Source organism: Nannobrachium achirus (genome assembly GCF_963921795.1).
Source record: "Nannobrachium achirus genome assembly, chromosome: 9".
NCBI classification, from domain to species: Eukaryota; Metazoa; Chordata; class Actinopteri; order Myctophiformes; family Myctophidae; genus Nannobrachium; species Nannobrachium achirus.
Genome location: NC_137818.1, coordinates 63,690,822 through 63,762,910, shown reverse-complemented (window position 1 = coordinate 63,762,910; position 72,089 = coordinate 63,690,822).

Here is a 72,089-nt window from a genome sequence, read left to right as displayed (position 1 = left end):
ATTTAGCGGTAGGCATGAGTGAGACCTGCCATATGTTTAGAGCTGTTATCGGTAGTTTTTTACAGCATGGCTCTGAAACTAATATCTGATTTATTTTGTGGGCCCGCCGCCCAATTAAAAAAGTAAAAGAGTTGTAGGCTACAGAAGCAAGTAGGATATATTGTTGATCAGTATGTGACTCAGAGGAGGAGGAACATCATTTCCACTCAACTAAGGTAATTAATAGCATTTATACTGTACTGTCCTATTGTGTTCAGATGGCTGCTGTTGCCTACTGTATTTCATTGTGTATTGTGGTGAAAACCTTGCTTTGGGGCCCGGCGGGTGCTCTGAAGCTATCTATGAAATGTATGGAAACGTTTAATCTGCAACACAAATTACAATATGTAGTGGGGTCCCTGCTTCATATCTGTCTCTCTGTCTCTCTCTCTGTCTCTCTCTATCTCTGTCTCTCTGTCTCTTCTCTCTCTCTCTCTCTCTCTCTCTCTCTCTCTCTCTCTCTCTCTTCTCTCTCTCTCTCTCTCTCTCTGCTAAAGGGCCCTTGAACAAATGAACAACCTTGAAGACCCCTGCTCTATTCACGTTATTCCTGGCCCTCTCTATGGAGGCTGCCATTTTCTTTTACAGAGGGCAAAACATCTTTTCACTTCCTCCCAAGTAAGGAAGTGATAGGGAATTGTCTGTTGCCAGATTTTGCCAAAGAAATAAGCCCAACAGAAGCAACTACAGTAGGTTATACTACTTTACATTTACATTTGAAAATAGCAGATCAGCATCTGTGTGGAGGTCCCTGGCACCACATATTTTCAGATGGGGGTCTGCGACTGTGGACAAATAATTATGTTAATCTGGGGTCCTTGTTATGAAAGGATTTGGGAACCATTGGTTTAAAAAAATATTAGAAAGTAAGCCCAAAAAGCAACTATACTAATTTTTTTTAAAGATACTAATTGCGTATTATAAGCACACTTGTCAATTCAGAGCCCAGAGCCTAGAACGCCAACTACTGACACTTTAATGCAAGGACAACAGGAAACCAAATGATGTTTTTCAGGCCAGCTTTTTCAGCCTCCGCCTCTTTCAGGATATGAACAGGAAGCCAGGGCGGGGCCAGGAATAACGTGAATAGCAATGATTACTATCATAATATAGAGCTATTTAACACTGTTACTGAACACTCTATAGCAATGATTACTATCATAATCAGTGCCGGCGGGCCGTACACGCACACTACGCACAATGCGTAGGGCCCCCGCCGTCAAAAGGCCCCCCGCGATGCTGAAAAGAATGTACCAACCTTGATCAGAAACAGCGCAAAGCGCACTGAGTGTAGCGCAGGCAGTCTACTGCCATCTTTCCTGATTCAGACATCTCTGAATCAGAGACGTCTTCTGATTGGCTGTCACTGTGTCACAGCACTGTGCTTTACTTGTACACTCTTTGGGAACCCGCCCCTCTTTCTGAGTGCAGTGCAGCGCAGCCAGCGTCTCACAGGCTCACAGCTGTGACGTGACAGTGTGTTTGTTTCGGTTTTAGCGACTTAGCGTTTGACACGTAATGAAGCGCGTTTATCTATCTGGATACGAAAAAAAAAACTGCAGGCAGCAGCAATCAGGTAAATAAAGATTCAACTTGCACTCTGTGTTGTTTAACTTGCTGTGTTGTGCGTCTCAGCCACGTTGTTGCGTGCTGGCGTTTGTTGTGTAATCTGCTGCCTGTCTGACTCGCTGCAGTCAGCGACTACAGTTGTGATTTTGTTTCTGATTTTGTTTGGTTGGTTTTTTAGGTCCAGTTTGTTTGTTGTTGGTGCTGCAGCTGCTGCTGCTGCTGGAAGTACAATTTTAGGTATTTGTAGCTACTTTACTTGTGTATTTTAATTTTTCCTATACTTCTACTTCTACTCCACTACATCTCTTGGATCCAAATATTGTACTTTTACTCCACCACTACACAATAATTTGAACACTTTAGTTTCTTTGTTTGCAGACATTAATTGTAATATTATATTAATATATTATATTATATTTAGCCCTATGTTTTACCTTGGGATTTGAGAATAGTTGATCTACAAGCTTGTAGATCTTCTATTCTCAAACATTTTGTACTTTTACTGTTGGTTTGGTACTTTTTGAAGTACATGTTGATGACAACACTTTCATACTTTTACTCAAGTACATTTTCAATTGTGGACTTTAGTAGCAGAGTATTTCTATATTGCAGTATTGATACTTTTATAAGTAATGCACTGATGCAAGATGGAAAGCAAGGTATTGGCATTGACTAATAGCTATTGATTAAATATCAAATAAAATAGTATGGCCATACTGGGCAGTATGGATGCACATTGATCAGTTGAATGATGACATTGTATAATGACCAAGTAGTCGGCCAAGCCATAGTATACTTTTTAAAATTATAATTATTTTAGATGCTGACAGAACCCTCGCTAAAAAAACAGGTCAAAAGTCAACTTGTCCTAGAATAGATTCCCTGTTGCACTAAGAACAACAGACTCACTCCATAGCTCAACCAAAACATCTGAGCATGGTCAAGCGTCTGTCCACGATGTAGGCGTAGATCAAGTTCTCTCCACTTGATCATGTTGGATGTGTGTTCAGGACTACCCTTGTGGCTTTTGACAACTCTTAAACTTACACTACACCCCCTGTAACTGTGTTAATATTCCTCTAATTCTACCTTCAAACAGCCCAAATGTTTCGCCGTCACACACTATGCACCAATCAGAGGCCCCCAAACCAGAATCTCGCTTAGGGCCCCCGTGGAGCCAGAAACGGCTCTGATCATAATATAGAGCTATTTACTGTTACTGAACACTCTATAGCAATGATTACTATCATAATATAGATCTATTAAACACTGTTACTGAACAAACACTCTATAGCAATGATTACTATCATAATATAGATCTATTTAACACTGTCACTGAACAAACACTCTATAGCAATGATTACTGTCACAATATAGAGCTATTTAACACTTTTACTGAACAAACACTGTATAGCAATGATTACTGTCATAATATAGATCTATTTAACACTGTTACTGAACAAACACTGTATAGCAATGATTACTGTCATAATATAGAGCTATTTAACACTGTTACTGAACAAACACTCTATAGCAATGATTACTGTCATAATATAGATCTATTTAACACTGTTACTGAACAAACACTCTATAGCAATGATTACTATCATAATATAGAGCTATTTAACACTGTTACTGAACACTCTATAGCAATGATTACTATCATATTATAGCTTTAACCTTTTAACAAAAACCTTTTAGTTTTAACAAAAATAATATAAGTTACCTTTAAATATAGATACTGATTAAAATGAACTTGGATTATTACTTTGTATTTAATTTCTATGTGTATCTGAGGAATATCCTTCTTGACAGCATCAATTCCTCCAACTTTTTTTTGTTTTTGTTTTGTTTTATATTCATTTTACCTTCTTTGTTCCTCTGAAGTTCCACCAGTTGCTGGAGTTCCTCCATCTTGGCTTCAGTGGCAGACAGTCTGGAAGCTGAATCTGAAAACATGTATAATAATCACAGAGACATTCAGAGGTGGAAAAAAATACTCTGATATCTTACTTAAAGGACAACTTTATCCGTTCTCAACCTATCTTTATATAATTGGTCTTCATAATGTGCATGATAAAATGGTAAAATCTTCTCACTGTGTGTCTTAGAGGGGGGCTGTGGACAGTTCAGGAACCCGCCTACCAGTGATGTCATCATTAGTCATATCATCATTATCACACAGGAACAATGGCTTTTAATAGCATTCTAACTTTCCAGGAATAGAAAGCCTGCAGTTTCTATTAGCTTGGATTCTCCATTGACACTGGTAGGCAGGATTCTGAACTGTCCACAGCCCTCCTCTGAGACACAGTCCAAGTAGACAAAAATGGAACAACAATATCATGAGCATTATTGAGGATCAATTATGTAAGGGATAACATCTCGCTCAACGGTGATTATCGAGTTATAGGAGACCGACAGGTTGATATGCAATTTAGTTGTAAATGACGTTTAGTTGTAAATGACGCTGTGTGTTTGTTTACATGGCTGACATGTTGGATACGGCACTAAATTCACACAGCGCAGCCTGAGTGCAGCAAGAGTCTTTGATTAGGCAGCGGTCCGTTATAGAGCGGAGCGGTCATTATTAACCTGTAATTCACCGCTGATTTCAGCGCTTGACCAATCAGAATCAAGCATTCAACCAAGCCAGGTAATACATTATGATAGGTTAAAAATGTGTCGTCCTTTATAAGTAAAAGTATTAATACGGCAATGTACTGTACAAATACTTTGTTACAAGTAAAAGTCTGATATTCATATTTTACAAAAGTATTGGCATCAGAATGAAACAAAAGTACCAAAAGTAGTAAATACTCTTTGTTTCACGAGTTTTCAACAATATGAAATGTATTAAAGAAATTACTTGATGCGACAAACTGGTATGTTGTATAATAATAATCTAAATCTACAAAGCAGCTAGTAACTTTCAAATAATTGTGGTGGAGTAAAAGTACAATATTTGCCTCTGAGATGTAGTTAAGTAGAAGTAAAAGTATTGAAAATTGGAATACTCCAGTAAAGTAAGAAATACCAAAAATTGTACTGAAGTATTTACTCCGGTATCTGGCCTGTAGACCCGTTCGCAATTTGGTGTTAGGGGAGTTTCTCACTGGAACTGAGTTAGTAGGTCCCTAGACATGAGAAATCACAGAGGTGCTCGTCCGCCATAGTGCCACGAATGGCGCAATGGCCAAATCAAATATGGCCGCCATTGGCTATAATGAAAATTCAACTTTTTTGTATATGCACATGCAATACCTCCATTCTGACTAATTGGGGTGTGGGGAATTAATTTCTGAAATTGTTTTGATCATTTTGGATGATCTTGACCTTGAAAGGTCATGGTTATGGTAATTGTGCTATTCCGAAAACCATGGCCATAACTTGGCCATTGTTAGGAGTGAAAACAGGTGCAATAGCTCTAATTCAACTAATTCTGACATGTACAATTCATTTTTGATATTATTTGACAATTTAGGATCATCATGTCTTTGAAATATCAATGTCATTGTCATTTTTCAAAAACGATTTTGTTCTTTACTAGCACTTTTATTGTATTTTTCCATAATGGTTAGTTGTATTTATAACACAAGGCATACAACTGAGAAGTATAACAATTATAAATATCCCCCTTTAACTTTAATATACAAATAAACTAAATTGTAACAATAACAATCTCACTCGAATTGTGTGCTATTGTGATTGTGTGCATGCAAGTTAGTGTGATGTATTTTTACAGGATGGATTTTCCATTGTTCCATGGCAAAATCCATCAGCACGGCAGCCATATCATAGTAAATGGTAAAATGGTACTGTAAATGGTGCATTTATATAGCGCTTTTATCCAAAGCGCTTTACAGAGATTGTGCATTACATTCACCCATTCACGCACACATTCATACACCGGTGGCGGAGGAAACCATGCAAGGCACCAACCTGCTCACCGGGAGCAATTAGGGGTTCAGAGACTTGACCAAGGACTCTTCGACATTAACTCAGGGGGAGCCCGGATTCGAACTGGGAACCCTTCGGGAACCCTTCGTGCTCTAATAACGGTTTCTACCCCTGAGCTATCCCGCCCCACATAGAGTCACACTTGCCTGAACACTTTCATACTGTGACAAGGGCTGTGGTAAGGGCTTCAGACATGGCAGGAGTGTACTAAAGTCAAAGTGCTCCTTCCACCATTGGTTCTAGTCTTGTCTCAGGTTCCTTGGCTGTTGCAAGCAGTTGTCAAGCCCTATGCATCAGAGAGGTGCTTCGTTGGTCTCAGTAGTTGTACTTGACCTTCTCTGCCAATGCTGTGTCTTGTTCTGACAAGGTCTTTGCTTCTCCAAAATGTGTTAGATATTGTACTTGGTCAGAAGCCATAGCTGCATGTTTAGTCCACAACTGCCACATGCAGTCACATCCAGTCTCCAAGGCATAAGTGCCTTGATCATTGTCTTGGCTAGTAGTGCTCCAAGATGAGAAACTGCTTGATGCAGTGGAAGCGTGTGCTGCTTCTCACCGGTGCCATACTGATTGTTCTTAGCCTACCAGTAGGTTAGTGTGAGGGTTATGGATAGGTTTATGGGACCAGTTGACTCCACATGCACCACCAGCCTGAGCCTCGATCTACTGTATTGCAAGAGGTCTGGGATCTCTTCTCCACACTTGCTTTTGCTGGGAGCACCTTGTCATCATCAGAGACAACAGAGCTGAGAGACACACCATCCCTCAGCAACTTGACAAATTCTGGGTATCTGAGGAGAACAAACTGGTCTCTTGCTGTTTGTTCGGAGTATGGTGTCCAATCAAACCTGCGGCAATGCTACCATCATTGTCGGGTGACAGTGGCTCAGGAGGTAAAGCGGCCTTGGAATCTGATGTTTCCATATAAATTAAATATGTGTGAAACACGTCAATAGTGCATTTTTTTAAAGCGAGAAATCTATTATTATGGATATAAATAAGTAAACTGTGATTCTCTAGCACAGGGGTCTTCAACATTTTCAGGCCAAGGACCCCTTAGCTGAAAGAGCTATTGTATAAAAGTGTGATGGAAATTTTCATCGATTTCATAGATAGATTCATAGACTTGTTTGTCTATTTTGGATTCACGCTAATGTGTATTTTCAGACATTTAACCACTTAAATCGTCGATATTTTGTAAACTTGACCTTTCACTATGCTCTTTTTTACCTCTACACCAAATGTGATTTTCAGACATTTAACCACTTAAATCGTCAATATTTTGTAAACTTGAACTTTCACTATGCTCTTTTTTACCTCTGTCTACACCAAACCTATTTGCCAAAAATAGTTGATCTGCTATTTTTGGCTAAAGTTTTCCTCGGAATAGGGATGCAAGGGTTCAAGTTGTTATCCTATCACACAAGGATTTGGCGCCCCAGTTCGGATATTGCAGGTATGTTCAGGTATATTCATAGTCTGACTAGAGTTCTCAATTTCGGCCCTACCCGACCCGACCCGACATTTTCGGGCCGGGCCGGGCTCAACATTTATGCTAATTAGTCGGGTCGGGCCGAGCCTCGGGTTCAGTAAAAAAAAAAAAAAAAAAAAAAGTTAATTGTTTTCATATTTAATAAAGATAAAGAACATGGCGCTGACTGGCGTTTCACTCGCTTATTTACTATGTGACCGTACGTAGAGTGAGTGAGAGACAGAGAGCCGCAGTCAGCGATGCTGGCAGCAGGTTGCTAATAATAGCAGGCTGGTGTTGCGCACCAAAACACCATTCAATCTGCAAACCCACTGAAGTCTGCTTTGCATCACGATCTGACTTGTTTAGAACTTGCAGATCAGTGCATCTCTTATCCAGGCCAGCCAGGCCCAGGGTCATAAATCAGCGACAGCAGCAGCTATACGATGGTGGGGTTACAACAGGTCGACTCCTAATTTGTCCGAAACGAAACGAAAGAAAGTGGAGGAGAGAGAGACTCACTGAGAGTTGAGTGACAGAGACGGCACATGCAGAGCAGACAGATGCATGCGTTGCACCGTGTGAACAAGATGAGGAGGATTAAGGATTAAACTTTTCTTCATGAGAGAACATGCTAACATTGCCGAACCAAAAGTGGAAAGGTAGGCTAATCTCACTCTCTCAGCCTACTACTCGCTATAATAACACATGGTACGGTCACCGCGGTGGCGGCGTGGCGCCACCTGGAGGCGTTTTTAAATTTGTTTATTTTCCTTCACTCGGCTTCGGGCTTAAAATGATGAAACTAGTTAGGGTCGGGCCGGGCCTCGGGCCGACCCTGTCGGGCTCAGTTAGGGCCGGGCCTTAATTTTCAGGCCCGTTGAGAACTCTGAGTCTGACAACCCCCATTCTTAGCAATGCTATCTTCAGAGAGAGAGGCTCTGATCACTTAACATTCCAATCAATCAACTTATTGTCGCCAGCTGGTCTCTGTGTGATGGGGAGAAACCAGTGACTATTAGTTGGTTAATTCTTTAAAACGTCATAACTCTTGACAGGAATGGGCTAGAGACTTACTTTTTTTTCCTAAATGTTCAGAAATGCCCCATAAAGTCCGCCTATGGGGATGAAGGAGATCTGGCAGCAGTATGGCTCTGGTGAGAAGCGCAACAAGCGTCCACTGCATCAAGCAGTCTCTCAGTCTCATCTTGGAGCACTACTAGCCAAGACTGTGATCAAGGCACTTATGCCTTGGAGACTGGATGTGGCAGGTGTGGACTAAACATGCAGCTACTGTATAGCTTCTGACCAAGTACAATATCTAAATACATTTTGGAGAAGCAACAACCTTGACAGAACAAGACAAAGCATTGGCAGAGAAGGTCAAGTACAACTACTGAGACCAACGAGGCACCTTTCTGGTGCATAGGGCTTGACAACTGCTTGCAACAGCCAAGGAACCTGAGACAAGACTAGAACCAATGGAACATGTATGGAAGGAGCACTTTGACTTTAGTACACTCCTGCCATGTCTGAAGCCCTAACAGCCCTTGTCACAGTATGAAAGTGTTCAGGCAAGTGTGACACTATGATATGGCTGCCGTGCTGATGGATTTTGCCATGGAACAATGGAAAACCAATCATGTAAAAACACATCACACTAACTTGCATGCACACAATCACAATAGCACACAATTCGAGTGAGATTGTTATTGTTACAATTTAGTTTATTTGTATATTAACTCACCTACTGCCAGATTATTTATTTATTTATTGGGTCTGGCGCCATCAAAAAGCGGCTTACCTTTGCGACGTTATAGTAGATAGACAGACAGACATTTATTTATTTATTTTTATTTTTTTTGGTTGTGCAATAGTGCACTTTGGTCTGCCAGGCAGCAGAGGGCGGCGTCATGCGAGAATGAATGTGAATTGTCCTGCTATGAGTTGCCGTACATTCAGAGCAGTCACTGGCTACAGAGCCTCCGGGCCAGAGGAAATCAACAAGGAAGTGAATTGTTCTCCGTTGATCTAACGCATAATGGATTTTTTACACCATCACAGCGGAAAATGTGTTTACAGTAAACGGCCGCGCGACCCCTCATCAGCTTACAGTCATCAGACGAACGAAACGAACGAGCGCCGTATTGGCATCGACGTTCTGTAAAAAATGGGGCGAGCGTTATCGTTCAAAGCGTGGGGAGAGTTAAAGTTAAAGGGGGATATATATAATTGTTATACTTCTCAGTTGTATGTCTTTTGTTATAAATAAAACTAACCATTATGAAAAAATACAATAAAAGTGCTAGTAAAAAAATTACATTGACATTGATATTTCAAAGACATGATGATCCTAAATTGTCAAATAATATCAAAAATTAATTGTACATGCCATAATAGTTGAATTAGAGCTATTGCACCTGTTTTCATTCCTGACAATGGCCAAGTTATGGCCATAACACACACAGTATGTCTAGAGTCATGTCATCAACATGGATCTGTCCCATTTAGCGCCACCCTTCAGGCTGATTTTTTTAACTCATTTTTGAACACTGCTCCTACAGATTTTGCCTTAAAATCACACAAATCGGTACACAGTATATCCAGAGTCATATCATCAACATGGATCTGTCCATTTAGCGCCACCTTCAGGCTGATTTTTTAAACTCATTTTTGGACACTGCTCCCACAGATTTTGCCCTAAAATCACACAAAGCGGTACACAGTAGACATACAGTCATGTCATCAACATGGATCTGTCACATTTAGCGCCACCATCAGGCCGATTTTTACATGCGACCTGGCGGGCACTTATCTCCGATTTAGGGAGTCTTACTTTATGTACTTTGTTACTTTACACCACTGGTGAAATGATGGAACATTTGAGACACATTCCATGTTGTAAGTTTAGAACTTCTTGAAGCCTTCATTTTAACTCATTGACTGCGCCGCCACGAGTTTCCCGAGTTATTCTCATTGTCTGAGGCTGCGTCGCCCGAGTTTCACGAGTTGGGGCTGTTTTCAAGGTTTATGCAAAAGTACACTTTCCCCTAGCCTGTTACAAAATGTCATGTTTCTATGATAAAAGGGTGGTTAAAAATCACACATCAAAGTCAGCTTGTTTGAAAACAAAGGAGAAATCGACCTCCCCAGTCCCCATGACCCAAAGTGAACTCATTTATCAGGACACAGCTTCAGTTCTGCCGACACAGTGCGGCGCGGCCGCAGCAGTGGTGAAACAAAACTAGCAGATCTTCAAGCAGACCATTCTGCATGAATCAAAAACTTTTTCACTTGAAAAGCTGTGACCTGCTGCACTGGGTCACCCTAACTCTAACCCACACACAGCTCCATACCCACACAAAAAAGTTCAAAGTTTCTACAAAAAAAGTTTACCAAAACGGTAAGACCCAGCAAGAAAACAATGGCTACATCAGAGCCTCGTAGCAACCGCCCGGCCTCTCAGGCCTCTCTATACCAAAACAAGCCAACACAAACACATCAACAACACAGCAACACCTCCCAGATGAAAGCATTGACAAATCAACACTCAAAGTGTTATAAAAGTTTCAACATAAACTTACCTCAGTGTGATGAGGAGAGCGTTGGTGTAACACACACACAGAGAGAGACAGATAAGTCCAGTGCCGTTTAGTGTCAGTAGATCAGTAATCCTATAGTTTCATTCGTGTAGTTTTCTTTTTCTGTTTGTGAGCGGGTTTCATGCCCTCACCGCGGCACAGCAAGCGCCCGACGGCTAGCCATGGTTCGCCGGTCGCCTCTGATTCTGGTTCCCGTCGCGAACCAGCCCGATCCCTGGACGCGGGCAGACGGATGAGGCGGCGCCGCCGTCCCAACAACACACACCGCGGGCAGACATGGCTCCACTGCCCGCACTCCTCACGCCGGAATCGGTGGCTTGCGTGAGGCCACGCGAAGAACGCTCTGCCATGCCCATGTCGCCGAGAGATAACATCGAGACGCTCTCCCAGTCCCAGAGTGAGATGTATGTATTATCCATATCATTGATCCATTCAAAAACAGCAGTTAGCAGTCAGTGCAAGTTCACAGCGCATCACTTTGTAGCCTACTTTCCTGACTAACTAACTTTCGCTAAATTATTCACTCGATCAAATGATGTGTACAGCTCATAGAGTTATAATAAGAAGGGTACAGCTCCGTGTCCGATGCAGATGATGTCATCGGCAGCACTGATGATTGTCAGAGCAGTATAATCAGAGAGTGGTGTCACCGCGGGGTCAGAAACAGCGCTGGTCACGTGGTTCATTGTCACTTTACACCTCATAGACTTCAATGCATTTTGTAAACTTCCGGTTGGCCGTTTATCACTATACGCCAATAGATGTGTGCGTAGAAGACCTGGCCCCATGAAGTGAACGGGAGTGACGCAACTCTCCATTCTAGGGCTCTGATGATTGTGAGTGGCACCCCCGGAGAGCAACACGCAACCGCAAAGACGACCCTTTCTATGCGCGTAAGTTGTGCACATGCAGCACACATTGCGCGCGTGCACACACACACACACACACACACACACACACACACACACACACAGTATATTCTGTATAATGTATTTATTTATTTAGATGAGTAACTAATCGCTCTGGGTCTACTAAATGCCTAAAACATTTCCCATGTCAATATGTTCAAAATAAAACAGCATAATGGCAAATATAAATGTATTTTTCTGTTCAAGTTATTCTAGTCAAGGTATTGATGTTTTGTCATTACCCATAACAGTAAAATACATATTCCCATTTTCACCATGCAGTACCCCTGCATACCCATAGTACACATACACCCACAGCAAACCTTTATGTATCTCATATAGCATTGATGCTTTTCACACACACACACACACACACACACACACACACACACACACACACACACACACACACATGGAAACAGAACTTTTCATTCAATTTGAGGAGTAAATAATGTATTTTATTTTGGTATGCGTTTTCAGAAGCTGATCAAGGAAGTGCTTCTCTGTCAGGCACTGGGACACAGAGACCTTCAAGCAAAGGAACAGGCAAAGGTAAGATAAAAATAATGATATTTTATATATATATATATATATATGTGTGTATATATGTGTATATAAATATATATATATATATATATATATATATATATATATATATATGTGTGTGTATATATATATATATATATATATATATATATATATATATATATATATATATATATATGTGTGTGTGTGTGTGTGTGTGTGTGTGTGTGTGTGTGTGTGTGTGTGTGTGTGTGTGTGTATATATATATATATATATATATATGTGTGTGTGTGTGTGTGTGTGTGTGTGTGTGTGTATATAGGAGCTCCTGAGCTTCACCGAAGCCATTGTCGAAGCCTGGTGCACCCCGCGACCCACCCAACCCCTCTGGCCCGATCCTCGGAGTGTGAGGAGGTCAGCCCATGTCCCTGAGAAGATACCGCCCAGACCACGAAGGAGAAACCCTACAAGGGTCTGCTACATCTGCAGCAAAATACATAAGAAAAGGAGTGAGACCTCATTCTACTGCCCTCTGTGTCTTGTGCCTTTGCACAGGAGGCTTTGTTTCGAACGGTACCACGCAGAGATTGACTATGAGCATGCAAGCGGTGCTCGACGTCGACGATAGACAGACACATTTTGATGACATGAGTGTAGACATACTGTGTACCGATTTGTGTGATTTTAGGGCAAATTCTGTAGGAGCAGTGTCCAAAAATGTGTTTGAAAAAATCGGCCTGATGGTGGCGCTATATGGGACAGATCCATTTTGATGACATGAGTGTAGACATACTGTGTAGCGATTTGCGTGATTTTAGGGCAAAATCTGTAGGAGTAGTGTCCAAAAATGTGTTTTGAAAAATCGGCCTGAAGGTGGCGCTAAATGGGACATATCCATGTTGATGAGATGAGTGTAGACATACTGTGTACCGATTTGCGTGATTTGAGGGCAAATATTGTAGGAGCAGTGTCCAAAAATGTGTTTTGCAAGAATCGGCCTCATGGTGGCGCTAGAAGAGGGGCATGTGAGAATTGATGGGTGGAGGTTGTAGGTTGGCAGGCAAGGAGTGTGTGTGCGAAATTTGGCATGGATCGGGGCAACGGTTGCGGAGATACGATGTGACGTGCAAAAGTGTGACGTGTGACGGACGGACAGACAATGTGCCCATTACACTGTAAGAAAATATTGTTTTTGTTTCAAATCATAAAGTAAGCATCTGATGTAATAAATAAAGAGCTGTGAGTAAAAAAAAAATGAGTTGTTTGCTTGAAAAGAGACCATTCACAAAAACTTCTTTTTCTCCAGTTGTTATTCTGAGAGGGCTTGGTTTTGGTGAAACAAGGGTTTTCAAATGGCTATAACTAAAGAAGTGTACATGATAAAAACATAATTATTTTTTCTGTGGAAACTAGAAGTTATCCTCTTTCATCTGGGCCATGGCATGACATAGTCATCATTAGACAGAATAAAAAAAAAATGGTAAACATGGTAAAAAATCAAGAAATGCTTGGCAACCTAGCTTGATAGTTCACTTTTAATGGTGGCAGTCAATGAGTTAAGTCGCAACACAAGCAAGTAGCTTCTTAAAGATATAATTCACATTCTACATTTATATTACTGAAATAGTCTGGGACCATGAATCATAATTGTTTCACAATGACTAATGTGATGTGTCATCGTGACATCACGATGACTAATGTGATGTGTCAACGTGACATCGGGCTCTGGTTTTTGGTTCCATGATTGGACACGATCATGGAATCAACGCATAGTCCCACTGACGTCTGACATCATAGATGTCTTACAGTATGTTATTGCGACCGAAGGTTGCATATACTCTGAAAAACCGTGTCGCTTGAGTGTCCTTCCGTAACCTCTGTGATGTCAGTGTGATGTCAGTGAGTTGTGACATCACTTCCTGTACCGGGCGGCTACACGAAATGTGGATAACACTATATATGGAGATAGTCCAGTCCATCATGTCATATGGGACTACCGTCATAGACAGTAGCCAAAAGAGAAGGATACACAAGACTAAGAAAGACAAAAAAAGGAGGAGGAGGATAAAGATACCAAAAGGAGAGAGAAGAAAGGGTGGATGAGGTACAATGTGTCTCAGAAAAGAAAAGGAGGTGGCAACGGGGGCGGCTAGATAAAGTTATTAGGCCTGGATCCGACTTTAAGTCGACGTACAGGATTCCAGAAGTGTAGCGCTTATTCGCTCTTGTATCAAACTGGTACTCGAAACGTTCTTAGAATTTAATATATATTTTCTAAAGTAAATATGGGGGCGGCTGTGAAAAAAAGAGAAGAATAAAAAAGAAAAAAAGGAGGAGGAGGATAAAGATACCAAAAGGAGAGAGAGAAGAAAGGGTGGATGAGGTACAATGTGCGGTATCCTCCTTGTCAAGCTCGACGTTGGTCATTTGGACCTATACATGGAGAAATGGAGCGAACCTGTTTGGCCTAAACATGGAGATGTGGTACAGAATTACTCATATATGGGCATAAAAAGTATGTCATGTGACATCACTTCCTGTACAGACAGTCAGACAGCCAGCCATTGACTCCGGCCTAACAATGGCTACTGTCTATGACGGTAGTCCCATATGACATGATGGACTGGACTATCTCCATATATAGTGTTCTCCACATCTCCATGTTTAGGCCCTATCACTCACACCCTAGGTGAGGTTGGCGATAGGGCCTTTCTGTGTGGAGTTTGCATGTTCTCCCCGTGTCTCCTAGGGTTGATACCCTCACAAAAACATGAACAAACTCCCCCCAGAATGATAACAACTAGAATCGTCAGAGAAACGCTGTGGTTGGCCAGATAGTCAAGAATTGGCGCGACCTCGCCCTTGCATGTCACCCTGAGGTCGCATTCCACCCTCAGGTGTCTTACTAGTTATAGACCACATGAGACTCACACAATATGTACATAATATGGGCATTCCCAGCTATGAGCTTAATATTGATGAAATCAGGGATCTCCTTATATCTGCATGCATGCGACAAGGACAGAATTCATGATGTGGTAGCCACACTGGTTAGACTGACGCAATATTTATATTTATATTGGCATTCCCAGATATGGGCATCAGGGATCTCCATATATGGGCATAAAATGCCTGGGGGCCGTATGCAGCCCTTTGGTTCACTCTGACCGGCCCTTGTAGGGTTAATGGGAAATTACAACATTTTCTAGTTTTACCTCATGCATGGACTAAAGCATTTCTTGTATTATTTTACAATGCGAATGTAGCACCCCACAGTTAGTATCAGCCATGAACCAGCGACAACAGCCCTGCTAATCGGGCTCAGCCCTATTAGCACGACTGGTTGTGCGTTGGACTGGCGAGTGGGAGTCCCGGGTTCAATCCCCGCTTCCGCGTATCACTACAATCTGGCGTTGTCGGCAGGATGAGGAGCATGATATCCTCGCGTGAGGGACAGGTCCACGTCGTGTGCGGCGGTCCGCGGCGTGAAGTGTGAAGTGTGAAGCGTGAGGGCGCGCTCCAAAGATCAGGGGGGTGTTTGTAGCCCCCACAGTTAGTACAGCCATGTGAACCAGCGTCAACAGCCCTGCTAATCGGGCTCAGCCCTATTAGCACGACTGGTTGTGCGTTGGACTGGCGAGTGGGAGTCCCGGGTTCAATCCCCGCTTCCGCGTATCACTACACGTACATCAGCATGTATGCATGATCATTGGATGTTGTCTCAATAACGAGCAGGTGGTCACACGTCAAGACGGCCTGCCTTACCTTAACCATCAAAAATGGCTAAAGTGGCTAAAAAAATAAGTCGATGCCAAATGAAGTCGGAGGTAAAGCTGTGTGTTTAGTTTGCGGGGAGCACTGCCTTTTGGTCTGGCCCTCTACAATATTTTCTGTTGTTCATTTGGCCCCATGGAAAAAAGAATTGCCCACCCCGGCTCTAACAGGACTTCATCTGGGAATAACCATATATTGACAGGTGATGGAAGGACGTAATGACATGCTGTGCCGGGTTTCATAGTTAATAACTGCGACCTGCGGTCGCAATTACAGCATATTGTTGAAAACATCTTGTAGAAACATCTCCATATTTGGACTTTTTACATATTTATTTTGTAAATTAATGCTTCATCAAACAAGCGAGACACAATAGCAGATCTACAAGCTCTTTGTAGATCGACAATTTTTGCTATTTAAACATTTTGAATTATAATAAAAATCACACCAGTGCGAAGTGAGCAGTGCAAACACACACGCATATGTCCTTGGGCTATATGGGCTCGAAATGGCCAGCTGCGGTTAGCGTTAGCTCTCCATGCTAAAACTAGACCATCTGAAGAAAGAATCCCGGTTGGTGAAATGACCCAAAATGGATGGTGGTTTCTGGCCAGCTCTTCAAAATAAAAGTGTACGTCAATTGGCGGAAATCCTGGCACTCTACGCTTGGGCAATAAAAAAAAAGCACTTAAAGTGTTAAGACAATCAAAATAGAGCCCTTATCATTTTTTGGCTTTCTGTTGCCTCCATGTCCCCTATAGTCGCTATTTCCGGGGTGTCTCCCGAGGTGAGCAGATTCAGCAGCTACCAGGCAGATCTAGTTGCGTTCTCCAGGGCTGGATTAACCATTGGGCCGGTGGGGCCGTTGCCAGGGGCCCTTGGCTCTCAGGGGCCCTTGGGGGAACTGGGCCGCGAGGTCATTGACAATTTACTAAAATTAAATGTATACGTTAATTAAATATCAAATGTGTGGGCCCCTTCTCTGTTGTCTACAGGTGCTATTTTTGTTTGTTCCATAAACCTATGGAACAAATTAGACAAAGACCTCAAACTGAGTAACTCCATAGAAATATTCAAAAGAGCCTATAAAGCAAAGGTTATTGATGGATATAAGAAATTGTTATAATGACACAGTGACCACGTCTGTACATGCAATGTATGTACGTATGCTTACGAACATGCGTGCATGCATGTATATGAGGGTTCACGGGACATGGAAATGTTTATATATAATACATGTTATTAAATAAGCTATTATGAAAAAAATGACTTAGTTAGTATACATCAAAATATATATACGTATATAAAAATATATTTGTATATATATATATATATACCGTAAATTCTCTTATAGGAACCCGGGCTATTATTTGTCTCAAGAGTAGCGGGCACCAGGCTCTTGTTGGAAGCAGGACAGTATAAGAGACAAGGCTTTTATTCCTATTTCTCAAAAATATCAGAATGATTCAGATCAGATTTTTTTATTAGATACCGTATTTTTGGAAAAAAATATAAATATTATATATTATATATTAGGTTATTTATAAAGAAAAGCGTTTTTATTGGAAAATCATCATAGAAAGGCTCATACAGAGATAACATTCTGCTGTATTGTAGGCCTATTGCATTAACCAATTCATACTGAAAATCAGCTCCTCATAATGTGTATCAGAATAGAATACAGTCCACACAGCATACTGCTGGGGAATAAAAAACACTACATTTCCCATCAAGCTCAGCGGCTCGTTTCGTCATTCAGATGCGACTCTCCCTGGTAAACAGGAACCACAGGATACTAGCATGGATACTAGTATAGCCGCATTAGCTTCATTGAGCTTCATTTACTGTTTGGATTAAACTTCCACGCTAAAGATCTCATGTGCGGCCGTCATCCACGCCGATGTTCGCGAGGACTACGCACACGCACGCGCCCCGGTAAGTTGCCAAAGTCATCCGTCTTTGCCAAACGGAACGTGAAATGAGCGGCGTCCAAATATCGCTGCGCAGTTTGTAGACAGTGTACGGTAAATCACCGTAACAGCTGGCTTGGGATGTGAGTGACAGTCAGACAGAGTGGAGAAAGGTACTCCTGAATGATACGTAACGTAAAAAAAAGAGGAAAAAGGAGGCTCTTATTGGAGCGTCGGCTCTTAATTACTTAATTCAATTGCGCACCCGGAAATTAAAGCAGGTCCGGTTCTTTATTAAATATAGGATATTATTAGAGCATTTACGGTATATATATATATATATATATATATATATATATATACGTGTGTGTATATATGTTACAGGATGTTTGGGTAACGCAGGACGTTCATTGTAAGAGCGCTTGTTTTGTCGTTCACCACACACTAATCACCACCAGGTGGCGACGACAGCCATTCACTCGCATTCACTAGTGAAGGCGCTGACGTCACTCGTTTGCGACTGTATTTACTAGCCTAGCCTAGCCTAGCCTAGCCTAGCTTAGCCATTAGCTCCATTGTAGTCACTTGGACAGGGTGTTTATCGTGGGCTTGCCCAGGCCTTACGGCCTGGGCATAAATATAACTATTGCATTCACCACGGCTTCGTAACTCGCGCGGCGCTCCGCCGGCCGCGCGGCCCTGGCCCGCTCTTCACGGCCACTCGCACCTGCGGTGCTCGGGGGCGAAGAGCAGGACCAAGGTCCGCTGGCCTGCGCGCCGCTTGCAATGTCGTGGACAATCGAGCGGGCGCGGCTCCGCCTGGAGGATGTTGCTGTGGGCGACCGCTTGTTCCGCCCCGTGCTGCACACCGAATGCTCCGTTTCTCGGCCGTCCTGTTTCTCTAACAAACCGTGACATATATATATATTAATGTAAAGGTTAGATCATAGTACTGTTCTTCTTGTTCTTCCTTTTGTTTATTTCTTTTGTTAACTGATCTGATGTCAAATCTCCTTGTAGTTTTTCTTCTGGTTAGATTTTGTGTTATAGTTTTGTTGTTGTCTTTTGTTTTGTTTTGTTATTTGTTGTCTTTTGTTTTGTTTGTTTTGTTTTTTTGTTGTCCTTATGTTTCCTTGTTTTGTTTGTTTGCTGTCATTATATTTTCATCTAGTGTAAATCACAAAGGGTAAGCACAATAAGCTTTAAGCTTCAGCTTATGCCTTTTTTTTTTTTTTGGTCTGTTTATGTGAATGAAATGATTGAAAGAAATGAAGGAAAACACGTTGTCCTATACAAATGACCAAAAAAATAAACTAACTACTACTACTACTACTACTACTACTACTACTACTACTCCACACTACATCTCGGATTCCAATAATTGTAGGCTACTTTTACTCCACTACATTTATCTGAAAACTTTAGTTACTAGTTACTTTGCGAATACAAATTATATTATAAAATATACATAAACCACTTTAGATCTGCTATTTAAAAAATGTTGTACTTTAACTATTGCCTGGTTCCAGCCCATAGACCCCGCCCACTCTCAGAGTGGACTCTTTCTCTGCATGGTCTGGAGCTGAGTACATGAATAGGCAGTTTAGCAACCAAAAATGTCAGCTGCTCCAATGAGCGCAGGGAGTGGGGGTGGGTCTAACAAATATCCAATCAGCGCAGCAGTTGAATCGATTTCAAACGAAGTTCATATACGACAGGCACACATACACACACGCGCGCGCTGATTTCACCAAGCTGTTAATGTTGATTACATGTTTCTGGTTGCAGTTCTGTGTGGAAGCAGTCACTGGCACAGACAGAGACACGCACACAAACACACACACATGCCGCGGCCTTGCGTCAAGATCACTGTGCGTCGCGATCACTCGCGCGCGGTCGTGCGAGTGCAGTCGTGCACGCTCGCAAAAAAGTCCCTCCCCGTAAATCGTTTAGAATAGGGCACAGTTTCAGACTAAAGCGTGAGCAGAGTCTGAAATCAGGCTACTTTAACTACATTTTGATGGCAACACTTTCATACTTTACTTTTACATTTTGAATTCCGGACTTTCACTTGTAACAGAGTATTTCTATATTGCAGTGTTGATACTTTTACTTGAGTAAAGTATGTGAGTACTTTTTACACCACTGGTATATTAATAAACGAGGCGTTCTGTCCTCGGTATTCCTCGGTATTAAAACTACTATTCTATCTCTTTCTCATAATGCCCAAATGTAAACCTTTGTTCTGCTGTCATAAACCCACGTTTGCCAAGTCTTCAGGTAATTCACACAGTAACTGTGTGTGTGACAATAGCTGACTGTAAGCTATGCCAAGTGCTTTATGTAACTTGGAGAAATAGAAAAACAGATCTCCGGTCTGTGCTTGTGTAACTTCTGACTCTGATAATAAACCACAATCTACAGGCTTAACCGCCTCGCATTGTGAGCTTGTAGATTTTTGGCACTCATAGATTGGCAAAAATAGAGTTGGGTCGCGTTTTATTCCAGATGTGTATACGATGTAGCGTTAGCCTGCTGTAAGCGTTAGCCTGCGCTAGCGTTAGCCACTAATAGCTAGTCATTCAGAATAGTCTCAGCTTGATTATAAGTCAACTTTCCGGCGGTGAGTGAACAATTGCATTCCATGTGTCCTTCTGATGGATTTTTCTTGGCTGTCAATGTTTCTATCGTCCAAAGAAATCGCTCTGAACGTGATTTAAAACAACTAGACAGTTTACGAGTTTAGTTTTCTAACCATAGAGTTATAAGAAGTATAGAGGACGGATAGCCCCGGAAGTAAAACACATAGCCTATGTCACGAGTTGAAGCCAATCACAGACGCCTGCAGGCAGGAAACGATCATTTTTCCACACCACCGAAGAAAAACAGTGTTTAATGCTAATATTAAATTAAATCATTATAACAACATAAACGTGGTTATTATTATTTGTTTGGAACATACGTGGCACTAAAATGAACGGAATAAATAATCTGATTTGCATCGCTAAGTAATGGAGCACTGATATTTCCGTATTTTGGCTAAAGAGTGAGTAAGTTGACAGTTAGCTCAACTATTTAGCCATTTTAGGCTAATTCCGGGAGGACCAACACAATATTTTCGCTTTCTCTTCACATTAATTAAAAAAAAGTCTTATTTACATGCAGAGTTAAGCTCTGGCGTTTAAGAGAAATGTAACCTGATATTATGAGATTGCTGGTGTGGCTTTATCACATTTTAGTAAAAAAAAAAGGTCATTTCAAAGGTGTAAAGCTGAGGCTTGCGAGATGACTGCCCTTCAGCCACGCTCAGTCACATATTCAAAAATAAAAATAAAATAACTACAGTACATCTTACAATAAAAGCAATATGACGGTCATGGTGTAGCCTACATAACGTCATCATGCCCAAGCGGACCAATGCTGCTACAGCTTCAGTTGCTGCTACTATTACAACACATAATATCATATGTAGTATTCAAATAGTTGCATAGATTTTTGTATCTATACAGAAACTGTATAAAATTCACTCTGGAAAAAAAAAACAATATAGCATTATAGAATAGCTGGTATCAAAATCTCCTGCAGGACTGCTCCAAACAATGCAGATAAACTCTGTCTGTCTGTCTGTCTGTCTGTCTGTCTGTCTGTCTGTCTGTCTGTCTGTCTGTCTGTCTGTCTGTCTGTCTGTGTGTGTGTGTGTGTGTGTGTGTGTGTGTGTGTGTGTGTGTGTGTGTGTGTGTGTGTAAACAGATTGTAATAAAATACATAGTTTGACTTACAGAGATAGACTGGGACAGCAATGCTGAGGAGAACTAGAACAGCACAGAGCAAAACACCACCTCCAACCCGCTTGTACCGTCTTCTGTCTGGAGGACACACACACACACACACACACACACACACACACACACACACACACACACACACACACACACACACACACACACACACACACACACACAATTCAATTCAAAGGGCTTTATTGGCATGAGAAAACATACGTTTACATTGCCAAAGCAGAAGTGTACACGATACAATACAATCGCAACAAAATATGTACAGGTGAAAAGAGTGTAACTGTTTTCATGCATCAAGGTAGGCAAAGCATGGATATATACAGTGTTTTTTTGTTTATTTTTTAAGGTGGTTGGATTCCATTTTAATCCTTCTCCTATCGCAGCAGCTCACAAATCTTGCTGCTGTGTTTGCACATTGTTTTACTTCACCCAGCAGGTACTGTATGGGAGCTTTTCATCATTGGTTATGTTTTCAAATTCTCCTTGGGTGGTTATGATCTGTGGGAAGTATGCGTCTCTGATGTCTTGGTACAGCGGACAGGTGGTTAAGAAGTGTAGCTCAGTTTCCACTTCATTTTGTGTGCAGTTGGTGCAAAGTCGGTTTTCTCTAGGGAGCCAGGTATGTCTATGACGTCCCTTCTCGATTGCAAGACTGTGCTCACTGAGTCTGTACCTAGTCAAGATTTGTCTTTGATTTGGGTCCGTCACCTTGCTCAGGTATTCTGCCATTGTGTATTCTCTGTTTAGGGCCAAATAGAATTCTAGTTTGCTCTGCTTTTGGGTTGCTTCTCTCCAATGTGTCAGGTAGCTTTCTTTCTGCTGTTTTATAATTTGGTTTAGTCCAGTGAATTGTCTGTCTGGTGGCTCTGCTTGTGTATGGAGTTTCTGGGCTTGGCTGAGGGGGCATCTCTCTACTAGAGTTTCTCTGTGTGTGAGTGCCTTGTTATGAAGTGCATCTGGGTCTCACACACAGTAGCCAAAGTGCCAATATTTATTATAGGACACAGAGCAACAATAAACCAATGTTTCGGCAGCCAACTGCCTTCTTCAAGATATACAGAACATATTACACTAGTAAGACACCTGAGGGTGACATGCGACCTCAGGGTGACATGCGCCAATTCTTGACCATCTGGCCAACCACAGTGTTTCTCTGACGATTCTAGTTGTTGTCATTCTGGGGGGAGTTTGTTCATGTTTTTGTGAGGGTATCAACCCTAGGAGACACGGGGAGAACATGCAAACTCCACACAGAAAGGCCCTATCGCCCACACCCTAGGTGGGGTTGGCGATAGGGCCTTTCTGTGTGGAGTTTGCCTAAACATGGAGATGTGGTACAGAATGACTCATATATGGGCATAAAAAGTATGTCATGTGACATCACTTCCTGTACAGACAGTCAGACAGACAGCCATTGACTCCGCCTAACAATGGCTACTGTCTATGACGGTAGTCCCATATGACATGATGGACTGGACTATCTCCATATATAGTGTTCTCCACATCTCCATGTTTAGGCCAAACAGGTTTTCTCCATTTCTCCATGTACCTGTCCAAATGCCCAACGTTGAGCTTGACAACGAAACGTTCTTAACACAGCCGCCCCCATATTTACTTTAGAAAATATGTTAAATTCTAAGAACGTTTCGAGTACCGGTTTGATACAAGAGCGAATAAGCGCTACACTTCTGGAATCCTGTGCGTCGACTTAAAGTCGGATCCAGGCCTAATAACTTTATCTGGCTGCCCCGTTGCCACCTCCTTGATACATTTTCTTTTCTGAGACTGCCAACTGCACATTGTACCTCATCCACCCTTTCTTCTCTCTCCTTTTGGTATCTTTATCCTCCTCCTTTTTTTCTTTTTTATTCTTCTCTTTTTTTGTCTTTCTTAGTCTTGTGTATCCTTCTCTTTTTTTTTGTCTTTCTTAGTCTTGTGTAGCCGCCCCGTACAGGAAGTGATGTCACAACTCGCTGACATCACAGGTTACGGAAGGAAGGAAGGAAGGAAGGAAGGAAGGAAGGAAGGAAGGAAGGAAGGAAGGAAGGAAGGAAGGAAGGAAGGAAGGAAGGAAGGAAGGAAGGAAGGAAGGAAGGAAGGAAGGAAGGTCACTCAAGCGACAAGGTTTTTCAGGGTAAATGCAAATAAATATGGTGCCTGAGAGATAGATACAACCAATCACATTCTAGACCAGCGCTATTCAACCTGCGGCCTGTCATGGTCATATTGATTAAAATATATTTTGTCTACTTTCAATGTGGACAAATCATTTCTGTTGTAATCAATCTGTTTCTCTCCAAAACCATTAGGAAAATATTTTTGACTTGTTTACAAGACATTTTTGCTAATTTGTTTGTTCCAAAAGAAGAAACATCATTGTTAATCCATGACAATATTTTTGGCCTTATAGATGGAAATGTGGCTGTTTTCTGTGTGTTATCTACATTTTAGACTACTCATGTAGTGTGTTACAAAATCATTGTCTAAACGTCCAAAATAGGACCGTCATGTTTAGCTTGTTCTCTTGTGCCACAAAATAAAATAAATACATAATCAATATACCTTTTCCAAAGAACAGTGTTTGACAAAAAAGGATTTTGGTTAGAATTAAGAATCTTAGTTTTCTCTAAGAATCTTAGTTTTCTCTAAGAACCCAACATAAAGACCAGCATAATTAGATGCCATGCAGGAGAACCCATCGCTACTCCCCTCTTTTGTAGGAAATGGTCATTCTGAAATAGTTGTGTGTAAGGACTAGCTATCAGCCAGTGTGACAGTGCACGCGTTAGACGGTCCAGCTGAGGTACAGTAGGGTGCTCTAATAGAAAATGTTCCAAGGCCTGGATGCCATCTGCATGGGGCACATTAGTGTACAGCGACTCTACACCCAAGGTGACAAGGATGCTATCTGATTACATAGCATCTGTCTACACAACATGATATCTACATTTCATTTCATTTGGCCTTTTTTTTAAATTAATGTAGTTTTAGTAAGGTATTTTACCAGAATGCAGTATCTTCAGTAGGTCTTTCTCCTTATTGGTCTTGGCAACATCTTCATTGGATATCTGGACAAGCTGGTCATAATGTCCATCTTCATCATAATTCGTATCGTCTATGTCTTGGAGCTTGATGTTGTCAAATCGTACAGCCATTTCTACCGTAAAGATTAGATTATTTTTATTTTTGCAGGTGTTTGACTGAAGACCTACAGTACAGTATATTCACTGTCCTAAACCGTCTAAACGTACAGTAGACAGCTCTGTTACATTTATATTATATGACACACACACACACACACGCACACATGCGCACACGCACGCACGCACACACGCACACACACACGCACACACACACACACACACACACACAAACAAACACACACACGCACACACGCGCGTGCACACACGCGCGCGCGCACACACACACACACACACACACACACACACACACACACACACACACAGACACACACACACACACACACACACACACACACACACACACACAATATTGTGTAACACATTTTATCAATGAAGAAGTTGATTTGGTTTCTTATTCATAAGAAACGACATGTTGTGTAAGACATTTTATCATAATGAAGAAGTTGGTTTGGTTTCATACTGGTAAATATCAACCACTCTGTGTTTAGCTAGAAGTGACCACAGTTTTCCCTGTAGTTTCCCTGGCCTCATCTTAAAGTTACACAAACACACACAACTGTACTTCATTAAGATCAAATGTTCATTAAAAGTTAAATAATAAAAATGGATGGTGCCTCATCTTCTGTTTTCAGCCAAGCGTTGGCGTGTCTGTCCTCTAAACCAGTGGTTCTCAACCTTTTCAGGGCGCAACCCCCAAAATAATCATATCTGACGAGCACTTAGAGTTAAGACATTATATTTTGTATAACACTGTTCTGTTGTGAAAATAGCAGATCTACAAGCTCTATTTTCACAATTTTAGAAACTTTTGTTAATGTTTAATTTGTCATTTTAGAGGTGTTAAGTCCTTAATTTGTCACTTTAGAAATCTGCAAATACCCTCTATACACTTAAACTCTATGTTGGTTTGTTTACTGTTGAGAGAGAAAACAATGTTGCACACTAAGTTAATCATCTGGGGGCCCCCCAAAATAATTTGGGGATCCCCCTTGGTGTCCCAACCCACAGTTTGAGAACCACTGCTCTAAACCAAGCTGGCCTGTTGGGTTTCAGTTTGTTGTCCCGTTACGCACCAGCACAGGTACAGTGTGTCTCTCTATCTGTTGTTCAGCAAGTGCCTGCAGTGCATACCGTATATTACCTTGTTTGTCATGAGCGTGACAGTGTGTCATGTCATTAATACAGCCCTTATTCCTTCTGGAGTTTTACTCCTATATACGTATAGCCTATAGAAGCTATGGAGGTGCTCCCTCCCTACCCTAATGCCCTCATTTGGTGTCGTTGGCACTACAGTGAATGTAAGCGTTGGGAATGAGTTATTTCAGTTTGGCTACTGCTACCTGTTCCCCGCATTAATTGTGAACCGTGCGCTCTGTCCTTGCAAATGTGGTAGCTTCATTGTCTGTCTCTCTGTATTGTACTGTCTCTTTGATGTCACTGTAGTGCAGAGACAGAGAGCACCCTACATTTACTGGATAGTTGTTGTTCAGTTCACATAGCTAGAGCCTCTCTGTGTGTGTGTGTGTGTGTGTGTGTGTGTGTGTGTGTGTGTGTGTGTGTGTGTGTGTGTGTGTGTGTGTGTGTGTGTGTGTCACAAATTAAAGGAATCGGTCACAAAGTTGTCTCGTCAGCAACAATCAGAAACTCAGAAAGACCTTCTAACGAACCACACTTCATATGACGGGACTTTCCCAGTGAAAACTGAACTGAAAAAAGTACAATACAATACACAGAACTGGAAGTGCTGTCATCAGCATTTTAGAGGCCCAATACCTTGCATCTTGCCTTTATTATTCATATTAAATGATTGACTTATTTTGTGATATTTAAAAAAAGGTACTATACTACTATTATTCTACCTTTGCATTATTCTATATCATCTATAAAAATACATATTGTAACTGTCTGGTGATGGCAGAACTTGTCAGCCTTGGAAAACATTTAAATAGATTGTGTGCCTGAAAGGGTCATCCACCCTGACCTTTACATGAGTTTTTAAACTTTCACTATGGCAGGGTTTCTGATGTCTTCAATGCCACTCACTATGGCAGGGTTTATGATGTCTTCAATGACTCTCACTATGGCAGGGTTTCTGATGTCTTCAATGCCACTCACTATGGCAGGGTTTATGATGTCTTCAATGACTCTCACTATGGCAGGGTTTATGATGTCTTCAATGACTCTCACTATGGCAGGGTTTCTGATGTCTTCAATGCCACTCACTATGGCAGGGTTTATGATGTCTTCAATGACTCTCACTATGGCAGTGTCTCTGATGTCTTCAATGACTCTCACTATGGCAGTGTCTCTGATGTCTTCAATGACTCTCACTATGGCAGTGTCTCTGATGTCTTCAATGACTCTCACTATGGCAGGGTTTATGATGTTTTCAATGACTCTCACTATGGCAGTGTCTCTGATGTCTTCAATGACTCTCACTGAAAGTGGGTGCCGTGGCACCCTAGGGTGCCATGAGGCTAGTCCAGGGGTGCCGCAGGATGCTTTGATAATATTTATCAATATCACTTCAATTTAACCACTTTACTAATTGCATTGTACTTGGTGGTTCTTTTTCAAATACACCAAATCAAAATAGTAGATCTACAAGCTCACAACGTGTTGCATTGCGACACGTTGTGAGCTTGTAGATCAGCTATTTTTGGTGAAGAGAGTTGGGGTAGATGGAGAAAAAGAACTCATCAAGTACAATGCAAATCTAAGTAGTTAAAGTGAAGTGATATTGATGAATTCTAAATTATTCTGAGGCACTCCTGGACTGGCATCACGGCACCCTAGGGTGCCACGGCACCCACTTTGAGAAACCCTGAGTTACAGGATAGTTGTTGTTCAGTTTGTTCAGTTCACATAGTTAGAGCCTCTGTGTGTGCTTGTGTGCGTGCGTGCGTGCGTGTATACAAGGGAATGTATATTGCCAGGCATTTGTTGACCTACTGGTTAAGAACATGCTTTCATACATCTCACCTTCCTCTGTTAAAGTTTATACCCACACAAGGGTTTCACCTAACATGTTCTTACTGTGCAATAACCAAGTTGACACTTTCTCAAATGTGACAGCCAAATGAGCCAATACACCAGATGGTATTGTTGTTGATGAAGATAGCAGAGAAGTCATCATCTTAGAAGTAGGCTGTACGTTTGACTATAGTCTGGAAAAGGCATTTCTTGCTAAAGTCCTAAAATACCAACTTCTCAAAAATGAGATTGAACAATTTGGGTACAACTGTAAACTACTTGTGTTTATATTTGGAAGCCTTGGCCATGTCCACAGACTAGTCGTAAGGGGTTTGCAGACTGCAGGAATTCCCAAGCCAAAAGCTAAAGCATTTCTTGTAAAATGTGAACATAAATAAATGATTAAATGTCTCACAAATGAGAGGAATCGGTCACAAAATTGTCTGATCAGCAACAATCAGAAACTTGGAACCACACTTCATATGATGGGTCTTTCCCAGTGAAAACTGAACTGAAAAAGGAACTGAAATGTATCCATGTACACAGAACTGGAAGTGCTGTCATCAGCATTTTAGAGGCCCAATACCTTTATTATTCATATTAAACGATTGACTTATTTTGTGATATTTTTAATAAATAGATACTACTACTACTATTATTCTACCTTTGCATTATTCTATATTGTCTATACAAATACATATTTTAACTGTCTGGTGATGGCAGAACTCCTCAGCCTTGGAAAACATTTAAATAGATATTGTGCCTGAAAGGGTCATCCACCCTGACCTTTACATGAGTTCTTACATTTCTTGCATTTTCTTACATTTTTTTGGGGCGCCAAATCTTTGTGTGATAGGACTTAGTGAGATTTTGAAACGTTGTAGATCGGCTATTTCGGCAATTGGGTTTGGTGTAGGAAATTGTTTACTTTTGGTGCAAAAGAGGTTCCCTATGATAATGAGCCAGAGAACCAGTTTACTGTAAGCGTGAACACACCTTTTCAAATAATATTTCAACAATTTGGGGGTCCTTGACATGAAAGGTTTGAGAAGCAGTGGTCTGAAAATAAATCATTGTATTGTTTCTGTAACAGCTGGCTGGAAGGTCAAGGCTCCACTTATTATAAGAAAGAAAAAAAGAAAGAAAGAAAGAAAGAAAGAAAGAAAGAAAGGGGTCCCCAGTTCAAGATGATGATGATGATGATGATGATGATGATGATGATGATGAAGAAAGCTATATTTTATTAACTCCCGAAAGAGAAATTCACATGTGATGAATGTGTTGAGTTAGCAGCTGTGGTTGTCATTGCTCTGGATAGCATTACTTGTACATGGCAGTGGTCCTCAAAGTGGGGTCCGGGGACCCCCACGGTTTTTAACTCTACTACTGCCAGATTATTTATTTATTTATTGGGTCTGGTGCCATCAAAAAGCGGCTTACCTTTGCGACGTTATAGTAGATAGACAGACATTTATTTATTTATTATTATTTTTTTTTTTTGATTGTGCAATAGTGCACTTTGGTCTGCCAGGCAGCAGAGGGCGGCGTCATGCAAGACTTAATGTGAATTTGCCTGTTATGTGTTGCCGTACATTCAGACCAGTCACTGGCCACAGAGCCTCACGGCCAGAGGAAATCAACAAGGAAGTGAATTGGTCTCCGTTGATGTTAACGCATAATGGATTTTTTACACCATCACCGCGGAAAATGTGTTTACAGTACACGGCCGCGCGACCCCTCATCAGCTTACAGTCATCAGACGAGGTAAACGAACGAGCGCCGTATTGGCGCGCCGCGACCTGAAAAATTGGGGCGAACAGGAACGTTCAAAGCAGAATAAGAGTTAAATGTAAGTTGCATGCAACGTCAGTTCAGTAGTGGAGACCACCCTTCGCTCATCTTAGCCACTCACGTTCCTTTCCTAATCATACACACCTGATGGCTCTCAGCCAATGCACACGTAATCACCACAGTATAAATACACCCCTGTTTCGATCCTCTCACTTGTTTCTTCCTCTACGCGGAAGTCAAAATCCCTCCCCCCTCCCCAATCACCTCATACCTCAATACTAATACTAACGTTTAATTTTCCATTTTGTGTTCTCTACTAACGTTTATTTTTCTCCATCCTCCAGGAGTCCCGAGGTGGGGCAGCGTTGGAGCAGAAGCGACCGACTGCTCCCGAGCTGAGCAAACCGTGGTCGTCAGCTCCCGAGACTGCACCCCCACCCTGAGTCTCGCCCTACCTCGGGCTCCTCATCAACGCACACACATACATCTCACTTTATATAATGAAGTCTGTTTAACTCGAGCAGAAGGTGTGGTTTCTTTCTAGTGAAAGGCGCTACAAGCTCAGAACTTGCTGCGATGTGTTGAGAACTTGATCAATTTGAATTCTTTGAATGTTATTTAAAAAAAAAAGAAAATCACATTGTACAGTATGAGTCGTCCCTTGCACAAACAATTTTCAGATGCAGATCGTCGCCCAATTAACTCAACATCCTGTTAATGTGGGTTCCTTGACATTAAAAGGTTTTAGAACCACTGAGTAGGCCTATATGTTGCTGCATGGCACCGGTTGTCTTTACTTGTTAATTCACTTCAAATGTGAGGTATTTCCAAACAGCTCTCGTGCTGCTTTCTGTGAATTTGTGTCAAGTCACATCACGCTGCTATACAGAGAGATGGAACATGGAAAGAGGAAGCTAGAGCTCACTCATTCCACACAACTTTTCACACAGCTAATCTGCACACATGTTGACGCCCTGCAGACTATCATTACACTGACACACAGCGCTTGGTTGTCAAATGGAGCCAACAAGACCGTGTGTGTGTGTGTGTGTGTGTGTGTGTGTGTGTGTGTGTGTGTGTGTGTGTGTGTGTGTGTGTGTGTGTGTGTGTGTGTGTGTGTGTGTGTGTGTGTGTGTGTGTGTGTGTGTGTGTGTCTTAATTGGTAGAAGGAAGCATGGAGCTGATATCAACATTGTAGCCAGGGGTGTCACACCAAATTCTGGGCCCTGGGTACAAGGATTCACTGCGGGCCCCCAAGAATGTTCTTCCCATTTAGACTGGGAACGGCTTATTGCACATTATTTTGTGCTTTAACAATTGAAAAATAGCAGATATACAAGCTCACAGCTTGTAGATCTTTTCTTGTAGATCTTCTTTTCTATGTCAGTGGTGCACAAACTTTTTCCTGTGAAGGAGCCCCAAAATTATATTTTTTGGCCACGGACCCCCATCTCACAATAGGCCTATTTAGTTCCAGGGACCCCCCAGAAGCAACATTTGAAAAATAGCAGATCTACAAGCTCACAGCGCAGCACTCGGTGCCGCGCTGTGAGCGTGTATATCTGCTATTTTTCAATAGCTAAAGTATAAAATAATTAAGGCGCCTCCACCTTGGGCCCTAGTAACTCAGTCCCACTCCCCCCCCTCCCTTGTGACACCCCTGAGTGTAGCAGATTGGAACAGAGAGGTCCTCTGTTACTGATATTTACACATAACCCTGGTTATTGATTATTTACACAGCATTGACACTTTACATGTTTGCACAGCACATTATGGCACTTTAATTGTAAGTGTAATATTATGTGTAATGTTTAGAGAGACATGGAGAAGTGCAATATTATGTGTAATGTTTTATTGTTGAGTCTGATTGAATGCTTAACACAACCTGCTGTGTTTCACTAGATTGGGCTGGACCATAGTCAGGATGTCAGGGGGGGGGGTTGAGATGTGCTTTTGCTATGTATCGCTAATATTTATGTTGCATTACAGTGTGAAGGAGAAATTATCTTTATTATTGTTGTAGTTTTAAGAGTTCTGTAATATATCTGTGTTTAAATGATAGTTATTCATGTATTTATAATGTTTTGGGCTTAGACCACACCCCTTTGATTGGAATGGATCAGTCGAGGCTCATCAGCTCACCTGGGTATAAAAGGCTGTTGTCAGTGAGAACAACATGAGAGAGAGCTGAGGAGTGAAAACCTCCATGACAATGTTTTTAACAAGGACTGAAAGTTATATTTGTTGGTTTGTGGTGAATGCACCTTGGGGTTAAACCCTAAGCAAGGCCTCTGTACTGCTTCCAGCTGCAAGTCAGGCATTCGCACACAGATGAGTTGCAAATATTCAGGATCAATAAGTATTGAAATCACACCCAGAAAGCCTGAAGTGAGCGCTGCCTTTGGTGGTCACTCGTCCAGATGCCCACTCGTCTGATCAGTTGCACACGTGTGTGTGTGGGTGTGCGTGCATGTGTTTTTGTGTGCGTGTGTACGTACGTAAATAAGCATGTGTGTGTGACTGTGCGTGCATGTATAAATACCTAGCCTACACATTATCACTTCACTTAAAGGCTGCTCCACAGCACCACATCATATTGTAGTAGACAGAGCTGAACCGAAATAAATGTGTCTCTAAAAGTGGAGTCTGAATGAACCTTAGTAGTTGTGTTACTCCGAGTTCCATTACATGAACACTGAGGATGTGGTTGATGGTTTGATAGAGGTGTCCTAGTTGTTCTTACCCTGACCAACCTGTAGGAGTCACTATAGTGCAGAGACAGAGAGCACCCTCCCCATGCAGAAATCAAAGCCCTATTAGAGTCTCTGTGGAGGTGGGCAGGAACATTTACCCTGGGCAACAACAAGGGTGGATGACCCAACACACCCAGGCTCAGGGTGGATGACCCAACACACCCAGGCTCAGGGTGGATGACCCAACACACCCAGGCTCAGGGGTCCATGGAAGAGTTCAGGACCCCCTAAGCCAGAGCCCAGGGGCCTCTTTCTTTCTTTCTTTCTTTCTTTCTTTCTTTCTTAGGATCAGTGAATCAGTTATTAATACATTTACCATCCTAACTATTAGGATCAGTGAATGTTATTAATACATTTACCATCCTAACTATTAGGATCAGTGTGTGTTATTAATACATTTACCATCCTACTTAAGTTCTGTTCGGGTCATTTTGACCCGTTTCACATTTTCATTTGGAAAAAAAAGGTAGAAGTTTAAAATGTTTTCACCTGAAACTCACTGGCCTTAAAGATTCTTCTGAGATGAACATGTAAAAAAAATATTTTTGCACTACACCCATGCTACACCCCCCTCATATTTTTTGAACCTTAAGTGCTGTTCGGGTGATTTTGACTCAGAAGCACAGATGCACAGAAATACACAGTTAGTATTATTCCAAAACACAGACACACAGTCACCCCCACTTCTAATACCCCCTTCCGAAGCCCCCACACACACTTAACCCCCCCCCCCGATGCACAGAAATACAAGGAATCATGTACAAACACAGATACACAATCACCCCCTAACCCCTTCCACCCCTCCCCCTCCAACCCCCCTCACCTCACCCTTACCCCCTCCCCTCCAAACCCCCCAACTATTAGGATCAGTGTGTGTTATTAATACATGGCCAACCCAGAGTCAAAACCAACAAAGGGTCAAACTCTTCTGCTATACCACCAAAATGTGGAAAGCTTTACCGAAGGCCATAAAGGAGTGTGGATCACTAGCATCCTTTAAAATTGCCCTGAAAAACCACTTACAGGCAGCAGCCGTTCGCAACTGGTAAAAAAACAAACCTAGCCCAGGCCTACCCTCCCCTGCCCCCTGTTTGTTTAGAATTACCGTTTTCTTTTTATTTTTGTTCTTTCATTTTATTTTATTTACATATCTACGATGTTATATGAGATACTTAAATGGTTTCCTGTGGAAATAAGCTTAGTCTTTTCTAGGATCTCCTTTTAGTAGACCTTGTACCAGTGAACTGTACCGTCATGAACTGTACCTTTTTCTATGCAAACTTCTAATAAAGTCTTCAATCAATCAAAGCCCAGGCAGCAGTTATAGGGTTCAGTGCAGTGGCGGATTTACGCGGTGGCTTTTGGTGCTTAAGCACCACTATTTTCTGGACTAGCACCAGTAGTTTTCGGGGCTAGCAAAATCGGGAGAGAGACGGTCAGACGGAGAAAAGTGTGATACCCAAGTGCAGTACTACTCCTAAACAACGGCACTTCTCGCTCTCTCTCTGTTTCTCAATGTCTCTCTCTCTCACACCCTCGTCACTCTCTCTCCCATGCACGTTTGGTTGCACAAAAACACACAGGTTAAGCTACACTTTTTCCTGTTAATAATAACCTGCGTGAAATAAGCTGCATTGGGAGGTAAGCGGGAGACACTTTATTGTGAAAGTAAGACAGGAAACGATAGTTGTTGCTGGGTTGGCCCTAGTTGTCGGTTTGTTATGTTAAGCTGCATTGGTTTGGAATAGCCTACGAGCGCGCAGTTTAAGTTATACATGATGAATGGACAGCCAAAACAATTTGTATTATCAGAACAGTTTAGCCTACACATTAATTTGCGAACGGGGGCGCTGGGGGGAGAGAGAAGACAGCAGTCCATTTCAGCGTCATCTTGCAATGCGCACTGTTAACCCATGGCCCATGGGAATTATGGAAGGCACGCAGGACTAACAACCCATATAAAAGAAACATTATACACTCAATTGAAGTTCTTTATGAGGAGATGTTATGGAAACTGTACAAGATCACCACCAAAGCCTTTACAACTTTGTAAAGGCCAAAGTTGCATATAAGAGAGAGGGGCTTTTCATCAATCTTTTTCCAAAAACTGGGACAAATGGATAAACAGGATAACATATGCTGCTCTGCTGTTGATTGTTGTCAACTGGTTTTGGAATCTAATTCTTCTGGATGGTGAGTACACTTGACTGCTGCTGCAGCTTGCCTATGCCTAACTCTTTTCTTGATGTCAAAAGTTGTCCGCTGAGACAAATGTTACTTAAATCATCAGTTGTTTTGCTTAACCTAAGGGGTGGGTGGGGACTGGGAGACTGCTGGTGAATAGGGCAAAATGACTGCAAAACGTAAAAAATAAATCAATAAAACTGTGGTCGCGCGCGCGCGCCAAATTTTTGCACGAGCACCCCCTGCTGCTCAGGGCTAGAACCGCGCCTGGTTCAGTGTATTGATCAGAGACTCTTCCACACATAGACTGGATGCCTCTGAATATGATGACGTTTGAATAAACCTTCTAAACTCTGTTTCATCTGTTAGTGAAACCTTCAACCTCCACAAGGTGGTGCTAGAGTACTTCTATATCATTTCCATGTTGTTAACAAAGCACCATGATAAAAGAGATTACAGTTTTTTTCGATTGCTAAAACACATTTTTCAAAACTGTACGTTTGTTTCAAAACTGCACACACAAAACTCCAAACATCAAACACAAATTGCTAAACCCTGGCATCCCTTTGCAAAACAACTCTTTGCCATCAAATCTCTTAACATGTTCACAAAATGGAACTCGTGTTTTCATTTGGTAAACACAGCCATATTTTCACATGACACACACATGCATTCATTGAATAAACACAACTAATCTTTTGGCTGAACACTACCAAGCATGAACAGAACACTGAAGAGCAAAATTGAAGACACAATTGTCGAAATGGAACACACTGAATGAATGACAGTTACTCCGGTAAATAAACAAATTCATGTAAAATGACACAGTGTATGCCCACTTCTCTCATAGACAAACATAAAACAGCACACAAATATGCAGAAAAAAACATTTTATTGACTGTAATGTAGGTCTAAATGTTTACCCCCATACACCCCCCCCCCCCCCCCCCCCCCCACCACCACCATTCAAGTATAAATATCAGGGGGCAGGGGCATCACGCCTCGTCCACATCGCAGGCGATGTCCTCCTGGTCCAAACAGCGCTGGAAGAACCTTCTCGCGTGCCTCATGAAGCCTTGACAGGCCTCAGATCCCACATCCCCACAAGCCTCTGCCATGGCTTGGAGCAGTGGGACCTGGCTCTGTGGGTTCCTTTCGTAAACCTTCCACCTCCAGGCTGAGAAAAACTCCTCAATTGGATTGAGGAAGGGGGAATACGGTGGAAGATATAATACCGAAAACCGTGGGTGGTCCTGGAACCATTCATGCACCAGGGCAGCCTTGTGGAATCGGACATTGTCCCAAATGATGACATAGTTGACCCGCTGTGGGTTATCTATGTCATCAGGTGGGACAAGCAGATCATACAGGCCGTCTAGAAAGGCAAGTAGAAGGGCTGTGTTGTATGCCCCTAGGTGGGCATGTCTGTGTAGAATCCCATGATGATTCATGGCCGCACACATGGTGATGTTGCCACCACGCAGGCCTGGGACCTCAATTATGGCCCGCTGGCCAATCACGTTTCTTCCCCGGCGCCTCTTCTTTATTAGGTTGAACCCAGCCTCATCTATGTAGATGTATTCATATAGTTCATTGGCTGTGTCATATTCCTGGATGCGCTGAAACAGACAGCATGAGAATACAAGTTACACCATGGACACAGAGACACAGTTTGCTACAGTGAGACAATGTAGAAAAGGAACACTATTACTGTAAATTACAGTATGTATACTGGTACAATGCATGCATGTGTCAGTGATGAATGTATGGGACTTACAAGCACATACTCTCGACGTAGGGCCTTCACACGGTCTGTGTTGCGTTGGAATGGTACCCTGTAAACTTGCTTCATTGACATTAAATTTCTCTGAAGAATGCGGTGTATTGTGGAGATGCTGATTGTGTGGAGGTGATTGAAGATGGTATTGTCAGCCAGGACCCTTGTTTGTATCTGTTTTAGTGTGAGGCTATTGTTTTCACGGACCATGTCTACAATGGCTGTCTCTTGTTGCTGTGTGACAATTAAGGCTCTTCCTCCACGCTGAGGTTCTCTGTCAGTCCTGAAAAATATAAATACTGTGAGCACATTGTAGTCCACTGGTTCCCAAACTTTTCAGCTCGTGACCCAAAAGAGATATTACTGTAGACACTAGCCCAAGAACCAAACGAGTGAAAACAGCAGATCTACAAGCTCACAATGCATCACTTTGCGCTGGGTTGTGAGCTTGTAGATTTGCTATTTTCACTACTTTTTACTGTACACATTTGTGTCCCAATCTCACTGAGAGCCAGTCATTGCAATTTTTTTCATTTTCATTTTTTCATTTCATTTGAAAGCTGGGGATCATAGCTACAAAATGATATATTGGTTGTGGAGATTGACCCAACAGTTTTGAAGATATGGCTTATAGAATGATGCCATGCTGAAATAGGACTTTTGAGTTTTTGAGTTTTAAATACATTTCTAACCTGCAATGACCTGACTCCGCCACATGGGGAGCAATCTTCAATTCAATCTTCAATTCAAAGAAGCTTTATTGGCATGAGAACACAAACGTTTACACAGTGGTGGAAAAAGTACCAACATTTTATAATTAAGTAAAAGTATCAATTCTGCAATGTAGAATCACTCTGTTACAAGTAAAAGTCCAGAATTAAAAATGTACTTGAGTAAAAGTACAAAAGTATTGGTATCCAAATGTACTTAACACAACTCGTGCCTCTTAATCTGAAGGTTGCTTGTTGCCTTGGTGCCGCGCCGTTTCCTCCGTCGGCCGCCGCTATTATTTTGAAGGGCTGGAAGGGGGTTGTTTTTGTTTTTTTGGATTATCACTTGACGTCAACGATTACGTCATCTAGTCACATGACAGTGTGAGCCGAGAAGAGAAAGATGGCTGCGCCCTGCCGTGTGTATTGTTTACATCAGATCTGGTGCAAAATGGCTCAAAATGGCTCTTTTGGATTAAATGAAGTATCTTTATGGGCCTCTCCATTGACTTAACATGGAGGAGCTTCACTTCGCGTGCACGCCCAACGTGCGTTTTAAACAAATCGCGGACATTACCGATGCGGCCGCGACCGGGGCGACATTATGTAAGTATTAATACATTTACTGTAAATACAGTAAGATTGACGGTGAGCGCTGTCAACGGCGTCATGTAGTCACCGATTTGAATGACGGTGAGGATCGTCTACAGCAGCAGAACAGTTAAAGTACCAAAAGTAAAAGTACAAAATGTTTGAAAATAGCAGATCTACAAGCTCACAACGCGTCGCACCGCAATGCGTTGTGAGCTTGTAGATCGGCTATTTTCAAATAGCCTTGGTATAACATAGGGCTAAAGCGGTTTATGTATGTTTTAAACTTTAGTTATTGCTTTGTAGATTAGCATTATTGGGCTAAATGTAAAGACGCTACGCTGCGCCAACCGTGAATTCAACACAATCTGCTGTTGAGCAGTTTAACCAATTTGCTACGTACGTCTACACAAACGGTCAGATTACAAAGATAAATTGCTTAGTGAAGGCTCACGGATGTCACCATAGGGTACGCTCCAGCAGAATGTCCCGTAATGATCGTATTATTTAACGAGGAGCATTTTAATCCGATCGGTCGTCGTTTCCTTAAAAAGGTATTAATGTATCTAAGTGCAGTACACCTCGCAACCGATGGGGTCGCATGGCTGAAAAACAACAGAAAATGGCGTCTGATCGGATTAAAATGCTGTTTATTAAACAATACGAAAGATACGGGTAATTCTGCTTGAGCGTACCATACTGTGACATCTGTGAGACTTCAGTAAGCACTTTATCTCTGAAATATGAACGTTTTTGTAGACGTACGTAGCAAATAGGTTTAACTGCTCAACACGAGGTTGAAGTGAATTTATTACGTGTGCAACACCGTTAGCCTTTTGGCTAACTGTGCTAACTGTGCTTTATATAACATCGTCGAGTGTTTGTGTAACTTCCGTCAGATTGAAGGATCATCTGACTCTGACAATGAACCACAATCTACAGGCTACGCTTAACCGCCTCGCGTTGTGAGCTTGTAGAAGAGCAAAAATAGAGTTTGGTCGCGTTTTATACAACAGATGCCTACGTTAGCCTGCAGCTAGCGCTAGCTAACGTTAGCGTTAGCCGTTAGCCAGTCATCTAGAATAGTCTAATAAGTCAATTTTCCGACGGCGAGTGAACGAGCATTCCATGTGTCCTTCTGATGGATTTTTTTCCTGGCTGTGAATGTTTTTATTGTCCAAAAAGAAAACGGTCTGAACGTTAAAACTAGATAGTTTACGATGACACACTGTGCTAAGTCAAAGCTAAGCTAACTCAGTGAGAAAGGACACTCCTCGCCATCCGGTCCAGGCAGGAAACTGATCATTTTTCCCCCAAAAGTCGAGAAGAAGAACAGTCAACGGCTGAATAATAAATAAATAAATAATAGATTAAATCATTATAACAACGTAACGTGGTTCATTTGGAACATACGTGGCACTACATTAACGGGATAAATACTGTGATTTGCAACGCTAGGTAATGGAGCGCCGATATTACCGCATTTGGCTACAAATGGCTAACACAGGGTGGTGAAAACTAGCATGTTAGCTGTATTCTGGGAGGACCGACATAATTATGTCCCAATCTCTCACATTAATTAAAAAAAGTCTTATTTACATGCAGAGTTAAGCTCTGGCGTTTAAGTGAAATGTAGCCTGATATTTATGAAATACTTTTGTGGCTTTATCACATTTTAATGAAAAAAAAAAAAAAGTTATTTCAGCTGTGGTCTAAAGTGGTACCATGCGAAATGACTGGCTCTGGGTGAGATTCAGACACATTTGTTTTCGAATTTTGTAATTCATGGAATTTCTTGGATTTTTCTTTTATTTCTTCATGAAATTACAGTACCTGGGGGACAAAAATCACATTTGCTTTTTACAGTAATTCATAGAAATATTTGCTTTCTTGGAAAAAATTTCTTTACTTTAATGTTTTGAAATAATACAGTAATAATAATTACAGTAATAACAAAATGTAGGAAACGAAGAATAAAGGGACCCAAAACAATGTGACTGCGACCCACAAATGCGTCCCAAAACACTCTTTAGGAAACTGCTGTAATCTATTGAATGCAGTATTACAGTACACAAGGAAAAAAGATTTCATACCTGTTCTCCATCCTGAACGTCCTAATGATGGTTGACACTGTGAAGCGGCTGAGGTTTGGCTGGACCCTCAGGCCAGCCTCCCTCATGCTCAACCCATGGTTGAGCACATGGTCTAATATAGTAGCACGAATCTCATTGGAGATTTGGAATCTCCTTCTTCTTTCTCTTACTTCTCCTTGTTGTCCTCCTCCTCCTCCTCCTCCTCTTCCTCCTCCTCCTCCTCTTCCTCTTCCTCCTCTTCCTCTTCCTCCCCCTCTTCCTCCTCCTCCTCCTCCACCTTGTCCTCCTCTTCCTTGAACTACTTCTCCTCCTCCTCCTCTTCTTCCTCCTCCTCCTCCTCCACCTTGTCCTCCTCTTCCTTGAACTACTTCTCCTCCTCCTCCTCCTCTTCCTCCTCCTCCTCCTCCACCTTGTCCTCCTCTTCCTTGAACTACTTCTCCTCCTCCTCCTCTTCCTCCTCCTCCTCCTCCACCTTGTCCTCCTCTTCCTTGAACTACTTCTCCTCCTCCTCCTCTTCTTCCTCCTCCTCCTCCTCCACCACCTTGTCCTCCTCTTCCTTGAACTACTTCTCCTCCTCCTCCTCCTCTTCCTCCTCCTCCTCCTCCACCTTGTCCTCCTCTTCCTTGAACTACTTCTCCTCCTCCTCTTCCTCCTCCTCCTCCTCCTCCACCTTGTCCTCCTCTTCCTTGAACTACTACTTCTCCTCCTCCCCTTCCTCCTCCTCCTCCTCCACCTTGTCCTCCTCTTCCTTGAACTACTTCTCCTCCTCCTCCTCTTCCTCCTCCTCCTCCTCCTCCACCTTGTCCTCCTCTTCCTTGAACTACTTCTCCTCCTCCTCCTCTTCCTCCTCCTCCTCCTCCACCTTGTCCTCCTCTTCCTTGAACTACTTCTCCTCCTCCTCCTCTTCCTCCTCCTCCTCCTCCTCCACCTTGTCCTCCTCTTCCTTGAACTACTACTTCTCCTCTTCCTCCTCCTCTTCCTCCTCCTCCTCCACCTTGTCCTCCTCTTCCTTGAACTACTTCTCCTCCTCCTCCTCCTCTTCTTCCTCTACCTACTCCCTGTCCTCCTCCTCTCATTCTTACCCCTCTCCTTCTCTGTCTGTTGTCTGCTATGTTCTCCATTGCTCATCAAACAAAACAGAGGGTCAAGCTTCCTTTTATGATGCGGTCCTTGATTGCAAATTGCTCGCCAGACCCGAAAGTTTAGAGATTTGAATATTTGTGTGTTGTGGATTGATGCTATGAGATTTTATGTGAGAAGTGTATGCAAACCTGAAAAGTGTGTCTTGTGTTTTGACAACAAGGTGATGTGAAATTTACATCAGAGTTTAAAGAAGGAAAGTCAGAGTCAAATATGATAAGGAAATCTAAAGTAGTAACAAATTGAGTCAAGCGATTGGGGACAGAAAAAGGTTGTGAAAATTGTGCCAAATTTTTGAAAAATGTGTTTTAGCAATCGAAAAAAAAACTGTAATGCTCACATTAGAGCATACAGTAATTCTGTATTCTTCTGTTGAGTTAAAAAGTATAATAATTCAACGTCAGAATAGCTTTTATGTATTATCTGCAATATGACCATGACCTATACTTTATAAACATTGATGCAAGCAGTCTTGATTATTAATATATAGGCCTACCGTATGAGAACATTGTCTCATTAATGTGTTCTTTCATAATGAATATAGACATAATGATGATGATGATGATAATAATGGAGTATATCACCTTTAATACAGCACTTGTAGCTAGTGCTTTACATTAAAAATATTACAAGAAGAGAATGATTTAGAGGAAAATTCTTATTAAAGAAAACATTTTTGATTCATTGAAGACTACAACCTCACAACACATCGCGGTGAGCTTGTAGATCTGCTATTTTCTAACAGCCAAATAGGGCTTAAATGCTTATGTAAAGCACATAATCAATCAATAAGAAAGTTAAATGGTAAATAAAATGTAAATTAATTCAATTAAGATTAAAACTGGTGAGAAATAGATGCATAACTTCTCTTGCACTGTTTTAAGAATACAACAGAACAAACTTTGTATTAATCTACATGAATACATTGTAGCAACACAGCAGCTAACTGATACATGGTGAACATGATGGTTTCAGCACACAACTCTTTCACACATCCAGTAGGTGGAGCCAGAACACCGGCGATCGTTCCATCCTCTGTTAGGAGTGTTAGCAGACCCATCATAATACTCAACACAGTCTTCTTTACCATGATCATTATTAGGCTCACCAGGCTGCCAGTACCTGTAGAAGTAGGAACATATAATTATTACAATACTTTTACAATGATGCTTTTTCACTCTAAATACTTTGTTTTTTAATCATGACCTCATTTTATATTCAGTGACTTTCAAACCTTTTGTGTCCAAAAAACACCAGTATTCATAGCCAATCTACAAGCTCACAACGCGTCGCATCGCAATGTGTTGTGAGCTTGTAGATCGGCTATTTTTGGCAGATTAATATGAAATATTTAAATATTTATTTCAGGATTGAGAATTGAGTGCACACAAAATACTGATATAGTAAATACAATCTAAATCATAATTATTTGAACATATTTTTTCTTTTTTTACAAAAAATGTGTGGTTGCCACAAAAAAAGTTTTACCTTGATCTGATGGCCAGTGTTGTGCATAATTACTCAGGAATAAAACTACATTATTAGCTACTTATTACTCCTTAGTAATTATATAACTTATTACTTGGTATCAAGAGTAATAGCATTACAGGTATATTACATATTACTTATTACGTTTCCAGTTTTTCTTCATATTCCATATCGTTGCTGTCAGGTCCTTTTTCATTATTATTTTATAAACATATTAAAATAGTGAAAATAACAGACCTACAAGCTCACTACGTATCACGATGCATTGTGGGCTTGTAGATCTGCTATTTTCACTACTTTTGTGAGACCCTCTTTCTTGTTTAATGAAGTTGAGAATTAATTTACAAATAAAAATATAAAAGGTTAAAATATGGAGATACAAGGTTTCTGCCAGACAGATAAGACTTAATGATCCTTACAGGAGGAGTAAAACAACTTTACAATGGACAACAATGTTTGTATCTTTGACTGAAATAAACTCAAAATAATGTCAATACTTCCACAAGTTAAAGTATTTCTGTATGTGTGTTCTATGTGTGGAGGTGGCTTCATTTTTAGGTACATACAGACCAAACATAGGCTGTCATTGATTGATCTGCACATTTCCCAAGTACAAATTCAATACTTTTTAAGGCTTTTTAATACCTCTAAAAACACAAATTTAATACCATTACCGCGGCAACATTTTTAAAAATGTTTACTATTATTATATTGTTCATTGAATTGTATTGGATAAATACATGTAAACAAGTAATATGATGCCATTCGGCATAACAACAGTAAGTAGACATGTACAGTGATGTTGCTAGATTTTCAATGTAATAAGTCCTGCACTACAGGTGGTCATTCAAATGGGTCCCAGAAAAAATGTATTGGTCCCCAATTTTTTTTAGCATTGTGAGCTTTTAGATCGGCTATTTACAAAATGTTTGCCTCTTTCTTATATTATTTTATAATTTGGCTAATGTTTGAACATGTTTTATAGCATAGTTTTAGTTTGTTGATTACTTTGGTGCAATAATGATATTTCTTTTATTTTCTTGAGGTAATAAAAAGGTAATTTACTCAAGTGCTGTACTTATAAGTACAATTTACTTTACTGGAGTATTTCCAATTTTCATAACTTTTACTTCTACTCCACTACATCTCAGAGGCTTTTACACCACTACAATTATTTGAAAACTTTAGTTACTAGTTACTTTGAAAAGTAGGCCTGTAGCCTACATAACCACTTCAGCCATGGCTATTTTCAAAGGATATTATTTGGTAACATGGGAAACAGAATAAGAGAATAGAATGGGTACTTTTACTTTTAGTCCTAAGTGTATACTTTTACTCAAGTACATTTTGAATTCCGGAATTTTACGTGCAGTATAGATACTTTTACATTTGAGTATGCTTTTCTCACAACTGTGTATATGGGGGCTCTCGGAAGAGGGGAGAGACCACTCTATGGGAGAGACGCAATACTATGAGAACGTGCAGAGCGCTCGGGTCGGGAGAACGGCTGTTGTAAATCACAGATAATTAGTTTCTCCGCTTTGAAAATCAGACGTCTTTTTATGACTTAATGAGTTTATGACTCTCTGCCAGCCTCACTCTAGCCTAGTAAACGAACAACTTCTAGCCTCACTTTGTGCCGAGACGAGAAGCCAGAAACGGCAGTAGCTTTAGCATGTAGCTAAACGTAGCATCACATCACAGTGACAGAGCACGTTCATGTACGCGGGAGCGAGCGAGCAGTGACCAATCCGTTCACTGCGTTGAAGTTCAGTGGAGGCTGGAGCGGAGTGCTGTGGCTCTGCTGCATGCAGAAAGAGACAGACGGCAGGCACTTTCTGGCGAGGGTATTAATGAAACGAAATTCTGTTCGCGACAAGTTTATTCATTCTGCCCCAGATAAAATTCAATACCCCCACTCACACTATTCCATACTTTTTAAGACATTTTAAGGCCTTGAATTTCCAAAACTAAATTCAATACCTTTCAAGGCTTTTCAAGATCCGCGGACACCCTGCACTCACCACAGAGCTTCCTTTTCAGGCAATCTTGCTCTTCAGTCAGTAGGTTAAGTCTGTCCTGGAGCTGGTCAATGGTCTGCTGCTGATCTGTATGGAACCAACATAACATGGGAGATCCACTAATTAAAATAACATAATTTACAGTTACTGCATCAAGACAATTGTTATTGTTGAGAAAGTCCTCCATGCTGTGTATGGCAGCCTCTGATTGACAGTTCACTCATCATGGTCAATGACTGACAGGTGTCTGTCATCACCAATTAACTCATTGACCAATGACAGTACGGGTGTGTCTCTATAAAACCCTCACTGTCACTGAGTTTACAGCATTCACTCCTCCAGTCCAGGCAGCCATGCCTTCATGACAGAAAGTGTTAAAATGATGCTTTTATGTTTTTACACACTAACCCACCAGTACATTAAAGGAGCTATAGTCACCTTTTTCTTGAAAAATGGACGCTAAAATAAAAATTATGTTTCGAAAATATTTTATAAAAAATAAGCTTCATGGTATGTGTTTCTATTCAAAAATGACCACAAAAAGCGTGAAATAATGATAAAATAATAATTTTGGCAATTGTCAGACCGACACTTTGTTTACATTCTAGTCTATAGACTAGGTCAGGATGTAAACAAAGTGTCAATGTCTACAATGAAAAAGTTGACTATAGCTCCTTTAAGTATACCTGTTTTTTTTAACCAGTCCCTCTTCCTCCCCCTACAATTAAGACCACCCAGCTGTTCTAGTCCCTCCTCATCCTCATGTGTGTTGTTTCAATTATTATTATTGGAGCGGTGGAACAGCGCTCCCAGTGGATAGCTTTGTGTGTCTCCGTCACTGTTGCACAGCCCAGACACACCAGATACTGTCCTGTCAGGAACAGATTGAAGGGCAGCCCAGACACACCAGATACTGTACTGTCAGGAACAGATTGAAGGGCAGCCCAGACACACCAGATACTGTACTGTCAGGAACAGATTGAAGGGCAGCCCAGACACACCAGATACTGCACTGAAAACGGTATGGGAAAGAGATATTGGAACAACACTTACAGAACAAGAATGGGTCAACATACTACATAACCCAAAGCACATGTCACGCAATACTCGTACTAGGTTAATTCAGTTTAAAATTCTCAACAAAATATATTGGATCCCCTCCAAACTACACAGAGCAAAGCTTAAAGGGCCACTTCACCTCTGGGACAACTAGATCTTATTTTATTGAGTTATTTTTTGTATTCAATCTGTGTTTTGAGATATTTTAGTATTTCAGCTGTGCTAGTGATGCATTTTGCATCATATGATGCATTTTGCATCATCGTGCTGCATATATATATTTTCTTTATGTGTGCTTTTAGAAATGTAAATATATTATTCTTTATTTTTTATTTTATACTGCAGTGAACGAATATCTTGTTGGAGGGTGTGACCTCATGTTTTTTTTTTTACAGTTTTAATTAATGTTTTATTGCCGATCTGACTGGGTTTTATTTTGTGTTTGAAGAAGATCTACATGTTGCTTTTTACAACCTGTGAAAAGGTTTCCACTAGGGGTACAGAAATGTTCTATTAGAGGTACGAACAAGAAGAAGAAGGTACAAAGTTGCCACTACAGAAATGGTTTAGAGGTACAAACAAGAAGGTACAATTTTGTCACGAGGGGTACAACAATGATCTAGAGGTACAAACAAGAAGGTACAATTTTGTCACAAGGGGTACAAAAATGGTCTTTAAGAGGTACCATCAAGAAGGTACAACAATGTACCAGTGTTAAAGGTACAATTCTGTACCCAGCGAGGGTACCGCTGGGGCGACGAAGCCTTTGTACCTTTTAAGGTACAAAACTGGCCCTTGATTTCTCTGTGTGTAGATGCTCAAATTCACTGCTCCAATTCGAACCGATGGTTTGATTTTAGATTATTATTATTATTATTACCCCTATCGTTAAATCGGTCCACGAAGCCGAGGTCCTAGGGCTGGTGTACACGACAAATTTCCAAACCCCGCTGTGTGTTCCCTGGGGGCGTGAAAAATAAGGGGGTGGGCTCTACATGTCCTCTGGGACCCCATCTACGTATGGACACCACTTGTTCGCCCATCCGTCTTACGGATGCTTTTTTATTCCATTTTATTTGTTTTAGGGTCCTATCTTGCAGTTCAAGCCTATTTCCACAGGGTGGCAGGCTACTTTCCCAACCTACTGGAGGTGAACATGCAGGGGCGTCAATTGGGTATGGCAAGCTATGGCAGCTGCCATACCTTGGCTACAGGGGGGAAATAATTAAATGTACTTTTCATCGTGCCTGTTGCTAAGGTATGGCAACATGATTGGTGTCTTGCAAGACACCAGTCATGTTGCCATACCTTAGCCTTTCCTGAACTGACGCCGCTGTGAACATGTGTACACAGCCAGCATATTACTCAATGCCAAACTTTGCACACACACTCCTTGCCTGCCAATCCACAACCTCCACCCCTCCAGGGACCCCCAGGGCTTATCTCCCGATTAGGACACTTTCCAGCATAGTGACATGCAGAACAAACTGTCCATATAGTATGGTTTACATAAAAGTCAGTTGTCTTTCACACACACACACACACACACACACACACACACACACACACACACACACACACACACACATATATATATTTCATTTATTTATTTCATAAATATTTTTCATCACAATTGGGTTTGTGGGGAGCCATCCCTGCTTCAAGCTGTCACAGCACGGCACCAACACTTCAAACTAGTTAAAAAACCCAATACAGCAGATCTACAAGCACCTCACAGATCTACAAGCACCTCGCACATGCCAGGGACAGAGTAGGTTGGCCTGCATAAGCCTTGCTGTCAACACACTATACTACACCACTCAGGCCACCAAGCCAGGTGTGGTCAATTAGTGCCTTCTTTTGATCAGTGGCTTCTGCTTGATGAGTGGCACCAGTCTGTCTTTGTTCCCTGGTCAGTCAAGTTCACTGGGAGAGAATGTTTCAGATCAGTGCAAGTGTATTTGTTTTCCATTTGGACTTACTGTGTTTTGTTGGTACAGTATGCGTGCGACTAACTAATATTTCTGATAATTCCAATGTGGTTGTTGTTTAATTAGCCGGATTGTGAATGCCCTGCATTTTTCTTTCATCTTTAGAACCACACGTGTGTAACAAAACAGAGTGGTGATCATTTGGTGTGGGTGAAGAGAAGAAAAACATTTCATTAAAGGAGTAGTTCACCCCCAAAGTGACTTTTTTTCTATTGAACTCAAGTCTCCATGGCGTGAGTAATACATTGAAAAAATAAGTCATTTTGGGGGTGAACTACTCCTTGAATGTCAGTTTTGTGGTGTTTTGACTGGACACCCTGAACATATTGCCAGATAGATAGACAGACAGACAGACAGACAGACAGACAGACAGACAGACAGACAGACAGACAGAGAATTGTAGGCCTTGCATTTATTTGACTTGGTTCCAACAGATGGCGAAAATAGCTAATCTTCAAGCTCACAATGCCTCACTGTTTGGACAAAGAGTTGAGGCGTTACATTTTGTAAAACACGGCCATGTGAAAATAGCAGATCTACATGCTCACAACACCTCACAACGCAGGGCGGCGTGAGCATGTAGATCTGATATTTTCACAATTTCTGCCCCTAATATTTAATTTATCATTTTAAAAGTATTAAAAAGTCCTTAAATTGTCTCTTTAGAAATGTGCAGATAGCCTCTGTATACTGTTGAGTGGAAAAACAATGTTTCACATTAAGCTAAACATTTGGGACCACCCAAGATCATTTGGAGACCCCTCTAGGGGTCCCATAGTTGAACCACTGACTTATAAGGGGAGTATGGAGACCCCTCTAGGGGTCCCATAGTTGAACCACTGACTTATAAGGAGAGTATATGAGGCTGGATCCGTCTGGAACACTGCACTAGGCTCTCGTCAGCTCTGTAGCTCTCCACACTTGAACAGTTGTGTCCTTAAATTCAATTATAATAATTAACCCCTGTATATACGGGCAATAGTTTTACATGACTTTGTGTACACAGCCAATAGTTTTACATGAACATGTCTAGGCTTTAGTACTGTACTGCCTCGTATAGCCCAACAGAGCCCAGCACAGAACAGCACAGCCCACCAGAGCCCAATACAGCCCCCCAGAGCCCAACAGAGTCCAGCAAACCTAAGTCCAGCCCAGCCGAGTAGGAGTATAGACCGGGGAAAGGGGGTAGTTAGATGACTCCACCAGGCCATTACTGTCCAGATCTGGCTTGAATAGGCCAGACTAGGGTAGACAGGACTGCACCAGACAACACCAGGCTGCTCCAGCCTGGTGGGACACTCAGAGACTTTGTAAACGCCTGTGTACATTTCCCATAGATTCTATGGGACTTGAACACTTGCTCCTGCCCTTCGTGTACACAATCTGTGCCGTGTCCCCTCAGAGGGACATTGTGGGCCCCCCGACCTCACTTTGAGAACCGGCCATGGACCACTTGATAAGCCCACAGTGTCCCTCTGAGGGTCCCCCGACCTCACTTTGAGAACCGACCATGGACCACTTGATAAGCCCACAGTGTCCCTCTGAGGGTTCATGTAAAACTACTGGTGACTTTGTACACGCCTGTGTACATTTCCCATAGATTCTATGGGACTTGAACACTTGCTCCTGCCCTTCGTGTACACGGTCTGTGCCGTGTCCCCTCAGAGGGACACTGTGGGCCCCCGACCTCACTTTGAGAACCGACCATGGACCACTTGATAAGCCCACAGTGTCCCTCTGAGGGTCCCCCGACCTCACTTTGAGGACCGACCATGGACCACTTGATAAGCCCACAGTGTCCCTCTGAGGGTCCCCGACCTCACTTTGAGAACCGACCATGGACCACTTGATAAGCCCACAGTGTCCCTCTGAGGGTTCATGTAAAACTACTGGTGACTTTGTACATGCCTGTGTACATTTCCCATAGATTCTATGGGACTTGAACACTTGCTCCTGCCCTTCGTGTACACGGTCTGTGCCGTGTCCCCTCAGAGGGACACTGTGGGCCCCCCGACCTCACTTTGAGAACCGGCCATGGACCACTTGATAAGCCCACAGTGTCCCTCTGAGGGTTCATGTAAAACTTAAAACTAATGCCCGTGTACACAGTGGTTAATCGCATGTGCAAGGATCTACAGAGCTGGCTGGAGCAGCCTGGTGGAGTCTGGTGCAGTCCTGTCTACCCTGGTCTGGCCTATTCAAGCCAGATCTGGACAGTAATGGCCTGGTGGAGTCATCTAACTACCCCCTTTCCCCGGTCTATACTCCTACTCGGCAGGACTGGGCTGGACTTAGGTTTGCTGGACTCTGTTGGGCTCTGGGGGGCTGTATTGGGCTCTGGTGGGCTGTGCTGTTCTGTGCTGGGCTCTGTTGGGCTATACGAGGCAGTACAGTACTAAAGCCTAGACATGTTCATGTAAAACTATTGGCCGTGTACACAAAGTCATGTAAAACTATTGCCTGTGTACACAGTGGCTTTTTCCTTGACCTTTCGAGTTAGGAGTGTCGTAGAGACACGAGACCGGGTTTGTTGGATTCAGCGTCAAAAAGTAAGTCAGAATAAGTGTCTTTTATCCGAAAGAATGTGTAATCGTGTTGGTGGCGTGCAAATTTCGTGTCTTTTTCGCAATCATAAAGGGTTCAAAGTGTCGGAGAGACACGAAACCCATTCCATCGGATCAGGCATCCTTCAAATATGAAAAGTGTTTCCTGCGTAAAACAAACAGATTTTTTTAGATTTTTTTATTGATTTTAAGGACAAAAATCCGGGTTTCGGTGTCTTTTTCGCAATCGTAAAGGGTCATGAGAACCTAAGTCCAGCTCAGCCGAGTAGGAGTATAGACCGGGGAAAGGGGGTAGTTAGATGACTCCACCAGGCCATTACTGTCCAGATCTGGCTTGAATAGGCCAGACTAGGGTAGACAGGACTGCACCAGACAACACCAGGCTGCTCCAGCCTGGTGGGACACTCAGAGACTTTGTAAACGCCTGTGTACATTTCCCATAGATTCTATGGGACTTGAACACTTGCTCCTGCCCTTCGTGTACACAATCTGTGCCGTGTCCCCTCAGAGGGACATTGTGGGCCCCCCGACCTCACTTTGAGAACCGGCCATGGACCAGATCGGGCATGCTTCAAATATGAAACGTGTGTCCTGCCTGAAACAAAACATATTTTTTTTGATTTTTTTATTCATTTTAAGGACAAAGGGCCTGTTTTGACGCCTAAAACGACCCTTTTCCTTGACCTTTCGAGTTAGGAGTGCCGTGTACACAGGATCTACAGAGCTGGCTGGAGCATGGAGCAGCCTGGTGGAGTCTGGTGCAGTCATCTAACTACCCCCCTTCCCTGGTCTATACTCCTATTGGGCAGGACTGGGCTGGACTTAGGTTTGCTGGAGTCTATTGGGCTCTGGTAGGCTGTATTGGGCTCTGGTGGGCCGTGTTGTGCTGTGATGGGCTCTGTTGGGCTACACGAGACAGTACAGTACTAAAGCCTGAACATGTTCATGTAAAACTATTGGCTGTGTACACAAAGTCATGTGAAACTATTGCCCGTATATACAGGGGTTAATTATTATAATTGAATTTAAGGACACAACTGTTCAAGTGTGGAGAGCTACAGAGCTGGCGAGAGCCTAGTGCAGTGTTCCAGACGGATCCAGCCTCATATACTCCCCTTATAAGTCAGTGGTTCAACTATGGGACCCCTAGAGGGGTCTCCATACTCCCCTTATAAGTCAGTGGTTCAACTATGGGACCCCTAGAGGGGTCTCCAAATGATCTTGGGTGGTCCCAAATGTTTAGCTTAATGTGAAACATTGTTTTTCCACTCAACAGTATACAGAGGCTATCTGCACATTTCTAAAGAGACAATTTAAGGACTTTTTAATACTTTTAAAATGATAAATTAAATATTAGGGGCAGAAATTGTGAAAATATCAGATCTACATGCTCACGCCGCCCTGCGTTGTGAGGTGTTGTGAGCATGTAGATCTGCTATTTTCACAAGGCCGTGTTTTACAAAATGTAACGCCTCAACTCTTTGTCCAAACAGTGAGGCATTGTGAGCTTGAAGATTAGCTATTTTCGCCATCTGTTGGAACCAAGTCAAATAAATGCAAGGCCTACAATTCTCTGTCTGTCTGTCTGTCTGTCTGTCTGTCTGTCTGTCTATCTGGCAATATCCTCAGGGTGTCCAGTCAAAACACCACAAAACTGACATTCAAGGAGTAGTTCACCCCCAAAATGACTTATTTTTTCAATGTATTACTCACGCCATGGAGACTTGAGTTCAATAGAAAAAAAGTCACTTTGGGGGTGAACTACTCCTTTAATGAAATGTTTTTCTTCTCTTCACCCACACCAAATGATCACCACTCTGTTTTGTTACACACGTGTGGTTCTAAAGATGAAAGAAAAATGCAGGGCATTCACAATCCGGCTAATTAAACAACAAACACATTGGAATTATCAGAAATATTAGTTAGTCGCACGCATACTGTACCAACAAAACACAGTAAGTCCAAATGGAAAACAAATACACTTGCACTGATCTGAAACATTCTCTCCCAGTGAACTTGACTGACCAGTGAACAAAGACAGACTGGTGCCACTCATCAAGCAGAAGCCACTGATCAGAAGAAGGCACTAATTGACCACACCTGGCTTGGTGGCCTGAGTGGTGTAGTATAGTGTGTTGACAGCAAGGCTTATACAGGCCAACCTACTCTGTCCCTGGCATGTGCGAGGTGCTTGTAGATCTGTGAGGTGCTTGTAGATCTGCTGTATTGGGTTTTTTAACTAGTTTGAAGTGTTGGTGCCATGCTGTGACAGCTTGAAGCAGGGATGGCTCCCCACAAACCCAATTGTGATGAAAAATATTTATGAAATAAATAAATGAAATATATATATATATATATATATATATATGTATATATATATATATATATATATATATATATATATATATATATATATATGTATATATATATATATATATGTGTGTGTGTGTGTGTGTGTGTGTGTGTGTGTGTGTGTGTGTGTGTGTGTGTGTGTGTGTGTGTGTGTGAAAGACAACTGACTTTTATGTAAACCATACTATATGGACAGTTTGTTCTGCATGTCACTATGCTGGAAAGTGTCCTAATCGGGAGATAAGCCCTGGGGGTCCCTGGAGGGGTGGAGGTTGTGGATTGGCAGGCAAGGAGTGTGTGTGCAAAGTTTGGCATTGAGTAATATGCTGGCTGTGTACACATGTTCACAGCTGCGTCAGTTCAGGAAAGGCTAAGGTATGGCAACATGACTGGTGTCTTGCAAGACACCAATCATGTTGCCATACCTTAGCAACAGGCACGATGAAAAGTACATTTAATTATTTCCCCCCTGTAGCCAAGGTATGGATAAGCCCACAGTGTCCCTCTGAGGGTCCCCCGACCTCACTTTGAGAACCACCACGGACCACTTGATAAGCCCACAGTGTCCCTCTGAGGGTCCCCTGACCTCACTTTGAGAACCGACCACGGACCACTTGATAAGCTCACAGTGTCCCTCTGAGGGTCCCCCGACCTCACTTTGAGAACCGACCACGGACCACTTGATAAGCCCACAGTGTCCCTCTGAGGGTCCCCCGACCTCACTTTGAGAACCGACCATGGACCACTTGATAAGCCCACAGTGTCCCTCTGAGGGTCCCCCGACCTCACTTTGAGAACCACCACGGACCACTTGTTAAGCCCACAGTGTCCCTCTGAGGGTTCATGTAAAACTACTGGTCGTGGACACCACCTAGGGCCTGTGTACATATGGCTCTCTGCTGCCCCCCATTAAGAAACTATAGACGGCACAGACCGTGTACACGAAGGGCAGGAGCAAGTGGTCAAGTCCCATAGAATCTATGGGAAATGTACGAAGTCGTGTACAAAGTCACCGGTTGGTCCACGAGCCATAGTTTTTTCCATTGTAGCTCCCTACAGTGTACACGAATATGATTATTATTATTATCACCCTTATTACCCCTATCGATAAATCGGTTCACGAAGCCGAGGTCCTAGGGCTGGTGTACACAACAAATTTCCAAACCCCACTGTGTGTTCCCTGGGGGCGTGAAAAATAAGGGGGTGGGCTCTACATGTCCTCTGGGACCCCATCTACGTATGGACACCACTTGTTTGCCCATCCGTCTTACGGATGCTTTTTTATTCCATTTTATTTGTTTAGGGTCCTATCTTGCAGTTCAAGCATATTTCCACAGGATGGCAGGCTACTTTCCCAACCTATTGGAGTTGAACATGTGTACACAGCCAGCATATTACTCAATGCCAAACTTTGCACACACTCCTTGCCTGCCGGTGATAGTGACATGCAAAATAACATGCAAAACAAACTGTCCATATAGTATGGTTTACATAGAAGTCAGGCAGTTGTCCTTCACATATTCATATATATTTCATATATTTAAATTTAAATATTTTTCATCACAATTGGGTTTGTGGGAGGGGGGCTCAACCCAATACAGCAGATCTACAAGCACCTTGCAGATCTACAAGCACCTCACACATGCCAGGGACACAGTTAGGACACAGTTAGGTTGGCCTGCATAATTCTTGCTGTCAACACACTACTACACCAACCCCCACCTACCTACCACTCAGGTCTACCACTCAGGTCAACAATTAAGCCAGGAGTGGTCAATTAGTGCCTACTGCCTAGTGGCATGAGTCTTTCTTTGGATTTCACTGGGAGAGAAGCATGTTTGAGCTCAGTGCCAAGTGTGTTTGATTTCCATTTGGAGTAACTGTGTTTTGTTGGTGCGTTTGCAACTTACACATTTCTGACAATTCCAAGTCGTTTGTTGTATTAGCCGGATTTTGAATGCCCTGTATTTTTCTTTCATCTTTAGAACCACACATATGTAACAAAACATGTAACTCTTTCTTACTTAATATTTGACAGTTTGTCCTGTTTGGTAGAACAAAAAGAGTTGAGGCGTTTGTAAAACACGGTCTTGTGAAAATAGCAGATATACATGCTCACAATGCCTCACAGCGCAAGGCGGCGTGAGCATGTAGATCTGCTATTTTCAAAATGTCCCCTAATATTTAATTTGTCATTTTAAAGGTATTAAAAAGTCCTTAAACTGTATCTTAAAAAATGTGCAGATAGCCTCTGTACACTGTTGAGTGGAAAAAACAATGTTTCACATTAAGCTAATCATTTGGGACCACCCAAGATCATTTGGAGACCCCTCTGGGGGTACTGACCCACAGTTTAACCAATGACTTATAAGGCTAGACAAGGCTAGATCTGTCTGGAACACTGCGCCAGGATATCGCCAGCCCTGTAGCTCCCCACACTTGAGATTAACAACTCTGTACACGGGCAATAGATTTACATGAGTTTGTGTACACGGTCCAATAGAGTCCAGCACACCTAAGTCCAGCCCAGTCCTTCCCAGTGGGAGTATAGACCAGGGAAGGGGGTATTTTGATGGCTGCACCAGGCCATTACAGGCCGGATCCGGCTTGAATAGGCCAGACCAGGGTGCACAGGACTGCACCAGAATCCACCAGGCTACTCCAGGCTCCCGCCAGCCCTGTAGCTCCTTACACATGCGATTAACCACTGTGTACATAGTGTAGGTAATAGTTTTACATGAGTTTGTGTACATGGCCAATAGTTTTAAATGAACATGTTTAGATTTTAATAAAGTACTGCCTTGTATAGCCCAACTGAGCCCAGCACAGCACAGCACAGCACAGCCCACTAGAGCCCAATAGAGTCCAGCACACCTAAATCTAGGCCAGTCCTGCTCAGTGGCAATATAGACCAGGGAAGGGGGGTATTCTTATGGCTGCACCAGGCCATTACAGGCTGGATCCGGCTTGAATAGACCGGACCAGAGTGGACAGGATTTCAGGGTCTAAAAAGGCCTTTATTTCAACTGCGTAAACTGAATTATACTTTTTCCCAGATGAAAGACACTTATTCTGACTTGCTTTCTGACGCTAAAAGGTCGTTTTACACACTAAAAACCCAAGGGTCATTTCTTGACCCAAATCATGGGTCATTTGTGTTAGGTCAAATTTCGGGGTCATTTCTCAGAGCCACAACCCTTCCTTGAGTTATTGGGATATTATTTTGACCCAATTCCAGGGTTGTTTGAGTTAGGTAATATTTATCTGGGGGTGACCCGTTTTTGGGGTTAGTGGTAACCCATATACTTGGGTCAGTGGTCTAGCTTTGGGCCAATCAGGGGACAGGCACCATAAACTTGTTAGCAAAGCATGCTGGGAAAAGCATTTGTCTAGGTTTCCAGAGAAATTTTCTAAGCTGTTGGGAGCTAAAAATGCTAAATATGTCATATCCATGTGTCTGTCTCGGCAAGCTGACTGTCATATGTCTGAATTTGATTTGTCAGTATTTGAGCCTAAACCCAAACCTTAAGTGCTTGGCTGCTAGCTTAGGGTTGAGCTCCCTCCCCCAGTTGGTCTGAAAGAGAAGAACTCATGGTAATTTTGAGATTATTTTGTTTATCTTCTCTAAACTATTCTGATTATAGTATTATCAACATTGTTGCATATATATTTAATTATGCACTTTTATGTTGATATTACTAAACTTTGAACAAATCATCTGAGAAGAAACCCTGAAACGTTTCTGATATTATGTTAATGTCAGATAATATTGGCATTGTCATTCTCCAGACCATGCATATGTAGGTTGTATTCATTTAGCCCACTCGACCCAAAACTTGGGTTATATTGACTACAATCTTGGGTCATTTTAAACAAATAATTTGGTTATTTATTTGACCCAAATTATGGGTCAACATTCATAACCAAATTTCTTGCGTTAAAATAACCAAACTGGGCATCGGTCCCTATTTGACCCGTGAGTTGGATCAAAAATAACCCAAGTTGAGTTGTTTTTGACCCAGCAGTTTTTAGGCTTTAAAACGGGCCTTTTCTCCTTAAAATCAATAACAAATTTAAAAAAATCCTTTTGTTTCAGGCAGGACACACTTTTCATATTTGAAGCATGCCCGATCTGATGGAATGGGTTTCGTGTCTCTCCGACACTTTTTACCCTTTACGATTGCGAAAAGACACCGAAACCCGGATTTTTGTCCATAAAATCAATAAAAAATGTTTTTAAAAAATCCTTTTGTTTCAGGCAGGACACACTTTTCATATTTGAAGCATGCCGATCCGATGGAATGGGTTTCGTGTCTCTCCGACAATTTTAACCCTTTACGATCACGAAAAAGCCACCAAATTTGCACGCTGCAACATGATTACACATTCTTTTGGATAAAAGACACTTATTCTGACGTATTATTTGACGCTGAGTCCGATGGTGCTGGTCCCGTCGCGTGAACATCTTTCGGTCCATTTCTAACACTTCTAGAAGGGCTAGCTCGGGCATTGGTTCACGAACCCAGGCTTCTCATGGGCCCATCTTTTACAAACTCATGGGTCATTTCTTGACCCAAATCATGGGTTCATTTGTGTTAGGTCAAATTTCGGGGTCATTTCTCAGAGCCACAACCCTTCCTTGAGTTATTGGGATATTATTTTGACCCAATTCCAGGGTTGTTCGAGTTAGGTAATATTTATCTGGGGGTGACCCGTTTTTGGGGTTAGTGGTAACCCATATACTTGGGTCAGTGGTCTAGCTTTGGGCCAATCAGGGGACAGGCACCATGAACCTGTTTGCAAAGCATGCTGGGAAAAGCATTTGTCTAGGTTTCCAGAGACATTTTCTAAGCTGTTGGGAGCTAAAAATGCTAAATATGTCATATCCATGTGTCTGTCTTGGAAAGCTGACTGTCATATGTCTGAATTTGATTTGTCAGTATTTGAGCCTAAACCCTAACCATAAGTGCTTGGCTGCTAGTTTAGGGTTGAGCTCCCTCCCCCAGCTGGTCTGAAAGAGAAGAACTCATGGTAATTTTGAGATTATTTAGTTTATCTTCTCTAAACTATTCTGATTATAGTATTACCAACATTGTTGCATATATATTTAATTATGAACTTTTATGTTGATATTACTAAACTTTGAACAAATCATCTGAGAAGAAACCCTGAAACATTTCTGATATTATGTTAATGTCAGATAATATTGGCATTGTCATTCTCCAGACAATGCATATGTAGGTTGTATTCATTTAGCCCACTCAACCCAAAACTTGGGTTATATTGACTACAATCTTGGGTCATTTTAAACAAATAATTTGGTTATTTATTTGACCCAAATTATGGGTCAACATTCATAACCAAATTTCTTGCGTTAAAATAACCAAACTGGGCATCGGTCCCTATTTGACCCGTGAGTTGGATCAAAAATAACCCAAGTGGAGTTGTTTTTGACCCAGCAGTTTTTAGATGTTGTAAAGCACACCGAGACCAGATTTAGGGGGGGTAGGCAGAATCCTTTTGTGAAACCAGGAAAAAAATGTAGATCGGCTAGGGTCGGGCCTGCCCACACTGGTGAATGCTAAAGTGGTGGGCAGGGCCAGGGTGCAGTTAGTTGGCTCCACCAGGCCTTTACAGGCTGGATCCGGCTGTAATAGGCCAGACCAGGGTGCACAGGACTGCACCAGACTCCAACAGTCTCCACCAGCCCTGTAGATCCTTGCACATGCAATTAACCACTGTGTACATGGGCAATAGTTTTACATGAGTTTGTGCACACGGCCAATAGTTTTACATGAACATGTCAAGGATTTAATACAGTACTGCCTCGTATAGCCCAACAGAGCCCAGCACAGCCCAATACAGCCCAACAGTGCCTAATAGAGTCCAGCACACCTAAGTCCAGCCCAGTCCTGCCCAGTGGGATTATAGACCAGGGAATTGTATTTTTACATGGTTGCACCAGACCATTACAGGCCGGATCCGGCTCAAATAGGCCAGACCAGGACTGCACCAGACTCCAACAGTCTCCACCAGGCTGCTCCATGCTCCAGCCAGCCCTGTAGCTCGTTGCACACGTGATTAACCACTGTGTACACAGGCAATACTTTTACATGAGTTTGTGTACACAACCAATAGTTTTACATGGATAATTCTAGTCCATCGCACACCACTGCCTTGTGCACCCTAATTGAAACTTTTACAGCATAGCAGAGCCTACTAAAGCTGGACAAGCCTAGTCCACTCTGGTGGGAGCACAAAGTTGGTGAGGGGGGTACTAGCTATAGTAGGATGATAAGGTTTGTCGAGGCCAAAGGGTATACTAGAGTCTTAATAGGCACCATTAGGTTGTTCTAGGCCGGTGTCTGCCCTTTAGCTGCTCACACAATTGAGACCAAACACTATGTACAGGAGCCTTAGTTTGTGTGTACACGACCAATAGTTTTACATGGATATTTCTAGTCCATCGCACACCGCTGCCATGTGCACACTAAATGAAACTTGTAGAGCCTAGCACAGCCTACTAGAGCTGGACAAGCCTATTAGAGCCAACCAGTTTCTACCCAGTAAGCCTAATACACCAAAGTCTAGCCTAGTCCACTCTGGTGGGAGCACAAGGTTGGTGAGGGGGTACTAGCTATAGTAGGATCAAGGATGATCAGGCTTGTCAAGGCCAAAGAAGGGTGTACTAGTCTTAATAGGCACCGTTAGGCTGTTCTAGGCCGTTGTCTGCCCTTTAGCTGCTCACACAATGGAGACCAAACACTGTGTACAGGAGCCTTAGTTTGTGTGTACATGCACAATAGTTTTACATGGATATTTCTAGTCCATCGCACACCGCTGCCTTGTGCACCCTAATTGAAACTTGTAGAGCCTAGCACAGCCTACTAGAGCTGGACAAGCCTATAGACGAATTAATTGTATACAAACAATGTGGCTGCACGCGCAGACTCGCTGCAAGAAGGCATGGGAAGTGGTTCACTAATAACAGAGAAGCGTTCGGTTGGTTCGTCTTTGTTTGGGAAGGAGGGACTTTGAGGATGTACCTCACTTTGAGAACCGACCGTGGACCCCTTGATAAGCCCACATTGTCCCTCTGAGGGTCCCCCGACCTCACTTTGAGAACCGACCTTGGACCCCTTGATAAGCCGACAGTGTCCCTCTGAGGGTCCCCCGACCCCACTTTGAGAACCGAACGTGGACCCCTTGATAAGCCCACAGTGTCCCTCTGAGGGTCCCCCGACCTCACTTTGAGAACCGACCGTGGACCACTTGATAAACCCACAGTGTCCCTCTGAGGGTCCCCCGACCTCACTTTGAGAACCGACCGTGGACCACTTGATAAGCCCACAGTGTCCCTCTGAGGGTCCCCCGACCTCACTTTGAGAACCGACCATGGACCACTTGCAAGCCCACAGTGTCCCTCTGAGGGTCCCCCGACCTCACTTTGAGAACCGACCATGGACCACTTGATAAGCCCACAGTGTCCCTCTGAGAGTCCCCGACCTCACTTTGAGAACCGACCATGGACCACTTGACAAGCCCACAGTGTCCCTCTGAGGGTTCATGTAAAACTAACTGGTGACTTTGTACACGCCTGTGTACATTTCCCATAGATTCTATGGGACTTGAACACTTGCTCCTGCCCTTCGTGTACACGGTCTGTGCCGTGTCCCCTCAGAGGGACACTGTGGGCCCCCGACCTCACTTTGAGAACCGACCATGGACCACTTGATAAGCCCACAGTGTCCCTCTGAGGGTTCATGTAAAACTACTGGTCGTGAACACCAACTAGGGCCTGTGTACATATGGCTCTCTGCTGCCCCCCATTGAGAAACTATAGACGGCACAGACCGTGTACACGAAGGTCAGGAGCAAGTGTTCAAGTCCCATAGAATCTATGGGAAATGTACGAAGGCGTGTACAAAGTCACCGGTTGGTACACAAGCCATAGTTTTTTCTATTGTAACTCCCTACAGTGTACACGATTTTGATTATTACCCAGATTGATACTCCTATGAATCTGTTGTAATGCTGTTGATGTACTGACATATTATCTTGCAGATTATATCGATTATATTACATGCTTATTGGAGGTCACTTTGGATTAAGAGTGTCTGCCAAATGCCTAAATTATAAATTGAAAGCTGAAAACTTTCAGTAGAAGAGTAGAGCCTAAATGGCTTTATATGTGCTCATATGGGACAGCACACGTTGCAATAAAATAAACAATGAAGAAATACAAAAACATGTATTCACATCTAATATAACCTTCAAAAAACATCAATATTCAGCAACTGTGAAGCTTCTCATTGTCACAACACAACAATTCTCAAAACATGTCGTCACAGACAGAGTCATTTCTCCTACTATAGCCTTTGATTGCCTGCTGAGGATTCCTTGTCCTTTGATTGTATTTATTCACCCATCCCCCAGTAATATTTTGCATCTACAGGGGAGGGGTGATTTTCTTACAGGGTAATGTTTTACTTCAACAGTATATTTTATTCATTAATTATTTGAAACCATAAATCAGCTATAATAGACTATGATGCGATGCTTTATGCATTTACTATTTAGGCCTATACCAGTGGTGCAAAGTCACCATTGGTGTGAAGTAACTAGGTAGATTTACTTCAATACAATTGAGGTATTTGTACTTTACTTGAACATTTCCTATACTTGTCTCTCACTTAGGTACTAGATCTCTGTCCAAAAGTTGGACTTTTACTGACTTGAGTTTGCTGTTACTCTGAAGATATATTATGGGAATATTATAAAACACACATAAGCCACTTTAGCCCTAATGTATAACTCCGCTCTTTGTAATTAGCAGATTACTAGCTCACAACGCGTCGCGACGCGGCGCGGCGCTTTGTGAGCTTGAAGATCGTTAGCCTAGCTGCTAATAGCAGCAGAGTTAGCTCCATTCATGGAAAACAATACAATTGCGTAGGATATAACGTTTTTTTCTTTCTTTCTTTTTTTTTAGTGTCCAAAAAGTCGAGCACAGTTTACTTCATACTTGATGTTTTCAATAGGGAGAGCTACGTTGGATTATGTGAATAAACATAACAGTAGAAACTTACTGGTCCAAGAGAAACATTCCCAACTCGGAATCGCTTCTCTTCTGCAGCCGGGCCTTCAAATCACGCCATCTATGAAAAGCAACTCCTAGATTTACTCTCGTTTTAGCTCGAGCAGCATCCGCCTTTGCTTTATTCTCAAAAAATCGCGCTATCATTGGCTAGCACGGCCCTCTCCCCCACCAACCGACACCACCTCTCTACATTACGTCACCCGCTTCATTCTCGACCAGGCCAGCTCAGTTCTCGACCCGTATACCCGGATGTAAGTCAAAAATAGTGAAGAAAAAGGGAATTGCATGCTGAATGTTTTGTTTTACACCTCACCATGATTTTATAGTGTCTGATAGAGGGGGAAAAGGTCTAAATGTATATATAGTTTTAATTTTTAGGCTTTTTCCTGCATAGAATTCCTTTAAGCACTTACTCATCACAACATCAACATCAGTCCTAGTGGCCTAATTGATACATGTGTTCAAATCCCACACAACGTAGTGCAAAGCAGAGTGGCGCAGCCGAAGCGTGCTGGGCCCATAACCCAGAGGTCGATGGATTAAAACCATCCTCTGCTAAGCGTGTTGTCCAACGACTGCGGGATGCATGTGTTCAAATCCCAGTCAGGGACGTGTAAAGCGGTGGAAGCGTGCTGGGCCCATAACCCATGGGTGGAAACCATCCTCTGCTATCTGTAATGTTAAAAGACTTAACTGTATTGTTAAAAATACTATTTCCTGATTTAAGCACTTACTCATCGCAACGTCAACATCAGTCCTAGTGGCCTAATCGATACATGTGTTTAAATCTCACACAGCATAGTGTAAAGCAGAGTGGTGCAGTGGAAGCGTGCTGGGCCCATAACCCAGAGGTCGATGGATTGAAACCATCCTCTGCTAAGCGTGTTGTCCAACAACTGCGGGATGCATGTGTTCAAAGCCCATTCAGGGATGTGTAAAGCTGCAGAAGCATGATTGGCCCATAACCCAGATGTCCATGGGTGGAATACATCCTCTGCTATCTGAAAGTTATAAATACTTTTTCCTGATTTCAGCATTTCTCATCACAACATCAGTCCTAGTGGCCTAATGGATACATGTGTTCAAATCCCATGCATTATGAAGAGAACTGTGATTGCGCTTAGAAAACAATATGACTCTCCTTTGTGAAAAACACATGAAGATCAAAGGACACAAAATTGGATTTTGTGAGGTAGTGTGGCCGAGTGGTCTAAGGCGCTGCGTTAAGGCTGGGGAACATTCGGCCAGCTGAGATGGGGGAAGAAGGGGAAGGAGGGGGGGAAGAAGGGGAAGGAGGGGGGGAAGAAGAAAAGGAAGGGGGAAAGAGAAAGGGGAGGAAAAAGAGAGAAAGAAGGAAAAAGTGCGGCTTTTCCAACCACGTCCTTCTGATAAATACCACTGTCTTTGCATGTTTTTGAAAATGCAGGTTGGGATTCGAACCGGTGCTTGTGTGAAAAGCTGTGGATTTCAAAAACACGTGACCCCAGAGGCTGAAAATGACGTCACCTCAGTGATGCTACAACTTGTCCACCCGGGGGCGCTGAGACTACTTTCTTTTCTTTTTTTTTAACTTTTCATGAGTTGATTGATTGAATGAAGTAAACACAATGAAGCAATATCACATAAGGTTGTGTTATATGACAAATATAGTATAGCAATATATTAGTAAATCTGGAGACCCTTATTACCCTGCTTATTGATGTACTAATGTATTACCTTGCTTATTTTAAGTCGCTCTGGATTAAGAGTTTCTGCTTAATGCCTAAATTGTAAAGACTACGTTTTATGCAACTTAAAATTAAATGGATTAAATTGAATCAAATGTTGAGATTAAATGGATCTAAATGAAATATTTCATTAATTGCAGCAATTCAACTGTATAAAGAGACAGTTTAATTGTGTTTAGTTACCTTTTGGTTGAATAAAAAAAAAGAAATCAAACCTCAGTTCGAAGTGGAGTGGTGAATCTGAGCAGCTACACCCTGTGTGTGTGTGTGTGTGTGTGTGTGTGTGTGTGTGCCAAAACTGTAAACTGTAAACTGTGCCTGTGAGTGAGTGGTGAGTGTGCCTGGCCTGCACAAAACAGCGCCCCTCCTTTAACTAGTGTGTTGTGTGTGGCCACTCAAGGTATTGCCAGGCTACGGACAGGGCCAGCCAGCCACCCAGCCAGCCACCCAGCCACCCACATACCCACGGACATACCTGTCTATTGGGAGCGCTTTCACCGCTCCAAAAACAACACAATGAAGCAACATCACATAAGAAGGTTGTGGTATAGGGCCAGTACGGTATAAGATAGATAGCCAAGCAAAAGACCAACAAGCCCATTTGTAGTTTGATTGTAGTTTTATTGTAATTGACAAGTTGCACACATTACAAATATATGCTTTTAAGAAATTGAATTTTGACAATGACATAACGCAGGCTGAGAATTGGTTACACGAACAAGCCCAGAAAGAAGGTTGGAGCATCCTTACTTAATCACAGCATCCTTACTGCTGCCACTCATTATACATAGATTATTGGCAAGATGGCGGTGCGGACCGGCGGTGTGGCAGGCACCACCGGAGCACACACAAAAAAGCACGCCAAACTTTTTCAGTTTGCCCAAACCGGTTTGTGTTTCTATCCAACACACAAAACCAATACACTGCAGCGACAGATTGCTAATGTCGCTGCCCAACGAGCGTTTGTTTTTTGTACTTATGTTGTCGTGTTAGTTCTATTGTCTGTGCGTTGCTGTTACCGGACTGAACACCGAGATTCTCTGAACTCATGGAGTCAATACACAACCTACTCAACTCTGCTGAACAACGGCCGTGCCACTCCACCAACAACAACAAGCATTCCAAGCTCAACGGGAAGAAAAGAGAGACCAAATCAACCATTTCGAGTGATCCTCTACCTAATAACAACTCTCCTGTTGGCTGGTGATATTCAGCCTAACCCAGGACCTCACCTGATCGAGGACGGCGGGCCGCTTCCCCCCCTCGGAGCGGTGGACGCATACACCATTCTTGCCGGGTCTGTGCCGGGGGTGAGTGGCGGTCGGATGGCTTGCAGCGAGTTTGGAGCGGGCGCCTTGGCCGATTTGCCCACAATCACCACGCCGGGAGAAAATGCTCTCAGCGTGGGGCGATCTTCGCTGCTGGAGGCGCAAACTGCGCACATATTTCCACCTGTGTCTGTGGCTGCGGTGACGGCGGACGACGGGGGACGATTGCGGTCCTCACAGACAGCCGTAGCTGCTCTTGATGCGGCGCGGTCCTCATCGCTGGAGGAGCCACGGGTGAGGACAGCGGCTCGGCCTGTGTCTACAGCCGCGGGGGTGATCGGCGCCGTCGGTGGAAGCATGTTTCCACAGAAAGCCGGCGGTGGTGGTAACGAGTTCCAAACAACCACTGCGACATCCCAGCATGCAACTACGGCCACGGAGGTGATCGGCGCCGGTGGTGGACGACGCGTGTTTCCACAGAAAGCCGGCGGTGGTGGTGAGTACCAAACAATGGGAAGTACCACTGCGACACCTTCTCAACGTGCCAATAAACGAAAGCTAAAGGGACTAAATCCAGCGATCAAGAATTACCGCAAAACGAAAATCTTCAAAACATTTAATCATGCAAAAATAATCTGGGACCCACAGTCCAAACCAAAGGGACTACTGGGCGGACATTTGAACATCTGTAGCGTCCGTGCAAAGCAATCCCAACTTGAACACCTGCTATCTCACTCGAACCTGGACTTCCTAGGCCTTTCAGAAACCTGGTTGAACTCAAGATCCTCGGAGGCAGCTATTAATTTTCCTGGGTATAATCTGTTTAGAAGGGACAGAATAGGGGGGAAGGGGAGGGGGAGTGCTCATTTATGTAAGAAACACAATTAAATGTAGTCTCATCGAATGGTCATATCATGAAACAGATTTTGAATGCATTGGGGTGAATATCACACTGTCCCCAGAGATGTCTTTCATTGTTATTTGTTTATACAGACCACCTTCAACCAACAGTTTGTTCTACGAGCACCTACAGACCATGCTTAAAGAATGTGACAACAAAAAGGAAATTCTACTTATTGGCGATACAAATTTTAATTGGGATAATAAATCAGATAGGAAAAAATTCAAGGACATAACAGATAAGTTTAACCTCACCCAGCTGGTGAAAGGTCCAACTAGAATAACACATTCCTCAGAGACACAAATTGATTTGATGTTTACAAACAGGCCTGAGAGAATAACAAAAACATTTAATTTTATAACTGGCATGTCGGATCATAACATCACATTACTGGTGAGGAAACTCACCAGTAAACGGTTTGACAATGTAGTAAAACCAAAATCATTTCACAAAATAATCCCAAAAAGTGAAATGGTTAATCTCGATAGGGCTCTAAAACAAACTGACTGGTCTAGTCTCTTAAACTGTGAAGATGTTGAAAGCAGCAGTCATCTTTTCATTACAACTACAGATACAGTAGTGTCACCTTTTTTAAGGAACTTGAAGTCTAGACCTAGACAAAAGAACTCGCAGCCATGGCTCAATGGCGCCCTCTGGCAGCAGATGAAATTTTGCACTGAAGAAATACCTCAAATCAGGTTACATCATAGATAGACACATTTTTACAAGCCTTAGGAACAAGGTAGTAAGGAACTTAAGGAAAGCAAAGGCTGATTTTTTTATTAAAGTAATAGAAAATGCTAGGGGGAATGGGAAACTGATTTGGGAAAACCTTAACAAATTAACTGGGAGAAACAAGGATCAGAAAACAAAGGAATATGAACTTAAAGTGAATGGAACTTTAACTCTAGATCATGACGTAATAGCAAACACCTTTAATAGCTTTTTCATTGATTCAGTCGAGGAGCTTGCCCAAAGCTTCTCCACTAGAACCTGGACGTGTACCCCTATTAGGGATGATAAGCCTATTTTTAGGATAGGAGAAATTAACGAATCTGCAGTGGTGGAGATTATGAGCTCCTTAAGAGACTCGAAAGCCAAAGATGCTTATAATATGGACACAGCATTTCTAAAAACATATAAGGATGCACTAGTCTGTCCTTTAGTACACTTGATAAATCTATCTATCAAGCAATGTATTTTTCCAACTAGTTGGAAAACAGCTGTTGTGACACCCATTTTCTAAGCTGGTGACCAAACAAATGTGGCAAATTACAGGCCCATTAGTATTCTACCGGTAGTGTCTAAGGTGGCTGAGAAATGGGTTGCCCAACAGCTGACTGCCCATCTGAACATGGGTCACTCTCCATTGCACCCACTGCAGTTCGGATTTCGCTCCAACCATTCAACTGAAACGGCAAACTGTTATCTTCTGGAAGGCGTTAAGTCACGGTTGGATAAAGGTGGCATAGTGGGGGCGGTATTTCTGGACCTCAAAAAGGCCTTTGACACTGTAGACCATCAGGTACTCTTATCAAAGCTTTCTTTTTTTAATTTCTCTACCGAATCAGTCAAATGGATGAACTCATATTTAACAAATAGGAAGCAAAGTGTCCGTGTTGGTAAATCTCAGTCAACATATCTTAACTGTAACATTGGAGTTCCTCAGGGATCGATACTTGGCCCTCTCTTTTTTAGTTTGTATATTAATGATCTGCCTTCCGTCTGTCCAACTGTCCACATACAAATGTATGCCGATGACACAGTTCTTTATGCACAAGCTGAAAACAAACAACTAGCTGCAGATAAACTGAATGCAGCCATGGTCCACGTATCTGACTGGCTGAGGAACTCCTGTTTACATTTAAACACAAGTAAAACTGTTTGCATGTTTTTGTCACGCAACTCCACAGAACCTGATCCTGACATTGTTGTCAGAGGAAACCACATCCAGGTAGTTACAGAATTTAAATATCTTGGAATCATACTAGACTCACATTTAACATTCATAAAACACGTCAAAAAGGTAACCAATACAATTAAATTCAACTTAAATAATTTCAGGCACATAAGACCATATCTCACAACAGATGCAGCTAAACTCTTCATGCACGCAATGATTTTTTCACACATATCATACTGCTTCACAACCTGGTCTCAGACCAATATAACAACCATGAAACCTATTGAATCACTCTACAAACAGACGTTAAAAACACTCGATCAAAAGCCCAACCGTTACCACCATTGCCATATAGTACAAAAATATAATTTATTTAACTTTGAAAGCTTTAGGCATTTTATGGATTCCTGTCTTGTGTTCAAGGTTCTCAATGGGCTTGCACCTCCACCACTGAAACAGTTCATAAAACGTTGTGAAAGTGGTGACAGAACAACAAGGGCTACAACCAGAGGGGACTGTGAGGTACCATCCAGGCAGAGCGTGTTTGGTAACACAGTTCTCTCTGTTAGAGCCTCCAATATATGGAACAGTCTCCCGACTGAAGTAAGACAGTCCTCCAACTATCTGACCTTCAAGTTCAACCTCAAGAGGTGGCTTAAATCAAATCAAATTTGTAATCATGAGTAATTATCTGCTCCATCTGTTACTGGAGTTGCTCATAATTGGCTAGTACTAGTCCCTTTAACAATTTACTATTTTACTATTACTATTTTACTATTACTATTTACTATTACTATTTACTATTACTATTTACTATTAACTAAAATGTTACTGTTGTCGGCTCTGGCCGTAAGAGGTGGCTTAGAGCAAGTCAAACTTACAATCATGGGTAACTATCGGCTCCATCTGTCACTGGAGTCACTCAACTTGCTATAAGTATGTCCCCTTAATGTTGTACTGTACTGTTTTGTTATGTTTTGTTTTGTACCGTATTGTATGTATAGTATGTTTTGTAAGGATAGCCTTACCTTCACTTTTGTACAGCCTGCCCAGGGACTACAGATGGAAATTAGCTCATGGCTAAATCTGGCATATTTACATTGATGTTGAAAAACTGACATGTTGATCAATGTGCTTTGTCCCTGACAAATAAATAAATAAATAAATAAATAAACATTCTGCTCATGCTCAGGTGCCCCACATTCCAATAGATACCTGGCAATGGAATTCTTAAGGCTTCTTTCCACAGGTTACTCTTTATAGAATGTTACCGCGAGCTTCAAGATTGACAAGAAATGCTGACGAGACTTTTGCTCGCTTTTTTTTTTTTTTTTTTAAGTTCTTTTTCTTTCTTTTTTTAAGTTATTGTCATTTAACATCACGAGGACTTGGTAAACTGTAGTAAAATGCAGTCTTTGAACAACAGTGATTTATTTTCCTTTTTCTGTTTGTATGCCTCGGACACCTGCACAGTGGAACTTAAGTGCAGTCAGTGAGCCATGTCATCCATAGTACTTTGCCCCTCCCCCCTAAGTCTTAATAGAATATCCTCACTGCTCACACACACACACATTGCTTCTACTTCTATTACACCATGGACAAGCTACCACATCTACACGCTTAGCCCCCTTCCCCCTGCTCCCCTTACTCCCGGAAGAAGATTGATTCTGAAGTCTGTCTGATGTGCACAAGCAAGCTGGAGGGTCGGAAATCCAAAGACTGAATTACAATGACTTAGGCCGCTTGGGAAACTTGACTTTCATCTCTTCCTTCCATTGCTCTTTCGTTTGGGTTTCACTGAATGGGCAATAGACTCTGCCACACCACTGGCTGTGCCCTGTTTCCTGATTGCGAAATTGTCCACACTTTTTACACTTATTCGCCTCAACAGTCCTTTGGTATGGGCGTTTTGTAGGATGGGGGGGTGCTGTGGCAGGCTGTGGAGTTGTCAGGATCATGGGTTGTGGGGTCGTGTCTGGTGGAGCTGTGAGTACAAACTGGTACACTAATGGGGAAAGTGCTGAGGGAGCTTGGGGAGGAGGAGCGGGAGCGGCTGAGAACGCAGGGCCTGGGGGGGCTGGGGGAGCTACAAACAGCTGCCTTGTCGCCTGACCTTTAGGCTTGATGGCCCGTGGTGCCTGCTGCCGGGTCTTTGCCTGGCCTGCTGTGCTCTCTGGTAGATGGTATTGATGCTCCTGATGAGCTGGGAGGGGTTCTGCCCGCAGCGGTCTTGCATCAGGAAGAGGGTCTTCGGCAACAGAGATGGCTGGTGGGACCGTGGTGCCTTGTAGCAGCACAGACAGCTCCTGTCCCTTACCCCTGCTGTGGAACCAGCTGATCAGAGTGCTCTGGTTGACCTCCACAAGTTGGATTTCAGTCTCCTGCATGACCTTAGCATTGCCCACTACACGCTGCCTGATGTGTCTGTAGGCCTGCAAAACCTGTGACCACGATGACTCAGGCTCAGGCTTATTCTTCTTCCTCTTTGGGGCAGGGAAGAGAGTGCAGAGCCTAATGAAAATGCACTCCACCAGTCGACAACAATTTGGCCACTGCGCTGGCGCACTAGATGCACCAAGGAAGCAGCGTGTGGTGCTCTCCACTCCTGGTGTCGCTGAGGGCTTTTTTGGCGTCCTGAAACGTCCAGTCAAGAGTCGCTCCTGATGTCTCGCTGCATACACCACCCGGCGCTTGTCTCTGCTGTCCAGACTTTCCCACAGGTGAATGATGGTGTCTGCCTGCTTGTTGGTGAGACAGAGAGACGTCTCATTCCGCAGCCCTACCAGGTACTCTGCGAGCCTGTCGACGTGCTGGTATCCTGGCACATTGTGGTCATCAACGGCCTGCAGAAATAGTTACACAATAAAGATTAATATTGAACATTACACAGAAAATAGAAAATATCAGTGAAATAGCATAATACTTTTAAGGGATTTAATTAATGCTTATCCCTGACATTGCATTTATTTTAATACAAAATATAATTCATTCTGTATGCACAGTCTAAAAGCATCAGAACATTACTTACCAAATCTGCATCCTCAGACAAACTGACATGCTGAGGGTTGCTGGATGCCAAGCTGGGGCTGCTAGTTGCCTGGGTGGACATGACAGGAGCTTTAAGTGCCAGGGGGGTGCCAGGTACTGCTGGTGGTGCCAGGGAGAGGCTGGGCGCTGCCAGGGGTGTGCCAGGTGCTGCCAGGGAGAGGCTAGGCGCTGCCAGGGGTGTGCCAGGTGCTGCCAGGGAGAGGCTGGGCGCTGCCAAGGGTGTGCCAGGTGCTGCCAGGGAGAGGCTGGGCGCTGCAGGTGCTGCCAGGGAGAGGCTGGGCGCTGCAGGTGCTGCCAGGGAGAGGCTGGGCGCTGCTGGTGCTGCCAGGGAGAGGCTGGGCGCTGCTGGTGCTGCCAGGGAGAGGCTGGGCGCTGCTGGTGCTGCCAGGGAGAGGCTGGGCGCTGCCAGGGGTGTGCCAGGTGCTGCCAGGGAGAGGCCGGGTGCTGCTGGTGCTGCCAGGGGTGTGCCAGGTGCTGCCAGGGAGAGGCCGGGTGCTGCTGGTGCTGCCAGGGGTGTGCCAGGTGCTGCCAGGGAGAGGCTGGGCGCTGCTGGTGCTGCCAGGGGTGTGGCCGGTGCTGCCAGGGAGAGGCTGGGCGCTGCTGGTGCTGCCAGGGGTGTGGCCGGTGCTGCCAGGGAGAGGCTGGGCGCTGCTGGTGCTGCCAGGGGTGTGCCCGGTGCTGCCAGGGAGAGGCTGGGCGACGTGGGTCCAGGAGAGGAGGTCTCCAGAGCCGACGAGGAGCTGCTGTGCCTGCGAGCAGCAGGAGAAACTGGACCCTCTCTCAACTCCAAGTCTGGCACAGTGGGGTCCTCTGTCATGTCTGCAAAGCCCTCATCTTCCTCCACATCATGTTCCTCAACTAACTGGCCAGTCTCCACTGAGTCGGGGTTCATATCCTGCAGAGCCTTGCCAGTCTGCCGGAACAGATACTGAACCCCTATGAGCTCACCTGAAAGAAGTAGTATGAAGAGTTAGGCACAATAAAGGGAAATTCCTTAAGCAGTTCAATGAAATAAAATTCCCGGGCAAGACAGACGCAGTATTTGAGTATTTCATAGTAATATTAATGTCATGCATCTCATATGTAATATGATGACTGCACAATGGACACAGTTCTATTTCACAACTAGAAAAATATTGTTCCTTCGAAACAATTGTGGGCTCGCTTCAAGCCAGAAAACAATGGCTATAAAAGTACAAAACGTCAAGATCGCAGGCAGTGCTCTCTTTGACGTTACTGACGTCAACGATTGGTCCATTTTGTTCCAAAAATGTGTTGTGCAAAAGTTGACCCGCTGGTGGCGCTATAACAGGCCAATGTAAGAAGGGTGGTATCTGTTCCTTGACCTATTGGGAATGTACTTGCAAGATTTCACGCACATTGCAGGCTGTGTTCATGATTTGAGGTGTTTTTGGCTTTGGCCACTTTATCGCTGCTTGCAGCTATATTCATTATTATAATTTTTTTGTGTGTGTGCACTTCATAGGCATATTAGATAAAGGTCCTTAGATTATGTGTAGAATGTTTCATGCAAATTGCAAAAAAGAAATCCTAACGGGTTTAAGCGTTTCACAAACTGTTCAAAATGATATAGCGCCCCCCTTTGGCCAATTGGGGTAAGATTGGTTTTAGTGATATTTGGACTAACACTCTACATCTTTGCCAAATGCCATGAACATGTTACTTTGCATGTATGATTTAGAGGCAGAAGAATAATTTGCATAAAACTGCAATATTCATTGAATTTATTTTAAAAAGCATGTTTCAATTTTAAAGAAATCCGATCTGACAGATCTTTAGATATCGGTCCAAAGTTCACGTAAAAAAAGTTTTGTGCACGTGGAGCGAAAATTCCAGAATAAAAGCGGGTTTACGCGTTTAACAAACTGCTCAATATGGCGGAAAATCGACGGGCGGAGCTTACTTAACAACAAC